The 68,576-nt window shown below is 51.8% G+C and overlaps 5 protein-coding genes across 5 annotated transcripts in view; all 5 read left to right on the top strand.

Annotated features, from left to right (window-relative positions):
- The window catches only part of LOC119513583 (keratin, type I cytoskeletal 15-like), a 4,114-nt gene extending 108 nt beyond the window's left edge, over positions 1–4,006 (top strand). Inside the window, 8 exon segments of the mRNA XM_037808914.1 lie at positions 1–381; positions 1,322–1,404; positions 1,518–1,674; positions 2,186–2,347; positions 2,444–2,569; positions 2,732–2,952; positions 3,405–3,430; positions 3,912–4,006. The exon segment at positions 1–381 is cut by the window's left edge and continues 108 nt beyond it. Of these exon segments, the coding sequence (XP_037664842.1) occupies positions 1–381; positions 1,322–1,404; positions 1,518–1,674; positions 2,186–2,347; positions 2,444–2,569; positions 2,732–2,952; positions 3,405–3,430; positions 3,912–4,006 (1,251 nt within the window).
- Positions 4,007–11,736: 7,730 nt separating this feature from the next.
- LOC119513539 (keratin, type I cytoskeletal 13-like) lies at positions 11,737–15,830 on the top strand. Its single transcript, XM_037808846.1, has 8 exons — positions 11,737–12,195; positions 13,292–13,374; positions 13,571–13,727; positions 13,913–14,074; positions 14,187–14,312; positions 14,410–14,630; positions 15,360–15,385; positions 15,681–15,830. The coding sequence occupies exons 1-8, from the start codon at positions 11,737–11,739 to the stop codon at positions 15,821–15,823; spliced, it is 1,377 nt and encodes a 458-aa protein (XP_037664774.1). The 3' UTR covers positions 15,824–15,830.
- A 15,251-nt stretch (positions 15,831–31,081) lies between these two features.
- On the top strand, positions 31,082–34,534 carry KRT36 (keratin 36). The gene is made up of 7 exons (XM_037808511.1): positions 31,082–31,540; positions 32,179–32,261; positions 32,512–32,668; positions 33,227–33,388; positions 33,501–33,626; positions 33,787–34,007; positions 34,357–34,534. Exons 1-7 carry the CDS (start codon positions 31,082–31,084, stop codon positions 34,532–34,534), a joined length of 1,386 nt encoding a protein of 461 aa, XP_037664439.1.
- A 6,277-nt stretch (positions 34,535–40,811) lies between these two features.
- KRT35 (keratin 35) lies at positions 40,812–44,691 on the top strand. Its single transcript, XM_037808620.1, has 7 exons — positions 40,812–41,282; positions 42,116–42,198; positions 42,423–42,579; positions 42,703–42,864; positions 43,119–43,244; positions 43,676–43,896; positions 44,215–44,691. The coding sequence occupies exons 1-7, from the start codon at positions 40,812–40,814 to the stop codon at positions 44,360–44,362; spliced, it is 1,368 nt and encodes a 455-aa protein (XP_037664548.1). The 3' UTR covers positions 44,363–44,691.
- Positions 44,692–50,150: 5,459 nt separating this feature from the next.
- Positions 50,151–55,423, top strand: KRT32 (keratin 32). The gene is made up of 8 exons (XM_037810503.1): positions 50,151–50,633; positions 51,278–51,360; positions 51,525–51,681; positions 52,952–53,113; positions 53,192–53,317; positions 54,060–54,280; positions 55,149–55,216; positions 55,323–55,423. The coding sequence occupies exons 1-8, from the start codon at positions 50,151–50,153 to the stop codon at positions 55,421–55,423; spliced, it is 1,401 nt and encodes a 466-aa protein (XP_037666431.1).
- The last annotated feature ends 13,153 nt before the right edge of the window (positions 55,424–68,576 follow it).

Below are 68,576 nucleotides of genomic sequence, written 5' to 3'. Positions count from 1 at the left end.
GGAGGTGGAAGCCGGTTTGTCTTCTCGGGGTCCGGAGGGGGCTCTGGGGGCTCCATGAGCTGTGGCTTTGGTGGAGGGACTCGTGGTGGTTTCGGAGGAGGCTTTGGAGGTGGCCTTGGTGGCAGCTTTGGTGGGGGTTTTGGAGGTGACTCTGTTGACTTTGGTGGTGGCGATGGCGGCCTCCTCTCTGGCAATGAGAAGATCACTATGCAGAACCTGAACGACCGCCTGGCCTCCTACCTGGACAAGGTGCGTGCCCTGGAGGAGGCCAACGCCGACCTGGAGGTGAAGATCCGCAACTGGTACCAGAGGTGGAGCCCGGACAGCCCCGAGCAGGACTACAGCCCCTACTACAAGACCATTGAAGAGCTCCAGGACCAGGTGAGCCCCCGGATGCTACGAGAGGGGAGCAGGTGGCTGATGCCCTGAGCACGTCTTGACGACAGTGGTGCTGCTGATTTGAGGAAATCAATTCCTGCCGAGGCAGTGACCACCTGTATTGTAATTTGAACGGCAGTGATTGCTTGCCAGGTGCAGATGCCAGCACACATCTGCTGGACATGGCAGTGCTGGGAGAACTTGGGAATCTGGTTAGGACCCATGGGGGCACAGGTGGGGGCAATTATAGAGAGCCCCTCCCCAACCCCTGCCTTGCCCACCCCCCATCCTCTGCAGGGTTCTGTATGCAGTGTTCGGTGTCTTCTCTGGCAACACAGTGTTTGAGTATAGCCCCATGGCCCCTAAGTTCCTGGACCTCTTGCTTCACCCCTGAAAGACATCTTTAGTCCCCAAAGCACTTTCAGAACTTAGGAGACCTGGGAACTGCTATGGGTCCTGCCACCCACCCACTCACCCATTCACTCACTCACTCATCTGTAGAAAGCCTTCTTAGTTGCTCTCCGGTGCCCACTGCTCGGATGTCCCGTTGCTCCACGGCTGGTCAGGGTGTGCTGGAGGGTCAGTGACATGAGCTGTCCACGGAGGAGGCCGGTGGGGTGCCCCTGAGGGCTGTTGTCGGAGCCTACAGCACCCCGCTCCACCACAGCCCTGGCCGAGCAATTCCCACAGGAATTCCAGGCGATACTGGCTCCTGGGGCCTACGTGCCCTGCAGACCGTGAGGGCAGCCCCTCAGGTGCCCCAGGGAGGGTGGTGTAGGGCAGAGCCAGTGATGCAAACTCAAGGGGAGGCCGAAGTCTGCCCCAGGGACCCAGAGGGGCAGAGTCTCAGGGTGGGGTCCGACCTTGGGGGTAAGGCTGGGAAAGCAGCAGGGGAGCAGGGCGGAGGGGCATCCTCTGGGCACCAACTACCTGTGTCCTGCAGACTGTGGCAGCCAAAGTGGTCAACTCCCAGATTAACCTCCAGATCGACAGTTCCAGACAGGCTGCGGAAGACTTCAAGAGCAAGTGAGTTCCCGCCTCCCTGTCCCCTTCCGGCACTCCCCCTTTCCTAGGCTTCCCCTCCTGCTCCCTCTCCTGACACCCCACCTTTCCTTACTTTGGGCTCCATCTCTTCCCAGGAATGAGAGTGAGCTGTCCCTGCGGCAGATGGTGGAGGCCGACACTGATGCGCTGCGCAGGGTGGGGGACAACCTGACCCTGGCCAAGACCGACCTGGAGATGCAGGTGGAAGGCCTGAAGGAGGAGCGGGATGAGCTGAAGAAGAACCACGAGGAGGTGAGAGCGGGCAGGGGCTGGAGGGGGTCGGAGGGTGGGAGGCAGAGCGGGGCAGCTTCTGCTCCCCCACAGTTGGTCAAAGGGCTTCTTGGTTCAGAAGTCCACCCCCCCCAACACCCACCCACCAGAAACAGGGGGCCCCCTGGGGAGGACGGGGCTGGAGCCTGGCCTCTCTCTGTGGACCCAGATGCATCTTCTCTACTCACAGCCAGGGCAGGGCAGCCACTGCGAGCTGCTGCCTCCTGATCCACGTCATGAGCTCACCCAGGGCCCTCCTGCCCTGGGGTTCTCCCTCGGTTAGGACCTTGAGCAGAAGAGGGACCCCAGAGGAAGGGCCCACGTGATCAAAGCTCTTCAAGTAAAATGGGAAACCGAGGCCCAGAGTGGGGGAGTGGCGTGCCAACGTCATGCAGTGAATCAGGAGCAGAGCCAAGCCAGGCTCATAAGGCCCCAGACTCTGGGCTCCCTCCTCTGTCTGCTGTCTCCTGAATGGGCCCCTGCCTCCCTGCAGGAGATGAAGGAGTTTGGCAGCCAGCTGGGGGGTCAGGTCAAAGTGGAGATGGACGCCACCCCTGGTGTGGACCTGACCCGTGTGCTGGCGGAGATGAGGGAGAAGTACGAGGCCTTGGCGGAGAAGAGCCGCCGGGATGCTGAGGCCTTGTTCTTCAGCAAGGTGGGGCCTGACCCCCCAACCCCGCCCCAGCCGCCCAGGAGGGAGTAGCTCTAGGGAGGCCTGTGGGGCTGACTGCCCTTGTGGGCAACTCTGCAGACTGAGGAGCTACACAAGGAGGTGGCTTCCAACACGGAAGTGATCCAGACCAGCAAGACGGAGATCACGGAGCTGAGACGCACGGTCCAGGGGCTGGAGATGGAGCTGTAGTCCCGGCTCAGCATGGTACGGTCGCCCCCACCCCCACCCCCACCCCAGCATCTCTGGGATGACGGACCCTCCCACCCTCCGGGGCTGGTGCATCACCCCCTTCCTCCCCCTCCCCTCTGGCCACCCACTTGGGTTCCTTTCTAGCCTGATTTGTCTATTGACCTATTGCCCCGCCAGAAAGCCGGGCTGGAGAACTCGCTGGCGGAGACCGAGTGCCGCTACGCCATGCAGCTGCAGCACATCCAGGGGCTGGTCGGTGGCCTTGAGGCCCAGCTGAGTGAGCTGCACAGCGAGATGGAGAGCCAGGACCAGGAGTACCAGCTGCTGCTGGACGTGAAGACGCGGCTGGAGCAGGAGATCGCCACGTACCGCAGCCTGCTCGAGGGCCACGAGGCCAAGTATGGGCAGGGGTACAGGGGGTGGCATGAGAGGGGCTGGTTATGGCTGGGGTAGAGATTCATCTTCAAGGGATGGCATGATGTCCCCCAAGTGGCAGTGCGGTGCATTGAAAAGAGAACTGAGCAAGGAGTCAGGGGGTCTGGATTGGGCTGTGGTTTTGGGAGGCGTGTCCCTGGGCACGTCACTTCATCACTCCGAGCCTGTGTTTCTTCTATAAATGATAGAGGTTGGGCTAGTGGTCTCTAAGATTCAATGCTGGTTCCGTTCTCTGCATGACATAGATGGGGTGTCGTTACAGATCAGAATCTGTATAGAAGGGGTGGTGGTCTGGAAGGGTCATCCAATGGCCCAGCCCCTAGAGAAGCTGGGTCTGGGGGATGGTGGTAGTGGGTCTGGGGAGCACCGTATAGCTTTGGCCCTTTGCTTCCATCTGCTTCCCTCTCTTTTTCAGGATGACTGGAGCTGGCACCAGGGAAGGTAAGAAGGCTTAACTCTTCCAGCAAAGGGTGGAATCAAAGCACTGTTCCTCTTGGAATCAGTTGAAGGAGAAAGGGGTCAATCATCCCAGTAGGGTGGAGGCATTCCCATTGCAACAAGACCTCTTCCCCAGTGGGATCTTGTACCTGTCCCAGGTGGGACTGGGGAGCGATGTTTATTGAGAACCTTCCAGGTTGAGCAGTCCTTGTCCAGGGCAGGTCTCTCTTCCCAGGCCCTGCCCTTTCTGGGCTTACAGGGTAGGTTGTCCAAGATCACTCCCTGATCACGTGCAGCTTGAAACCTTGGCAATTCTGTTTACTGCCAGTTCAACCCTAGACCTCCTGGCACGTCTTGAAGGACAGGCCAGGGGCCATTTTCTAGGGGTGCCATCCTGTTTTTCCAGAGCTCAGTGAAGGTCCTGGCACTGTGGGGGGGTAGGGAGGGGACGTCCCTCCACTCCGAAACTGCCTCCTTTCTATAGATGTCCTGGGAGGTGGTGGAGGCAGCAAAGTCCGCATCAATGTGGAGTCATCGTTGGACAGCAAGGTGGTTTCTTCTGCCAAGAGAGAAGTCTGAGTGCCCAGTGCAGGACACACATCCCTCACCACCCCCACCCTTCCCAGGCTGAGTTGGGGGAGGCCAGAGGGGCCAGAAAAGCAGACTCCAGTCTTTGCCTTCAGTGGGTGATCAGCTGAAGAGGGTCCCCCTGTTTCCTGGTTCAGGGCTTTGAGGCTCTCTTGCCCCTTTCCCTCTCCCCCCACCTCCTTTAGAGTGGGAGGTGGAGAAGCAGTTGTATTGTGTCACTGAGCTCGTTCATATGGTGTCTGTCCATGCAATCAAGAATGGCTTTTTCTTCTGCAAATGTCTCTTGGCAGTATGTTCAGTTTGTCTTGTTGGGGTCCAGACTGACCTCTGGCCTCTGAGGAGGCCCAGGTGATGACAGCTCCCACTTTGGCCCCTTCGCCGTGCGGTCATAATTCATTCTTTGGGGTCACCCGGGGTGCTGGTGTCTGGGACAAACCCAGTGCTGCTCAGATGAACTTGATCTTCTGGTTTACCCCGTGGGCTGACAGTGGCAGTGGGGGTGTGTGTGGGGGGGCTTGGGGCCACCCTCAGAGAGGTTTGGGGCACCTAGCACAGAACTTGACACATCTGATAATTATTGACGGATGGCTGCTTTTACAGATTCCCACTGTGAGGCTGGCACCGTGCTAGGCACACCCCCCCATGTGTCTCATTTAGGACAACTGGGGGTGGTCTGACTCATTCCCATCTCAGATGTGAGAATACTGGCGTCAGAGGGGTGAATGATTTGCCGAGTGGCTTCCTGGGCAGTAAGCAGCAGGGCTGGGCCTGGGCCCCCACATTGGAATGACCGAGACCAGGGCTTGCTCTGGGGCCCCAGGCACTGGCCCCTCACAGCCCTCTGCCAGGGGCCCTCAGCCTTGACTGCAGCTCTCACCACCAGTGCTGCTCGATTCTTTCCTCCATTCCAGTCAGGGCACGTCTGACCCTCAATGGCACCTCTGTTTCCCTGACAAACTGGCAGTACCCCCACCCCAACCCCTGCAGCTAGGAGCTCTTTCTCACAATGTCTTTGCTCTTCTATTAAAGTGACCAGAGGGATAGACACCAGCTCCAGGAAGTCCTCCCTGATTTCTCCAGCTTAAGTACAAAATGATCGCAATCTCTAACGCCCCCTAATGTCCAAACCCTGCTCCTGTTCCCATCCCCAGCGTCTCCACTGTGGGCCTGTGTATGTGCACCTGGCTTGTTGACTCTGGTCTGGGACTGGGTTCTTTGAGTTCCCAGGTTTATAGCCCTGACAGAGGGGCAGGGAATGAGGAAGCAGACAACTCTGGGTGCCTGTGCTGGGTGGGGCTAAGGCATTGAGGATGGGAGGGGAGAGGGAGAACCAGTTTCCCAGTCTTGTTGGGAAGGGCAGGTTGCAGGTGCCTCTCTTCTTCTGAGAATCGGCTCTCTTCGGGGGAGAGCCAAGCTCTTGGAGAGGGAAGCCGCTTGCCCAGCAACCCCAGTTGGAGAAGGGGATGGCGTCTGTTCTTTCTTGGGGAGATTTAATTGAGCATGTGTCTCCTAAGGACACACTTTGAGACTCCCTGGGGCTGGAAGAAGGAGGCGGAATTTATTGAGTGTCTACAATATGCCAGCTCCAGGCAGAGCATCCCGTGGGCGACATCTCATTTGTCCTCACAATAGCATGTGAATTTGGTGCCAGCCATTGGAATCAGCTATCAGATGAGGAACTGGGTCCTGGAGGAGTTAAGTAACTTGACCTAGTTCCTAGGCTAGGAAAGAGTGAAGCTGGGCTGGGGATCCAGGCACCCCTGATTCCTTTCCGTTGACCTCATGAGGTGGCCCGTGGAGGGTGCTGGAAGCCTGCAACACCTTCCTTAAGACGGTGTGCTAATCCAAAACCCATTTCTTAACTTCCATGGGCAGCCTGTTCAAATGTCTAAACACTGTCAGAAAGATCTTCCTCACAGCTAACTTTAGGCTCCTGTGCTGTGGTTTAAGCTCACACTAGAGCCCATGACATCAGCCACCAGGCCCCCAACATCCCCTGGGAAAGCCAGGCTCCTTCCTGAGTGCCCTCGGACCTGGCAGTGGAATCTGGTGGCCTGACTGCTGCTCCAGTTTTCCTGGCCTCCAGACCTCCGTGTAGGGGTCTTGGTTCTGCTAAGCAGCCGGCAAAGGGTTTTCTCAGTCTTCAGTTTGCAAAGATCAAAACCTCTGCAAAAGGTGCAAAGAGGCAAGTTGGGACCCAGCCCAGGGCTGACCTGAACTGGGGAGGCAGGGAAGCTGCTTCTGTCTCCCTGGAGCACCTGTTTCCCCTCTCTTGGGATTCCCAGAAGGGCTGCCAGAGAGGTCTTTGTCTTTGTAATTTGTCAGGTCCTGTCCCTTGCCTGACTCTGGTGTCCGTGGGGATGGCTCACCCCGCTGAGCCCTTAAATAGTCTCTGGGCAGAGCGGCACACCTCCTGCCGCCCCCGCTGAGGCTGGGCTTGGTTCCCTCTACAGAGAGAGGGTGGCTTTGGGACTAGAGATTAGGGCCTTGGGTGTGTCCTCTGCTCAGACCGGGCTTCCTGGAGTGGGTGGGGGCATGCCCGCCACGCTCTCCCTGAGGACCTCGGCTGCTCCATGTTTCTCTCTGGGTCTCAGTTTCCCCAACTGTAAATTGAGGGGTCTGGCTGGCCGAGATGTTTGCTAGATCTCTATGAGATGCTCTGTATCCTGGGGAAACCCTGTGCCTGCTTTATTCACTGCTGAATCCTTGGAGTGGGTGCTTAATACATATTTGCTGAATTAATAAATGAGCTTGCTACTCCTTTGCTTTTTCCTGCTTTAAACATGGCTCTGGCCATTGACTGACCAACTGGTGGTCACTTGTCCCTCCATTGGCAGCTGTCAGCACTGGGGGACAGAAGGAGCTGACAGCTTTTTCTCCTGAGACTTGAAGCTGGGGCAACTCCACTGGATGCCATCCTGGCTTGCCCTTCCATTGCACCTAAGGCCAGCAGATGAAGTATCCTTGAAACAGCTCCTTGAGTGTTTACTGAGAGCTTCCCTGTGCCAGAGATCTATTAAAAATGTATTCAGAGATCTATTAAAAAATGACACTGTCCTCAGGACTGAGTGGGGGAAATAAGAGGAATGCCACCAGCTTTCACTTGTCTGGTCACTGTGGGCACCGTGCTGGCTGCAGGGACTGGAGGGGGAGGCAAGGCCAAGTGTTGGCACATTGCTGAGGCTCCGAAGGATTCTTGGAGGGCCACTTAATAACTGGGAGCCACACTTCCTCATGGGTGAAAGGGAGGGAACGGTGAGTCCCTGCTTGACGGGGGCTGCCATTTTTCCATCTCTTCTCGAATCCTAACCCATTCAATGCCCGTTTTTCAGTTGCTGCCAATGAGGTGCTGAGAGGTTGCTTTCCCAAGGTCACACAGGGAGTGGGTGGCAGATCTAGGATTGAAACCCTGGTCCACCTTATCCAAAGCCTTTGCCGTCCTCGCTGGGTTTCTGGGAAGCCGAGTGGTATAGTGGGGATTTTAGGAAGCCAGGGACTGTGGACCCAAGAGGGCCCGAGGCACTGAGGCTGCTCTGAGAAGGTTTCTGAGTTACATGGTGCTCAGCAGGCGTCTCCAAGTAGGGGTGGCGGCTGCCTTGGCCGACCAGCTCTGCCTTTCAGGAGAGGCCCCTCTGCGCTGGGGGTGCCTTGGGACCTTTGGGAGGAGGATCAGCTGGCCTGGGCTTGGGGCCCTTGCTGTCCACAGAGAGGGGGAAGGGAGGAGCCTGAGTCATGGAGGGACTCTGGGTCAGGAGCCGGGGGCTGGGGCTTAAGCCTTGGCTCTGCAGGTGAACAATCTGGTGACCTTGGACAAATCCTGGAGAACCAGGGACTCAGAAGGACATTGCTGAAGGAAACTTATAAATCATTTCAATGCAAGGTGGAGGAAACTGAGGCTCATGATGAACTGGTGGTAGAGCGGGATGTGTATTACAGTCCAGTTCCACGCATTTCTTGTTTTCCACTGCCCTGGGCCTCTGCATTCTGGGCCTCGGTTTCCCCACATGTGAAATGAGATTGGATTGGAAAGTTCCTCCAACTGCTGGCTCTGGCATTCTGTGCTGGGTGGGTACCCCCACAGGCTCCCTGGGCAGACAGGAGATGGGCTGACCCATTGGGCCATTAGCTGCGCCGGCCTCGCTGCACCAGGAAGTTGGTCCATCTACCGGCCGGGTCTGAGGGTGGAAAGGGAAGACTGAGAAGGGAGAGGCGACATCCTCACCTGGATGGACAGTGCTAAGTCCAGAAGGATTTGCTGTGAGGTAGTTAAAGGCACAGACTCTGGAGCCAGGGGTTTGAATCTTGCCTCTGCCACAACCAAACTTTTGAGTTTGGGCAATGTACTTACCCTCTTTGGGATTTAGTTTTCTCATTGAAAAATGTATGATAGAAAGAGTAGAGGACCAAATGCAATCGTGCATGTTGCCCATTGTGCGAGCCCCAGGCCCAGGGCCTAACCTAAGGGCCTTGAAGACTGTGCACACAGCAGCTTGCATGACCCAGGTCAGTTAAGGTTTGATCTGCTCTCTTTGTAAAATCAGGCCCCTGGTGCTTAATGTATTCTATAGCGTACTTCCTTCCTGAGACTCCCTGAGATACTGTTATCTACAAGATAACCTATAATCCTCCCCTCTTCCCTGTTGACGACAATCGCTCCTCCCCTATGCCACGAGACCCCCACTTCTGCACTTATACTTCCATACCCATTGGAATGTCTTTGTCTGAAGCCCTTATAACTAGCCTGATCAGCCCCCTCAAAGCACAGAGCATCTTCACATTGAGCTCTGAACTGGCCGCCATTCAGAGCAGCTTCACTGACTTCCATTTCCTTGTAAGTACACCCTGAATAAAAGCTCATGTCTCAAACCTGGTGTCTTCTTTAGTTCTTCAGCTGCAAAAGCCCCCTTGGGCTGTGGCACTCATGTTCAATACAGGTTAGCTATTATTATTATTTTTTATCTTTTAACACATCTAGAAGAAAGCACTTAGAGATCATATGCCTGTGTTTGTGGCTAAGACAACATCAAGTGGGGTAGAAAGAGCCAGAGGCTCTTGACTGTATGGTGACCATGGGCAAGCGATTTGCCCTCCCCAAACCTCAGCTGCCTCATTCATAAAGTGGCTAATAGAAGTCCACTCCCATTGTTGCGAGGACTCAATGACCCTGTGCTAAGGACGGGCCTTGCTTGCTTGGAGTATCCATGGATGCAGGTTTCCTTCTCCTTCCTGTGAAATGTTACTTAGGAGGGGACTGCACTTGGGGTATCCTGACAGAGAGCAAAGCAGGGACCTTAGACAAGCTGGCTGTGTCTCCACCCAAGAACTCGGTCCTGCCTCCTTTAGGATGGGGGTGGGCTGAGAGGAAACTGAGTCCCGGAGATAGGTCTCTGACCACCATGGGTCCCCCAGCCTGGCAGGCCTGGGGATTCGTCGTGGGTCAGAGGAAGGCATCCCTGTGCTGGAGCTTCACAGTCCTTGCTCAGGAGGCGAGGGGCCATGCCCTGACCCCGCACGAGAGGCGTCATGGCCACTGGTGTTTGTACTCATTTTTTGGTATTGCAGGATCTGCGGCATTGCTGCTTTAACAGGTGTGGGCCTGAACCTGCTCATCAGCCCCTGGAGGATTTGGAGGATTGATTAGGGCAGAGTCAATCCAGACCTGCAAGTTTCATTAATCACCTTCTTGTCAGTTTTGATCCTCCACCGAGAGAGCGCTCTGGCTATGGGCTGAATCATGCCTTTTCAGAGAGAGTGCTGAGCCATCAGTGTGGGGCAGGAGGGCCGGGCGGGTCAGGGTCTCCACGAGGTCTCTTAGCAGCCCCCAGCAAGCCCTGGCCCTCTCCCTAGTGCTGACACAAGCTGGGAGAAACACAGGCCAGCTTCCCTACCCGCCAGAAACAAAGGGCGAGAAATCCCTGACTCAGATCTCTATTTTCTGGTCTTGCTGCTGAATCAGCGGAGAGATTCCCAGGATAATCTCCAGCCTATGCCACCCAATCTGGCCTGGGGGCACCATGACCCTTGTGGGCTGCCGTGGGCTGGAAAGCTGCTCCTGGGCGGCCACCCCTGGCAACCTAGGTCCACCTGGTGATGGAGCTTGGGAAACCAAGACCAGTGTCCTCAGGTCTCAGCCTGGAACCTTCTCCTTCTGTTCTGGGCTCTGAGAAGCCACTGCAAGGCCTCCACGGGCAGGGTCGGACAGCCCTGGAGGTCCCCTGCAGGGACCCCTGCCCCAGGCCCTTGTATAGCCTCCTATGTGGCCTCTTGGGTCAAACACTAGCAAGCTGACGCAGGTGACATATGACTGGCATTGCAGGACTTTCTTTCCGGACCTGGCTGTGCCTCTAAGGCAGTTTGTATAATGGAGCAATTGAACTTGTGGGTCCTAAACGAAAGCCAGGCTTCTCAGCCTTGGCACTGTCGACCTTTTGGGCCAGGTAACTTTTTATTGCGTGGGGGCTGTCCTCTGCATTGCAGGATGCTTAGTGGCATCCCTGGTCTTTACCCACTAGATACCAGTAGTATTCCCTCAACTGTGACAACCGAAATGTCTCCGGACATTGCCAAATGTTTCTGGGGGACAAAAATCACTCCCAACTGAGAACCTCTGAACTAACGTGGGGGCCACAAGTTGGGATAGCGGTTAAGTCAGGGTGTGTGGGGTGTGGGTAATTGACTGGGAAAGGCCACAAGGAACTTTCTGGAGTTCTGTGATTGTTCTGGGTGGTGGTAAACGTCACACATAGATAAAAACGTACAGGCTGGGCACTTACGATTTGTACATTTGACTGTACAGAAAATAGACCTAAGAAGATGAGCCTTAGTGTCAGACAGAACCAGACTTGGGTTTTGGGCTCAGTTTCCTCAGATGTAAGACAGGGATAATTTAGGACCCACCTCATTGTACTGTTGCAGAGATTCAGTGAGACACCCAGTGCCTGTACATGGTAAGGGCTCTGAGAATATTAGCTATTACTATAATGTGCAACATTGCGTCTCTTTTCTGTGCCTCAGTTTCCCCAGTGGTATTGGATGGTCTCTAAGGTCCCTTCCCACTGTTACTTTTTCTGAGGGTCTTGGAGATTTCTTTTTTTTTTTTCCTCAGCCTAATATACCTTCAAGGCAGTTGATTCTACAGCACTGGGGAAAGTTTGTCATCAGAGTAGCTAGGAGCACTGGAGTAGAGGAAATGCTGAGAAGGATGCAGAACGTCTCAGTCAGAAGTTTTAGAAATAGAAAAAAGGGCAGCTGAGGGCTACGGGGACCTGGCAGAGCACAGGTCCCTTTGCAGCCACCCCTTGCGTTGCAGAGGCTCCCTGACAGGCCTTAGAGGCTCAGTTCTCATTCTTATACTGGGTGGGGCTGAGAGCCTGTGGAAGTGAGCTCCCTAAGTGGAAAGGTGAAATAGAAGTCATTTGTCAAAAGGGTAGTCTCAAGCAGACACAGTTCCCTCTGAATCATCTCTTTTGTTAAGGATTAAAAAAAACAGCCACCCCCAAAAGGCACAACCCACCCTGGAGAGTACGGTAGCTGGGCTTGTGGGAAACAGAAATGCAGTTGGCACCAAGTCCGAGGGTGGGGAGGGGAGGAGAGAAGATGGGGCGGTTGTCCAACCCCCATGGAAGGTGTATAAAAAGTGTCCACTCCGAGGAAGAGCCACAGTCCTCAGCTCAGGCCAAGCCAAGCTCCTGCCCACTCCTACTCTCCATCTAGCTCTCACTATGAGCTGCCGCCTGCAGAGCTCCTCTATCGGCTATGGTGGTGGCTTTGGGGGTGGCTCTTGCCAGCTGGGAGGAGGCCGCAGTGTCTCCACCTGTTCAACCCGGTTTGCCTCTGGGGTATCATCTGGGGGTTATGGGGGTGGCATAAACTGTGGCTTTGGTGGAGGGGCTGGTAGTGGCTTTGCAGGTGGCTTCGGAGGTGGCTTTGGTGGGGGTTTTGGAGGTTGCTTTGGTGACTTTGGTGGTGATGATGGCGGCCTCCTCTCTGGCAACGAGAAGATCACCATGCAAAACCTCAACGACCGCCTGGCCGCCTACCTGGAAAAGGTGCGTGCCCTGGAGGCGGCCAACGCTGACCTGGAGGTGAAGATCCGTGACTGGTACCAGAAGCAGAGCCCAGCCATCCCGGAGCGGGACTACAGCTCCTACTACAAGACTATTGAAGAGCTCCGGGACCAGGTGAGTCCCCGGATGCCGAGGACAGTTTCTCAGTGCAGGGCAGAGCCACAAAGGCCAGGAAGCCAGAATCCTGGGGATCTCATGATGTGGTGTGGATGGCGTGCCACCCTTCCTGGAAGGGGAAATTCTAGTCTTTTGCTACCAAAGTCTCTGCTCCTCATGGGCTTTCTTGGGCCACAACACTCCAAATGCATTTTCTGTCATTATTCCATTTTATTGTTGTTATTACTCATGTCAAAACTTTGGTTTTCCAAACAATTACGTAATTATTAGTGACTTGATCTCTATAATTCTAATCCACTGAGTTATTTGGAAACGATGACAGTTTTAAGAGCCACGAAGGATGACTAAAATCAACAGAGAAAGGAATGCTTATTCATTCATTGGTCTGGGAATCATTGTTTATTTTGTAGGGGCCTCATTCAGACTGTTATTCTCCATTGGCGATGATCAAGCGGGGGTGAGGGAGGTGGAGGCTCAGGCAGTGCTAAGCGTCTCTCCGTCGAGGGCTGCCCATCACACTGAGCTAACAGCTTGTTGGAACAGAAATCCACCTGCCCGGGCTGAGCCCCAGCTATGTGGGGTGGGTTTTGAGCGCTTTGGAATGTAAACGTTTGGAAGAGAAATTCAAATCTAGGGACATATTAGTTGGATTTCCCTCACGCTGAGCTGAGAGATCAGCTCCAGTTATTATTAAATACGGGGAGCCAGGCTGAGTCCCTTCTGACTCTAGTGATAAGATCTCAAGGCAGTGGGCTACGGGAGGTACCAGTCTGGGCTGTCAGACGTGACTAATCAAAGATATTCTCTAGGGGGTCATTCCCCTGAAATGCATATCCTGGACCTTCCTATCATCGTGACCAGGCATAGAATAATGGGGTGACAGAACAAACTGAAGAAACTCTGTCTACCCCCACCCCCTGACCCCACTTTACAGAAGAGGAAAGTGAGGCCCAGAGAGAAGTGCCTTGTCTCGGCTCCCATGGACAGTTAAGAGGCAGAGTCAGGCGAGAGCCAGATCCTGTCCAGGTCTTCTCAGTCCTCCTCCCCAAGCTCAGGGGACCCTCCAGAAGTTACACTCTTCTGTATTTTGCAGATCACAGCTGCTGCCATCGATAACAACCGGGTCATTCTGGATATAGACAACGCCAGGCTGGCTGCCGACGACTTCAGGCTCAAGTGAGTTTATCCCTGTTGTTTGCTTTTCCCAGCAGTCCCTTAGTTTAGACAGATGCTTGTATGAGAAACAGAACTGGGTCATTCCAGGAGCAAAGGTCTGGGAGATGTAGCAGAGCCCAGTACAGGGGGTTGGGGGAGTGTCTAATACCACTCATCTGTCACCTGCTCAAATTTGGGTTCTTTTCTAATCCTTCAGGTATGAGAACGAGCTGGCCCTGCGCCAGGGCGTGGAGGCTGACATCAACGGGCTGCGCCGGGTGCTGGATGAGCTGACCCTGGCCAAGACCGATCTGGAGATGCAGATTGAGAGCCTGAATGAAGAGATGGCTTTCATGAAGAAGAACCATGAGGAGGTGAGGAGAGCCCGGCCTGCTGCCGACGGGCTCGCCTCCAGTGCCAAAGGGGAACCCTGTGCCGCAGCCGGGCTGACTCTCCACTGTGGGGCCCGGAAGTACTTTCCAAAGTGCTCCAGCAGTGTTCAGAGCCAAGGAAAGGAAGGCAGAAGACCCTCACATGTCTCCCTATCCCATCCCTGCAGGAGATGAAGGAATTCAGCAACCAAGTGGCAGGCCAGGTCAAAGTGGAGATGGACGCCACCCCTGGTGTGGACCTGACCCGCGTGCTGGCGGAGATGAGGGAGCAGTACGAGGCCATGGCAGAGAAGAACCGCCGGGATGTTGAGGAATGGTACAACATCAAGGTACCCCAGACCTCTCACCCCATGTAGCTAGGTGGGGCCACGTGGACACAGCCTCTTGGTCAGGGCCTCCTAGATGGGCTCCTCCAGCACCTTCTTCCTGCTTGAATTCCAGAGTGCAGAACTGAACAAGGAGGTGACTTCCAGCACTGCCATAATTCAGAGCAGCAAGACGGAGATCACAGAGCTCAGGCGTACCATCCAGAGCCTGGAGATCGAGCTGCAGTCCCAGCTTAGCATGGTACACCCATTGCCCCTTGCCTGGCGGCCCTCCCCTTGGTGTCTGCCCCGGCCTGGGCCAGTCTCCTCTGATGACCTCTTCTCCATTGCCCCACCAGAAAGCTGGGCTGGAGAGCACAGTGGCAGAGACAGAGTGCCGCTACGCCATGCAGCTGCAGCAGATCCAGGGGCTGGTCAGCAGCATCGAGGCCCAGCTGAGCGAGCTGCGCAGTGAGATGGAGTGCCAGGACCAGGAGTACAAGATGCTGCTGGACATCAAGACACGGCTGGAGAAGGAGATCGCCACCTACCGCAGCCTGCTCGAGGGCCAGGACGCCAGGTAGGTCCTCTCTGGCCTCTCTCTTGGGAAAGTAACTGCAGGGGCCCAGGATGTCAGTGTGGCAGGGCCTTAGAGCTCAACCCCTAAGGCGCAGGTCAGAGGGAGGCTGGGAGTTGGGGGGATCTTGGCGGAGTGCAGATGGCTGGACAAAGACTCAGGGCCAGGGCTCCCCAAGTCTCTGGAGTCAGGCTGGGACAGCATTTCCTCAGCCAGCTGAGGGTCAGCATCTTTAAACTTTCTAATTCAGGCCTCTGAATTGGACTGGCAGGTAGAGGGACCATGGAGAGAACATGTAGTATTAGAAAAAGATTAGCTGGGATTCAGCTGAGCCAAGCCAAGCTTTTAATACAGTAATTGCTGTAGTAATTCTTAGTATAGTAGAGTTATTGACATAGTAATTGGTCTGCAGTATAGTATAGACCAATGGCAGGGGCCAGGCCATCCTTGCGGGCTCAGGGGAAGGGGGAAGGGGCTGAATGAACAAGAACAGAAGAAAGCTCTGAATCTTGGAGCCAATAACACCTCCTCCTGAGGCCTCTCAGATAGGCAGACAGGCAGACAGAACTGGCAGGCATCTGCTGCTGCTGCCCCTGGGGTTGGAGGCACAGTTGAGTGAAAAAGCCCAATGCAGGGCTCCACCTGATGGTCTGAGCCCCTCCAGGAGAAGGCCAGGTAGGCACCTGTCCTCATTTACCTTGTGCTCATTGCTGCCTCTCTCATCTCTCCCAGGATCCCCGGCTTCCCCTCTGTAGGAGGTAAGGGTGCAGCCCTGTGGGGGAGGTGGAGTCAGGCAGCCGGGTCGCTGCGCTGGGATAGGGCGGCAGTGCTGGGCTCCCAAGTATGAGGAGGGAGGGGGCAGGGGTGGAGGTGGTCATTGGCTCCTCCAACTTCCATTCACAATAGCTTCTGCCCTACTGAGCCACTGGGCTGTCCCCAGCCACAGGCCACCTGGCTCATCAGGGGGTCTTGAAACCTTCCAGGGGTTCCTGACCTGACACGAGGCAGGTCTTCCCCTGCCTGAGGTCTTTTGTCTCCTCCTCTGTTTCCCAGGAAACATCAGGGGCACCGCTTCTACTGCCACCACTTCTAACGCTTCTGGGTCCGCTACCATCACTTCTACTGCCACCACTTCGAATGCCTCTGCTTCCAAACCTGCCTCTGGTCTCCGCACTTCGGAAGCCTACAGGTTTTAAGTCTGGCCAGCACCCTACCCTCTGTCTTTGGTACCCAGAGGAGAAGAGGGAGGATGCAGGACCCTGTCCCTCTTCTGAGGGGTGGGCAGCTCAGGGCTCTCTTCTCCTGGGCGGCTTCCTCTCCCCCCAGCCCTGCTACTCTTTGGTTTCTCAACTTCTCTACTAAAAAGAAAAAAAAAAATTCAATAAAATTTCCTGCCTTTTTGCAAATGTAATTTTGATTCTGGTCTTGTTTCTGAGGGTGGCATCTCTTAAGGCCCTGATTTGGGGCTGTGGGTGAGTGGGTGCGGTCAGGCTGAGCAGTTTCCCCAGGAAAAGCCCCCAGCCCAGGGAGGATCCCATCTCAGAAGGACGCAGCACACGGGCATCAGAGCACACACATTCGATAATGACAAACTGTGTTAAGTTCAATAACTTCTGACACCAACTGCCAATGACTGCAGCAACTTCAAACACTTCCAACAGCACGTCAATTCCATTTGGACTCCCGGAGTTAGATCAGACCCCACAGGTTCAGGGCCATCCTCTACAAGATGGCCCTTCAGACACCAGATGCATGTTTGGGGGTTCCTGGGACCACCCGCACTTCTGGACAATTGGTTACAAGTTCAGGGTTTCCCATGACTCCCTCAGTTTCGATAATTTGCTGGAACACCTCAAAGAACTCAGTGAAAGTGCTGTACTTACCATTATAGTTTTATTTAGTAAAAGGATTCGAATAAGAAGCCAAAAGAGGAGACACATAGGGTGAGGTGTGGGAGGGTCTCAAACTCAAGCTTCCGTGTCCTCTCCAAGGGATGTCAGAACGAGATATAGGAGAACATGTCACCCTCCGGCACATCTACATATCGTCAATCGTGGAAGCCACCCGCATCAGCTTCCAGTGTCCCGAGCTTATACGGGGTCTCAACACGCAGGCACGACTGGTGGAATCAATGCCCACGTGGGTGTCCTCCGTCTCCAGCCCCCTCCCCTCCTCAGAGGTCAGGGTGGTCCCACTCAAAGCCCAGCCCCCTCATCACATGGCGAGTCTTTCTGGGGGACCAGCCCCCTCCAGGCCAGCCCCACTCTGTTATCCTTAGCAAGTGGTCCTGGCCCCTGATGAATAACAAAAGACACTCCCCGCACGGGAAGCCCCAAAGATTTAGAGGTTACTGCCCCCCAGAAGCTGGGACAAAGGCCAGACCTCTTTTTGGAGGCCAAATTCCTGACTATACACGAACATACAGAAGACGGGAGTAACTCACAGATAATGGAGCCCAGCAAACATGGACAAAGGCAACAAACGGAGCTGGGCAGGGGTGAGGGAACCCATCGGGAATCCCCTATGGAATGTCCAGTGATGAAGGCAAGGGATGGAGGCAGAGTGGGCTCTTCCTGTGTGTGGCTCGGGGACAGTGATCCCAGCCCCACCCGCTGCCTGCCTGCTCCCTGCAGGGCGAGCTTCCTGTTAGGCAGACGGGCTCCATTTCGGCTGGAGGCATACACCATACTGTCCTCTCCAGCCCACCCCGGGGCCCTGCCCTCCCAGACTGTGTGGGAGAAGCCTTGGTGCCCTGTCAGTGAGTGAGCTCAGCCTCAACTGACCTTCCTCCCCCTTCTTCTCTGTTGGAAATAAAGCGGTACCTGTAAGGGAATAAACGCTCACTCGGTTCTGGAGGAGAAAAGAATTTATTTACAATCTTGCAAGATAGGGCGTCCAGCCAAACACGTGGAAGGCTGGTGCGCCAGAGGAAGAGAACGGCGATCTTTAAATCTCCTACTCCTAATTCGCAAGTCCCTCCCCTGTTTCCCCATTGATTGGGTACTACAGAGGTTACAGCCTATCTGAGAACACTAACTAATTCATCTTTTGAGATTTTAATTTGTACAGCCTATCCCAGAGAGCCAACTAGCTCATTATTGAGATTTTGAACTGATCAGCCTATCCCAGAGAGTTCATTTAGTTTAAAAAAAAATTTTTTTTTTTTGCTGTGAGTTCCCGCCTCTGATTTTACCTCTTATCTCTTTACATTCCAGTAACCATGGTTACTTTTTCATATAAGGGGCTGGCAGATCCTTTCTTCTCTTTATCACAGGGCTTGTTTAAACTGGTTTTGCCTCCATTTCCCTTATTCCATGCTGTTTTTATGTGAAAACTAAACTTATCCCTTTCTTACACTCTCTGCACTCCTTGTTCTCTCCCTGGCTCTCCAGATGCCTCCCCTTGCTCTGCTCACTCCTTACACGGTGCTTGTTCCCCTGGATTCTGGCACAGGGGCTCTCTTTATCCTCCTCCCCCTCCCCCTGTGCAGTCTTGGCCGTATCTGTGGTTGCAATTTACCCATATGTTCTGATGACTCCCTCTCTTTGGCTTCAGACTCCCTACCGCATGCACGGGAATTCTCCACGTCAGATCCACGCGTCCACAGGAGTGCTTGCCATTCTCCCATGTCTGCTCCCTCCAATGCCCCCCACCTCAGAGAACCCGGAAACCCAAGCCAGGAGCCTGGGAGTCACCTTGGACTCTCCTTTCTCCGTCATCCTCTTCACAAATCCTTCCCAAGAATTTTGCTTTATCCCTAACTTCCTCTCCAACTCCCTGGTCCTAACCTGGTGGGCACTTTGCCACAACCTCCGAGCTGGTCTCCCCGCCTCCAGTTTGAGGTATCCCTTCATCAGGCTCCACGCGCCAGCCAGGGCGATTGCTAGAATCTGAGAAGCTTCCTCCCAACTTAGATGTCCCCCAATGGCTCCCACTGGCCACTGAGGAAAGCTCAGACTCCCCATCCCACTGAGAGGGCCCCGTGGCTGAGTCTCTTCCCGCCTCTCCCCAGCCTGGGCTCCTACCACCCCTCCCGGCCTGGCCCATGGACCTGCTGCTCCAAACTGCTCCCGACCAACCGGCCCCGGGACTGGGCACCTCGGAGCCCTTGTCCAGTGAGCAAGCTCAGCCTGATCTGATCTTCCTCCTCCCCTGTCTCTCCTCACCCCCATCTTGTCCTCCAAGACCGAGGGACATCCTTTCCTTTGTGTCCCCTGGACTCTGTACGGATATCGACCATGGCACCCAGCTGTCACGGGGTGCACTCGGGTGTTGACATGTCTGCACACATGTGCCCCAGGTTGACCGTGTGCCCCAAGAGGGGCCGGACATCGGCATCTTCATGTGGGGGCCACAGCACTGCTGGGACACAGGAGGTGCTCAGTGAACTCTTATTAAATGGAGAGATGAATCAGTGGCCTGGAGGATTCTTCTGACACATTTGATTTTCATCATGGGGTTTTAGGCCAGAGGGTGGGTGGGGCTCTGCCACTCTTACCGTCTGCCCCCTTTTCTGCCCCCCTAACTACTCCTCCCTTCTCCTCTCTAGCTCCCCCCACCCCCTGCTTCCTTTATTCTCCTTGCTCATTGTCTTCTCTATCTTCCTGCACCCCAAGTGTGCTTGTGGGCTCCAGGCAGCTGGCTTACTCCATGGGGGTGGCTCAGACATGGCCGGCCCAGCTCTCTAAAAGAGCAGAAAGTGTCTGCCCTCAACTCATTCTAGATTGCTCATCCCATGCCCTGTGCATGTCCCGCGACAGAACACACTGGGGCTCAGTTCAAGTTCACACACCCGGAGCTGTGCTGGGAGCCAAGGAGTCAAAGCAAAAGAGGGTAGGCTCCCACTCCCAAAACATTTTTATTTTTATTTTTTTTTGTGGTTGTTAATCTGTTTAGTCGGAAACTATTAAGTGCCTACTGTGTACCAGGCAGTGTACTGGGTCTTGGAGAGGAAGAAACAAATAAAAGGCAGCTTCTCTTTTTGTGGCGTTCACAGACTGCAGAGGAAGTGGGAGGACAGGCCCACCACAATAAATAATTACAATCTTCAAAAACTCAGCTTGGGGCGTCACCTTTTGCCATAGGTCTTCTCTGACCTTCCTCCATCACTCCCACTGTCCCAATCTGTCCCCAGGGCACCCCGTGCTGATGGCCGTCCCAGCAGTTTTCGGGCAGCAGGGCTCTAAGAGCACAGGCATTGGCCGAGTGCTCTGGTTTGCTTCCTGGCTCTGCACTTTCTTGTGTGTACCTGGGTGATTCTGCCTCCCTGGGCCTCAGCTTCCACATCCACTAAGAACCGCCTGCCTCATAAGGTTATTACAGGTCAAGGGCTTAGACCAGGCCCTGGTGCATAGTAAGTGCTCAATTAGCCATAGTGTGATTGTTACCTTTCCGGTTCTCTATTCCAACCTGCGAGCTCCTTCAGGGCAGGGCTGGTTTCTTAGGTCATCCTCATACCTAGAATGTTATATAAACTCAATAAACAGACCGAGCGGAGGAATCAATGAACGAGGAAAGAAATGAAAGAGGTAAATAAGCACGCTGTACTGAGCACGCATGGAGAAGGGGCAGCTACCCCAGTCTGAGGGAGGGTCTTCAAAGTTGGGCTATCCATGGCTGTCCATGGCACCCTGGGCCTCCTGGACCCTGAGACCCAGGGGAAGGCACTTTAGGGGGCAGCCTCCCCCTTTTCTGAGCTGGTCTTGGGGAACACAGTGGAGTGTGAGGTTAGGCACTCACATGGAGCAGCGAAGTGAGCTGGGCCTGAGGACTCTGGCTTGGGAGCCCCTCACCCTGACCCAGGAGGGGACACTGAGAAGAGGGGCCCATCTGGGGAGCTCCGTGTCCTCGTCAAGAATCTTGGGGAAGCTAGGTCAAGAGAAGGCATGTCTGGCAAAGCTGACCCACAAGCCTTCCTGGCTGGGAGAAGGTGGTCACCCTGGTACTCAGGGGTGGGGAATCCACCCTTTCTGTCTAGGACTCCATTTTGTCCCTTTAGTCACCCGCATGGGGCAACCATTGGAGTGAGGTTGCCCTCTGGGGCAATGCTAGGTAGATGCTGCCCCTCCCCGGGGGTTGACCTAGGCCTGCACCCCCACCCCAGGCTCACCCCACTGCTTCCTGGTGCTTCTGCTGATGAGGCAACAGCCCAGTTCCACGGAGGCCTGTCTGCCTGAACTCTGTGTCAGTGCTTGTGGACATCTTCATGTAGGGGCCAGAGTGCTGCTGGGACACAGTGGGTACTGCCAACATAAAGGGGATACTAATAAAGCGAAAATGATGATGCATCTAACACTTTATACACTACATTTCATCTTCACAGCAGTCCCACAAGTGGGCACGTTGTACCCATTTACATGCAAAAAGGCTGAGACCCAGGCTGATTCAGCGACCCACCCAAGCAAGAGCTGGGAGCCACGTTTCCGAAGCACTTTCTGTTGTCAAGGCTCAAGCATTCAGCTCTGGCAATCTCGGGGAGACCCAATCTCCCTCTCAGGCCCCAACACTCAGGACACAAAGAAATCAACTGGGAAATGTTCCTGCGAGGGCCTGGTGCCTCAGGGCTAGATGGGGCATTGGAGGGAACAGCCTGGCACACAGCAGGTGCTCAGTAAAGGTGGCTGGTGGCTGTGCCGCCTGGGGGACTCCCGGCTGCTTTCGTCACCCTCCTCACCCGAGCAAAAGGCACCTCCCTCTCCCCAAGGCCCCGCCCTCCCCGCTGGGGTTGTGTGCCCGGCCCCGGCCCTGTAGGGGGCAGACTCCCTCCAGAAAGCAGCTGCCTCCTCACCTGCGGGACACAGGGCAGAGGGGCGGGACCCAGACCTGCCCCGCACGGCTCCCTGACCTGTCCCATGCTGGGCAGCTGGGCACTCTGGCGAGCAGGGCACAGCTGGAGGCAGAACTCTAGTCCCCGGGCCCCTTTGCTGCCCTTTGCCCCCTCCATTTTGGGGCAGCAGCTTTGAAGAAGACCCAGAGTGTCAGCTAAGGGTGCTCGGGCCAGGGAACACTTTGTCCTGTTCAAGGAAAGCCTGAGGGAAGAGAAGGAAGAGATGTCACAGAGGATGACAATGGGGAAAGAGGGGCAGTAGATTATGGTAACCGTGGGTCAATGGGATGTGTCGATGGATCGTTCCAGCTTCTCCCACTCCAGCTACTGGGGCCTTTCTTCCCTCTCTGCCTGGGTCAGTGTATCTCCAGGGCTGCCTGGGGACCTGCCCCCTTTAGGATTGTGTTCTTGAGGCTCCTGTGGGTATGTAGGTTGCGTCCCTTTGAGCTGCTCCTGTGGGGGGCTCTGAGAGAGCTGGGCACACTTCAGACTCTCCGTCTGCCTGCAGGAAGTGAACAGGTGGGTGGGTAGGTGGGTGTTGAGGCTCGTACAGGCGTCTGTTGGGGGTGTGTACTCTGGGGGAGTAGGCAACAAGCTGGCATTCAATCTTTTGACCCGTTTTTATGAACAGTCCTAATAACCCTGTGGCTTCTTTCATCCAAGGATCTCAGACGAGTTTGAAAGTAAAATTCATGGTGTAAAGCATGGTAATTACAGTCTGGAGCCCCTAGCCAGGTTTACAGACACGCTGCTGTTAGTGGGAAGACAGACGGACTGCACCCCAGCCCCTGTAAGTGCAGACTACTGAATCAAATCAAACTGGGTGTTTGGGAAGTTTGCTTTATGGTTGTGTTAAGTGGTGCCTGAATCAAAGGGACGCAGGTGACCGGGGACCAGTTCTGTTCTCCCAGTGGGCCGGGCTGGGCATCTCCCACAAACCACAGCTTCTCCAAGCACATCAGGGGGAGAAACGACTGCTCTGGAATTCTCCAGGCCATAAATGCTGGGTAGTTAGGGACTAAGTGGATCTGAGCTGGAGATCCTGGGCTCTTTCAGATGGGAGCTGTTGGCAGGTGCAGCCATGTGGGAAGAGCTGGTCAGAAGGTGAGAAGGCGGTGGGCATGGCATGCAGAAGGCTGAGCTTGGTGCCAGAGGACTGGAGAGGTATGGCTTCAAGCTGGGGTCAGGGTGGCTCCCTGGGCATCCACTGTGGCAAAAGCAGTTTGGAGCAGAATCCTGAAGCCCTGAGCAATTGCCAAACCATATCCCAGGGGGGAGAGGAAATATCTTTGTATTTTGGGGTAGATGAGATTCCCAGGGCAATTCTGGGCCTGGCAAAGTGGGAGTTTCAAGGTCTAATCAGGGCCAGGTACAAGCCCAGTGGGGATCCTGGACCACGCAGGGAGAAGCTGGATGCCCGTGAGCCTTGCCTGCCTCTAGAATCACGAGGAGGCACTGCTCAGGGCCAAGGCACAGGCTCTAGGTCCCCCATGGGGGTCCGCCCAGGAGCTGAGGAAAGACCTCCTTGGTCACTTAGTGTGCGTTCAGATGACCCTTAGTCTGGTGAGACCTGGTGACAGTCGGGATGCAGGTGGAGGTTTGGGGAATAGGCCAAGGTGGTAGGAAATGGAGCAGAGAGAGACTTGCCAAGTCTTGCCTAGGAAGGTCTGAGCCACTCTGCCAAAGGCAGCTATGATCATGATGGGATACCTCCAAGGTGGACAGGACAAAAGGGAGGATAATGTAGCACTGTACCTTGTAGCACGGCTCACTGGGCCGGTGAGGGAGAAAATGGTGGTCACTGAGAATAGGGTGGAAAGGACAGAAAGCCATGGTTTTCCAAGGGAAGCTGGATATACTTATTCCCCAGAGGAGCCAGTCCTGGCACAAAGCCCTGAGGGAGGTGGGAAGGAACAGCTGTGTCTTGTTCAGCGAGGCTCTCAACCAGTGATCTTTCCTTACCCAGGGTTGCCATATAATATACAGGATGCCCAGTTAAATTTGGATTTCAGATAAGCAATGGGTACTTCTTTTAGTTAAACCTGTCCCAAACATTGCATGTTATTTTATTTGCCACATCTGACAACCCTATCCTTACCAGGTCTGTGAACAGCCCTGGTTAAATCTTCCACCATCAAAACTGCATAAGTGCACCCTTTCCTCAGTTCTTTGGAAACCCCCAGAAATGCCATTGATTGTAAGGTTTTTTCCCTCCCATCATGCTTTCTTTGACTTTGTTGAACTTGTTACTGTATGTCTGTACTAGACTGTAGTATGAACTGGCAGCAGATTTGGCATGAGCTATCGATGTGGTTATTTGACACACTATAGGAACAGGAATCCCACTTGCTTTTTTGCTTTGATTAAATTCTGTTATGAGGAAAAAGCAGTTGCAGGGGAGGAAAGGAGGATCAGTTGTGGGTGTCTTCATGTTGTGGGTGAACGCTGAATAGGGTCTGAAGAGGTTAAGACATAGGGTTGGCATTTTCAGGTGACTCTTAGGATGGGAAGTTCTCCAGGACCAGCGTAATGGATCTCAGGGGTGGAACAAGCATTAGGAGAAGCCTAGACTGGTAGGACAATCGAAGATAGACAGCCACTGGGCTTTTTGCATGATCTGAACCCCTTGGTGCCCATTTGTAGGTGACTTGGCTGCCCTATGCCACCAACTGGACTGCTTCCTCCTCTACCTTTGGGGCACGTGGTGGTGGTAATGGTTGGTACATTCCAACCAAAGCTCAGAGAAGCCAGGAAAGAGAGAGCCTGCTTGGAGAAATCCCCCTACCCCTCCACAGGCACATTATGGCATGTGTCATGTCCCTCTGCATCAGAGGGACTGCAGAAGGAGACTTGGGTTTAATTTTGTTAGGTCTTTTTCCCTGGAGAGTCTTGGCTTTCAGATGAAAGCTCTTTCGAGGGTGGAGACTTCTTTTTTACCAAAGAAGGAGCCACAGACTCAGTAGTTTGTCTTGAACTTGGTGGCTTTCTGAGATGGGTTTGGGAAAAGCCACAGTGTTTTCTGTTCTCACAATATCCTCTCTGGACATCTGTCCCCTTCTTCCTCCTCAGAGCTGGAACACGGTGGACAGAGAATACTGTCAGCACTGTAACCCTATAACCAGATCCTGCACCTGTGGGTGGGCTGGGGGCTTTCCAGGATTCCTAAAGTAAGGGCCAGATGCCAGATTGAGTCCTGGTTGAAAGCAGTTCCTGCAGCTCTGGACCCAGGTTCAGCCACTGCCTCTTTGAAAAGCTTCCTTTTCTCAGTCAGCCAGGTCAGGTCTAAGAATCAGCATCCCATTAGGCAAGTGGTCTGTGTTCTAGAAACAGCATCAGACTGGGGCTCGGACTATAAGGGTTCTATAGATGATTCTGTTCCTTTAAATCTGTGGAATGATCTCCTGTTTATCAAGCACATTTTGATTTAGTTCTCACCAACCTGTGATTGGGCATTATGATCTCTCCCCTACTGGGAAAACTGAGGCCCACAGGGACTGGGGAGCTGAAACCCAGGTCTGGCTGAGTCTGGGCCCAGGGCCCTTGCCCTTGCTGTCAGACCCTATTCCCTAAGTCCCTTCCTCTACAGAGCAAAATCTCAGAGGAAGATTGGCCAGAGATGTCGTTTCAGCTGGACCTACTAGGAGGACTGTGTGGGCCCTTTTGGGGGAACGGCCTCAGGAGGTGGGTTCGGCTGTGGCTCTGCTTGCAGGGGGCAAGGCCGGGAGGAGGGCTGCACCCTTGCTCCCTGAGGGTGTGTGGGCACTGGGGGCAAAGTGAATCCTCGGCTGGCCTTGAGGTCCGTGGGTTTTGGAAAGAAGAGAAAACCCACTTGGGTCACGTGCTTGAGCCTCCTCAACTCCTCTTTATTCTGTGGCTGGAGAACAGAGAAGGGACAGGGGACAAGGGGGATGGCAAATGAGACCCAGGCACATCCAGGCAGCTCCTGGCCAGCTCCACAGGCTACGTGTGGGAATCAAATCCTCTAATGTCCGAGATGGAAGGGGTGCCGAGCTCATCTTGTCCGGGCCCATCCTTATTCGGATAGGGGCTCTGAGGCCCAGGTTGGACTGCTTCCTCCTCTGCCTTTGGGGCATGTGGTGGTGGTAATGGTAAGGTACAGAGTTCCCATATACCATCCTATTTTTTTTTTTTTGGGAAAGAGAGAGTATCTTATTCTGGCACAATAAATATCCATAAGTATTTCAGGTAAGTGCCTTGAAGAATAGTTGAGTTAATCAGATTTGTAGGTATGATGGGAAACAGTATATATCACCATAAGGTAATTTGGGAGAATGATGACAAGACTTTAAAGCCAATAGACATGATGTCTTATCCCAGTGAAACAAGTTTCTGAAGCCAATATCTTCACCTGAACATGGGAGAGCACAAGTTCTTAGTAGCTACCAGATTAGAAGCAGTACGTTGAAACTGTATGAGTTCACTGGCTGTTCCTTGCACCTACACCAAGAATCTCAAAGGCACATAAATGGCTGGGGCCATCTCAGTTCCAAAACCTGCAGTGTGAGGATTCTGGGAGGAGACTCTCCATGATCATGGGTGAGGTTGTAGCTATTGGGAACTTTTACAAAAAAATGTGCAACTTGAAACAGTTTGAGACTTTTGCAAAAACAGTTCAGCTCAAAAGAAAAAGGACTCAGTTCTCAAAACAAGGTGTGGTTTGAAGCAACCATTGCTAATCATTACATCATGGCTCCCACTTTGATTGTTAAGCAGGCAGGAATCCCAGTAAGAGGGACAATTCTGCCATCCAGACACAGGAAACATGATACTTGGGCTTCTTCCTTTGGAAAGTAGCAGGAAGAAGATGACAGGAGAAGAAGGAGAATGAATGGTGTTCTTTCTTCTTAACTTGAGAGTTTGATTCCAATGCTGTATCAAACTCCAGAAATATTCCTTTTCCTACATGCAGTGAAAGTTTCTGCAAATTTGGAGAATGCTAAGGCAGAGTGAAGAGTGTATGCCATCCATTTTATTTTTCAAATATGGGTACATTTCTGTAATGTGGACCATTACATCCCTTCACACACCCTTCTTCCTGACATTCAGAGAGACAGTAAAATAACGTCCATCATAGAAGAGAAGGGTTTTTTTCTCATTGGATTTTCCTTTGCATTTCAGCAATTCCTGTTTGACCACCATTGACATCTGGCAGTTGAATGTTGTTTCCAGCTCCGTGAATCTCTTTTTGTTCAATAGGCCAAACAGTAATTACCTCACATGGGTCATGCTGGGTTCCTTAAACCTTCCTTCCCTGGAGGGCAATTTCTCCACATTCCCAATATTCCACCTGCAGTTTTCCCCATCTTCTTCCTCCTTGCACCCCAAAACACAAAGCAGGGCCACAAGAAATTGCTGGACATTGAGGTGGATGAATAAGTAGCAGCCTGCAGAGTCCTTGCCCCTCTAAAGGATACTCTTGCCCACAAAGGGACAGAGTTCACCTTCCTCCACCTCAAGACTCCTGAAGCCTTCTCCATCATACAACAATGCCTGTGTCCAAATGCCCTGGGAAGCCAGGAGGCATGGAGACTTCACTGGGGTTTGGAGTTACTGATGGGGGAAGGTGATATGTGCAGGTGTGAACTGGATGCAGAGTAATGGAGGAAAAGTGATGTAGAGGTCTGGCAAGTCAGGATGATGTCCTCTCCACTCTCCATCTGCAGTTTCAGACAGGAGCAGATGATCCAGATACCAGGAACCAAGCCCTTGTTGAACAAGTCTGCAATGCTCCTCAACAGGCTGAAAGCTTGCAGGGCTTGATCCTCATCTTTGAAGTGTTTTGAGACATATGCCTTCCTGTTGAACTCAAAGAACCTTCAATTTCTCAATAGGTGGCTCCTTGAACAAGAGTTAGATGTCTTTCAGAGCACAAGACCACATGGTGATCAGTAGAGTTGCCTTGGAGAACACTTGTCTCTTTAGCACAATACCCAAGAGGATGCACACTGCTTTCTCTATCTTCCAGTTACCACACATATCATTAATAACTGGCTCCATGGGGACTCTAAGTTAATCAAAGTCATCAATGATGAACAGGAATTTCTGTGGTGGGGCTAGGATGTCTGTAATGGTATCTTGATGTTCAGCCCAAGCCTTGGAAATCAGCTCAGCAAAAGTGCATGTCCCCACCTGGTTGAATTCTTTGTAGCAGAGAGAGAAAGTATATTTGAATGTCTGTCTGAGAGTGTCCTCTATCCAGTCCAGCATCAATTTCTTGGCCAGCATGGTTCAACATAATGCAGGAGACTTTTGCATCACCACCATGTCTGTAAAAATCACTTCAAATATTTTAGAATTACAGAATGCGATCAGCCTCTCATATCCCTGGGTGAAAATAGGGAAATGCTCACTGGCTCCAGGCCAAAATTTTTCTTCCAGTTTGCCAGAACTTCTTCCTCAATATACTTCTGTATTTATGATCTCTACCTTGCAATTCTTTCTCTAAATGAAGTTGGGATTTCTTCATCATTTGAATTTTTTGGCTCTTTGTTCCATGTTGTCTCTGTCAGTTCATCCTTTGTCTTCTTGGAAAGATCCATTTAGCTCATTTTGTCAAAAGCCTTGATAGCCACCATCCGGACAGCCTTGCGCAACCACGGCTCCTCTTCTCAGCTCATCATCCTATTTTAACACCTTGCATCAGTGTGGCACATTTGTTACAATTCATGAAAGAACATGTATTATAATTGTACTATTAACTACAACATATCTTCTTTTGATTGATGCTAGAAAGCATGGTTTCAGAACGGGATCCTATTTGGAAATGAACCTGAGGAATGTGCACGCTGGGCTTACTCACAATTGAACAGCTGGGTGTTTTCCAGCCCGGGGCCTCCATGGGGGTCACCTGTACCAAGCCGAGAGATGCTCAGCTCTGAGAGTCCTGGGTTCCTTCTTTGATACAGGTTGTGCATTTTTTCCTCTTGGGCATCACCATCTGCTATGGTCCAGGCTTCTGGGAGGAAGAGGCAGGGGAATTCCTCCTGTGAGCCCCTCCACACGTCCCTCTGAGAGCTGGTCACGTTGTCTACAACACGGATAAAGACGGATGACTGAGGGCGGCCGAAGGACCTTCTCCTCTGACCAGCTTGTCACCTTGCTCCAGCAGAGGTACGTGCCTCTTCCCGCAGGCCTGGGGACACCTGCATAGACCCTCTGGCCCCTGATGGTCCCCCTGAGTGCACAGGCTGAGCATGACGGGAACATCTGGAGGAGCAGACGTCTGTTTATTTAATTACCCTGGGAGAAACCTAGAAGCAGCTTCAGATATGGACCTGCAGTGGATGGATTAAAAAAGAAAGAAAACATGATAGTTAACTTCAGGTGCCCAGCAGCCAGAGATCCTGAAAAGAAAAGGGCTGTGCAAAGGGCTGGGACAGGGCTGCCACCAGGGCCCATTTTGCAGGATGAGCACCATGTGCCACAGGGAAGTTAAACTGAAGCTTGAGTGTGTTAAGGATTTGCTTGAATCTGTCCAACAGTGACAGCCAGAAACTAGGCACTAATTGCCCTAGAAAACAGAGGGGGCTCTTTTTAGGGGGTCTGGCCAGAGCCCTAGCACCTGTCCTGATAGCCCAGTGGTTTGCAGCTGGGGACGATTTTGCCCCCAGGAGACATTTGGCAATGTCTGGACACATTTTTGATTGTCACAATTGGGGAAGGGGCTGGTACTGGCATCCAAGGGTAGAGGCCAGAGATGCTTCTTAATATTGTACAAGGCACAGGACACCTCCACGACAAAGGATTATCCAACCCCAAATATCTGTAGTGCTGAGGGTGAGAAACCCGGGGACAGCCCGATCCTAGGCCCTGCTCGTGGAGCAGGGAAGATGGGGGCAGCTGTGAGAAAACCTGCCTGGACCCCCGGGAGGAGCTGCACCAGGCAGAACCCCGTGGAGCCCAGTGCCAGCTGCTCTCGGGTGTTGGTAAGGTGTCCACCTCCCTGGGTGAGGTGTGTTCACCACAGCCAGTCCTCCTTGAGTAATGTCAAGAGAAGCTTATAAAGTATTTTAAGAGCTTGCTAAAAGACAACTTCAGAAGCACATAAATACTTCCATAAACGCCAACAGGTTGCCCAGCTTTCGGAAAGCCCAGGTTGTATGATGCAAGGACCGGGTTTACCTTTGGTCCTTAATTCTCAGGTTCTTCTCTTGGCCTTACCTATCTGGCAGTTTTGCTTTTTGCTCTGTTTATTCCTTCTCTGTCCAACAAGTCTGCCACTGACCATCTCTGTAACCTGTCCAGGGACCCGGAGGGTTAGAGTGGGCTGTCCCCGGGTCCCGATTCTATCCTCCTGGGTTCAGAGGGCTGAGGACCACAAGGCAAACGACCCTCTTGCCCCACCCATGGATCCAGAGCACATGGCCAGGAGAGCTCTCCATAATGAGGTGTTCAGCGACTGCCTGAGGGAATGGCTGTGGGACACCCCCCCCCCCATCCTTCCCCTGCCATCATGTTGTGCCTGGTGGACAATAAATTTATTTATTTATTCATTCATTTATTTGAGTAGCTGTAGGTTTGAAGAAAAACCATGCAGAAAGAGCAGTCCCCATATTACTGCCCCCACCAGGCAGGGCTTACCCTTAGCAGCCCGCGAGCACTCACACATATGACCCTTTGCTGGCCACAGCCATAAGCCATCATCAAAGACGGTCCTATTAGACCAGTCAGTATTTCTACAGTACCTGATGTTTCTCAGAACACATTTACTTCTGCTCTCATTTGAGCCACATGTCTGGTGAGGCAGGTAGGGGGATGATCTCTTCTGCTCCAATGAGGACACTGAGGATCCTGGAGGAGAAGTGACGTGCTCGATATCACAAGTCAAGTTCTCAGCAGAGCCAGGATTTGAACCCCAGCATCTTGTCCCTAATTTCTGGGTGCCTGGACTTGACCCTGGTTACATGGGGAAGCAATGGGATAAGGACATGGGATTTGGGGTCCAAGAGCCCTGGATTTAGAATCAGGCTCTGCTCTTCACTGCCCGTTCACCTTGGGCAAGCTTTTGAACCACTCTGAGCCTCAGTTTCCACATTTATAAAAGGGAGACAGTTTCAGCCACCTCCTGGGATTGTTAGGAGATGTAAATGAAATAACTATGAGCTCTGTAATAAATGCTCCATGAATTTGAGTTCCCTTTCCTCTCTTTTCATCACCCCCCTGGCCCAGCCATCCCATGCGTGGCTATGAGGGGTGGGGGTAGTGGGTGGGGATGTCAAATGAACAGACCGGACTCCTCCACAGAAGGCAGAGAGGGCAGGAGCCATATGTCATCCATGAGGCCACTCCCGATTTATGGGATGTGATGCAAAGACTCTTTGAAGAGGCTATAAAATTCACATTCTGTTGGGAAATGACAACAGCCAAGAGTCCTGACTTAGCAAACCAAATTCAACATTTTTTTTACAAGGCAAGAAACTCTGGATGGGTAGCAAAAAATCACCTTTAAATGAGATTAACTTTCTGGAATAGGAGTAGGCTTTCCCAAGAGTGAAAGATGTGTAACATGCCAACACCCCACAGACAGTGTATATAAATGCCCCGGACAGGCCCCGAGAGCCCAGAACCTGAGCTCCTTGCAAAGCCGCAACTTTCCTCTGCTATTGTCATGGCAACCCCGATCTGCATCCCGAGCTGCTCTGCTGGGTCTCTCAAGGGCCTCTGCAGCACAGCAGGTGGCATTTCTCGGTTGTCCTCTGTCCGCTCTGTGGGCTCCTGCAGGGTGCCTAGCCTTGCTTGTGCTGGAGGGTCCATCTCCTCAGTTAGGCTGGGCCTTTCAGGCCTTGGGAGCTGCTTGCCGGGCCCCTACCTGTCTCCCGGGTACCACCCCTCTGGCTTTGTTGGGAACGGGGCCTGGCTCTGCGAGGGCTCCCTCAATGGCAACGAGAAGGAGACCATGCAGTTCCTGAACGACCGCCTGGCCAACTACCTGGAGAAGGTGCGGCAGCTAGAGCGGGAGAACGCAGAGCTGGAGACCAAGATCCGGGAGTGGTATGAGTGTCAGATCCCATACATCTGCCCGGACTACCAGTCCTACTTCAAGACCATCGAGGAGCTCCAGCAGAAGGTGACGGGCCACCCAATCCCTGGGAGGGGGTCTGCTTCATGAGAAGTCCTGCCCAGATGGGACTGCAGTTTTTAGGGAACTCTCCTGGCAAGGAAAGCTCTTCTCTCTAGGGTCTTGATTTCCTGCCATCTCTTGTTTGTAACCAGCCATTCCTCACTTCTCTTCCCAGTGTCATCTGTAGGAAGGGTCCTAATCAACCCCTCCAGGACACAGGCACTGTGCCTGATGCTCTCCTATCCATTGGTTTATTTATTCTTCATTCTGGAGGGATGACTGTTACTAGAACTATTTAACAGAAAAGGAGGTTGAATTTTAGAGTGGTTCAGTGACTTACTCAAGATCCCACAGCCTGTGAGTGTTGGATACAGAATCTGAATCCAGGTCTGCCTGGTTTTGTCCACCTCACCCTGGTGGCTCCCACTGGGCCACTCTGTGGGCTACAGATGCCAGGCCTGAAGCCCACTGACATCCTTGTGATGCCTCTCCCTGGGGCTGATGCTCCCTCCGCACCTTGGCTCAAGGCTCAGGGCTGGAAATGCTGAAGTCTGCCGGTAGCACATGGAAGCAAGGCCTCTGTGAGCCGGGCTGTCCTCTCCCCGTTTCCCTCTCACTGCTCACGGGTGGCCTTTGTTCCCCAGATCCTGCTGACCAAGGCTGAGAATGCCAGGCTGACTCTGCAAATTGACAATGCCAAGCTGGCTGCCGACGACTTCCGGACCAAGTGAGCGGGCCTGATCAGGGAAGCTTTGCTGTGCTGCTCCCTCACCTCTGCTCCTGCCTTGACGAGCTGGCAGGGTGGGAATTAGGCCAGATGGAGCTGTCAGTGGGAAGTCTGACACAGGCCCTGGATCCTTCCTGGGTCCAGGGAAAGAGCCTGCGGTGCTCCCTACCCCAAATTATCCTCTGTGGCTAGACAGTAGGGCAGGGGCCCTGCCTGTTGCCTGGCTGTTGATGGAGCTCTGTGTGTGCAGGTACGAGCACGAGGTGTCCCTGCGGCAGCTGGTGGAGGCCGACATCAACGGGCTGCGCAGGATCCTGGACGAGCTGACCTTGTGCAAAGCCGACCTGGAGATGCAGGTGGAGTCCCTGAAGGAGGAGCTGCTGGGTCTCAAGAAGAACCATGAGGAGGTGAGGCTGGTCCATGTGACTCTCCGAAGTTTCCCATCCAGCATGGGGAAGTCACTGCTGAGCCTTTGGCACAATGACAGTGACAACCACCTCCACAGGACACCAGTTGACATTTATTGGCAGCTTACTGTGTACCAGGAACTATATGGAGTGCTCTGCCTTTCATCCTCATTTCATTTCATACCTTGTTTCATCGTCACAACAACGCCAGGGGGTAGAGACTAGCATATGCTCATTTTACAGATGAGGAAACTGAAGCTCAGAGAGGTTAAGCGTTTGCCTAAGATCACACAGAGACACAGTCCTGCCCATGATGCTAAATCTCCATCTGGGCAACCACACTGTGGTGCCCGGTAACAATTTGATTTGTCTGATGTTTGCATCATCTCATTTAATTCTCCCAAATCCCTAGCAGGTAGGTAAACGCCAATGAGGAGTCTGAAGCTCCAAGAGGTTAAATATCCTGTCTAGTGTTACACAGCCGGCAACTGAGCTCTGTTGAACCCCAAATCTAGCATCCTTTTCACAACCTCGTGCCCCTTCGCCTCCTCTCTGCAGGAAGTCAACGCACTCCGTTGCCAGCTTGGGGACCGACTGAATGTGGAGGTGGATGCCGCCCCACCGGTGGACCTCAACAAGATCCTGGATGATATGCGGTGCCAGTATGAGGCCCTGGTGGAGAACAACCGCAGAGACGTGGAGGCCTGGTTCAACACCCAGGTGGGGCTGGGGCAGCCCAGGAGCACAAGCTCCTGGGGGAGAGGGTGGGGGTGTTCCCTTTAAAGTAGCTTCACTTGGCCTGACCATGCTCTGCTCCTCTTCTGTGTTTCAGACCGAGGAGCTGAACCAGCAGGTGGTGTCCAGCTCGGAGCAGCTGCAGTGCTGCCAGACAGAGATCATCGAGCTGCGACGCAATGTCAATGCCCTGGAGATCGAGCTGCAGGCCCAGCTCAGCATGGTGAGTGGCCTCCACCAGAGACACTGGCCACGGCTCGTGGTGGGCCACCTGATCCAGCGGCCTCACGTGGGGTTACCAAGGGTGTGATCACAAGCTTTGGGCTGAGGGTCTTTGGGGGTGGGGTGCCCTCCTGTTGGCAGCTCTTCCTTTCCCATTGCAGCGGAATTCCTTGGAAAACACGCTGGCTGAGACCGAGGCCCGCTACAGCTCCCAGCTGGCCCAGATGCAGTGCATGATCAGCAATGTGGAGGCCCAGCTGGCCGAGATCCGCTGTGACCTGGAGCGGCAGAACCATGAGTACCAGGTCCTGCTGGACGTCAAGGCCCGTTTAGAGTCTGAGATCTCCACCTACCGCCGCCTGCTGGAGGGAGAAGATTGCAAGTGAGTAGTCTAGACCGAGAAACCTCAGGGCTCTATGGAGGGCGTCAATCCCTGGAGCTGTTATTGCACAGATGAAGGGGTGCACATAGACCCAAAGCCTATGGAGATCCCTTCTGGGCTTTGATGATTCACAGGGGATGAGCCAACTCGACACACACAGTGGTCCTCTGTCCATCTTTAGGCTGGGAGTTTCTGGTCTTCGTGCCAGCAGTCCTAGGCTCCCAGCCTTGGGGATCTCATCCTTGGTTGTTACCTACCTGTCTCCATGGATCCCCCAGATCTGTTTAACGTGACTCTCAGTCCTGTGCCTCGATGTCAAAATCACCCTGCCATGACTTCATTTCCCCAGGCTTCCTCCTCACCCCTGTGCCACAGAATGCAAGTCTGCTGTGAGGGTTCCTTACATCCCGAGTGTGCCCTGCGGCCCGGGTCCCCAGCTCAGCACCCAGATCCGCACCATCACCGAGGAAATCAGGGATGGGAAGGTCATTTCCACCAGGGAGCACTTGCAGCCCTGCCAGCTGTGAGCGGCCCACCTGGCTCAACAGGCCAGGGCCTGGCTCAGGGGAAGGAGGACACCCCTGTGGCCCCTGGCTGCTAAGCGACCCCATCCTTTCCTAGAGGTGCCCCCGCTGTGCAAGTTTTTCTACCAAAATACTTCTCCTGTTGTGTTTCTGGACTTAACCGTGCTTTTACACCATGCAACATGTAAACAGATTTCCCTGGGAATTTATCCAATAAAGTGTGTTCTCTTGGCATAGCAAATTCGCCCCTGGCTCAGTCTGTTTATTCTCATGTGCTTAGTTTTGGGGGTGTTTGTAAGGAGTTGCAGTAAAGTCGGGGTGGGGTTGGCTTCAGGCCTGTCTTCTCTGGCTCTGAGTGGTGGGCTGTGGCGGGGTGATCCAAAATATTTAATAATGGGGGTGTCCCAGGTGCTGGCCAATGGGAACAGACACTGAGCTTATCCAGATGGGCCCTGGTCATAACCCACTGGCCCGGCTGTGGGCACCACCTTGGGATAGCCCGAGAAGAGGCAGAGACTGTCAAGTTGGTCCTTCTTGGTAGCCCTGCCTGGCTCTCGTGGTTCTTTCTCTCTTCTCTGCAGCTTCTCCTCTCTTGCCCATCCCCTATCACCCTGCTGGCCCACCCCCACTGCTGACACTGAGGATGGTTCAGGAAAGGGGGTCCCAGGACCACCAGGCCAGGGAGGGCCAAACCCCAGGCAGCCAGCCTGTACTAACCACGTCGGGGAGGGGAGTCAGAGTGAGACGTGAGCTGAAGGTGGGAGGGGCAGGTGGCTTCACGTCCCCAACCCTGGTTTCAGGGCTGAAGTGAAGGGCGGCAGGGACAGCGAAATGGGGATGGGGTGGAGTCAGAGATGGAGCAGGGGGAGGGGACAGCCAGGGCTCACTGTGGAGTGTCCCGGTTTCTCCTGGCCCAGATGTGCTGGTCTGGGTGGGGCCTGCCGCCAGGTCCCTGGACATCCCTCTGATCACAGAAGCCCCAGCTGTGAGAAGCTGAGAGCCTCATGACTCTTTAGTCCCCTCATTTTTCAGTTGAGAACACAGGCCCAGAGAGGGGTAGCAACTCACCCCAGGCCACCCAGAAGTGAGAGGCCGAGATGGGGCCTTTACCTGGCTACTCTAACTCTTACTGAGGTGCTCTTTCTGGCACACACCTGCTCATCCTTCCCTCTCTCCTCTGCCTCTGGGCTCCCCATGGGAGAGAGCTGGGGTGGCCTATGACTCCATAAATCTATGACTAAACATCCATCCTTGGCCACCTGCTGGACAGGCCAGAGGTGCCACAAATGAATCTCAGACCTTAGGAAAAGATGCCGCATGGGCAGATGACAGAGCATCCTGTGGGGCCTGAGCCCGGCTCTGCAACGTGGGGTGTGTTCCCAGCTGCGTGGCCTCTCTGGTTTTGGCTGGTTCATCTGTGAACTGGAGCATCTGGAGGTGCTGTCCCTGGAAGTGGTGGCTACTGGTGTTGGTGTCAATGGAAATGAAGAGTCCCTGGGCTCTGAGTGGGGTGTGGGAAACCCATCGGGGGGACGAGGCACTTTGCTTTATGTGACAGGCGGCAGTGGGGCCCCTGGAGCTGGAAAGCAAATCTGAGGGCCTCGGCCTCTGAGGACCCACTCAGCTTTCAGCCAGTCCACGTCTGCCCTGGCTCTCCCTTCTGCCCTGCCCTGGCCCCTTTCTGGGCTGCAAGCCCCTGCTCTCGAGCCTGAGGCCCACCTCTCCTGGCTCTGGCCTGGCTTCTCGAGGCTGAGGAGGTGAGAGGTGGCAGCCGAGTGTGCCTAGATCTGCATCCCATTCCCGGTGGTAGTGCCTGGAAACAGCCAGGGCTCAGGGAATGGACTGTAACAGGTACACTTGAGCTGACTGGCCCCGTGTTGGGACAGGCAGACCACACAGGGTTGTGACCTAACACATTGTCATGCTGCCATTCCTTGCACCGAACGGTATTTGCCATTTTATGAGCACTCTAAGTTTACGGAGAACACTCACAGCCTCATCCATGTACACAGCTTGTAGGCGTTGTGTTCATGAAGTTTTGCCTAGTGTTTTGTTAAATTGCCCAGAGCGTCTCTGCATTAGCTAAGGGATGGCTCTATTCTCAACCTTATAGTCACTCTTAACTTAGGGCCAATTTAAAGCACTAACTAGTTTCGATCACTGTACAATTTGATGTGCAAACTAGAATTCAGTGCTGTTGTGGAGTCGGCACAGGCTCGCCCCGAGTCCCACAGCAAGTGGCAGACTTGGGATAGCATCTCAGGTCTTTTGACTTGCATTTCATTGCTTTTTTCATGCCATCAAGAGAGAGATGGTATAAAACACTACATTTTATAAAAGCTCCCAAGAGTGACCATGATACCTTATTTCAAAGTGGTCTGATATTCTTGTGCTTTCTAGATATGATAGGTGGCTGTCATTCTCATTCACACATCCATTGATCAATCAGCAGGTATGAACAGAATCCCCTGTACATGGAAATCCCAGCGCCAGTGTGGGGGCTCCTCTAGGGAGAGGCAGGGCAGGGGGACAGCTGGACACGATGGTCTCTCATGGGCAGAGTTCTCAGGGGCTCAGGGGCCGGGTGGCCCCACCCTCCCCACAGCACCAGGAACAGCTTCCGGGCAGCAGGAGGGGCGTGGGGCAGGCTTTTGGGTTCCAGAGAGAGGGAGAGATCACAGAGAGCTGAGGTGACCAGGGAAGACGTTAGGAGGGATTTGGATCTGATGGGAGACTTGAAGGATGGGTCATCATCGGTGAGACAGGGAAGGAGTGTGAAGGGCATTTTAGGGCATGGCCCAGTGGACCCATCATGTGTTCTGGGGGCAGCGCGGACCCCATATGAGCAGAGTGCGAAGGTCCTGGAGGGAAAGTTGTTAGGATACTTGCTAAGCTATGTTAGTTCTCGATGCTAAGGGTTCCTGGCACCTGCTTTGTTCTATTAAAAAGAGTTCTAAGAAAGAATGGAAATAGACCAGAATAATTTACAGGATTCTTCTTGGCTTTTAAGAAATTTACAGGATACGTCAAAGCTCTAAGAATATTACTTCAATGTTTTATGAAATTATCTAAAAAACATCTTATCAAGAGTATTTTCGCCACACCTTTAGCAGTGAATTGGCTTGTGGGTCCCTTGTCCCTTTGCGCAGAACAGCTTTTGGCCCAGCAAACACTCTGTCCTCTGTCAGAGGAGCCATTAATTTAGGCAGATGCTGCTCAGCTTCACAGAGAAGCCTAATCTCTTTCCACTTTTTGAGCCTCAGTTTCCCCATCTTTAAAAGAAAGAATTAAATGACTGACTTTGTGTCTTTTCCTCCCTCCCTCCTTTTCCTTTTCTTCTTGTCCTCTTCCTCCCTTTCTCCTTTCCCTTCCTCTCCAAATCTTTCTTTGATTACCCACTGCATTAGCACAATTCATCAGGGGCCACCCATTCATTTACTTATTCATCCTTCCACTCATTAATTCATAATGAGCCGTAGTAATCCCAGCATGTGCTTGATGCCCATGGAGGGTTCAAAAGTATGAGGTAAGGTCTTGCCTCAAAGAACTTACTGTCTTGCTGGGGAGATGGGGCCTAAACACAAGAGGATCAGAGAACAGCAGTTAACTGAGGGCTTGGACAGTGCAACAGGGCTGCAGCAGAGGGGCAGGCTCCAGGGGGAGGGCTGGCTGGGGCTGGGCCCCCAGGGGCAGAGGGGGAGCCTGCAGCCCTGGGCTGGAAGGCCTGGGCTTTCATTCCTCTGGGTGTGGACCCTGGTGAGTCATTTGCCACCCTGATCATGGGGTCCTCCTGTGGGAGCCAGCACCTTTCTATCATGTCTGTGCTCACCATGAATGGCTGGACAAGTGCTGCTGACCCTGCTGCTCATTGGCCGTGCCACCCAGGGTAAGCCCCTGGAGCAGTTTAAGTCTCAGTTAATGAGACTCATCCATGAAGTTGTTCTGTGGATTGGATGAGATAATTCATGGGAATAGCTCAGCACAGGGCCTGGTGGCTCCTAAGTGCTCAGGGAAGGATATGTAGGGAGGATGTTCAAAGCTGGTCAGTACTGGAAACTCCCAGGCAGCCCAAGTGTGGGACCCTGCCTGGGAGACGATGTGACCCTGGATTGTGCAAACAGCATGGTGATCCCCAGGCCTTCGTGCTGTAGCTTCTCTGGGCCCTTTGGCTCCAGGGTGGCCCTTATGCCCAGAGCACATTCCTGGGAGGCTGTGGCTTAGCAGGGCTGGGGTGGAGTCCTGTACGCACATGGGTGGGAAACACAAACACCCAGGGAGGCCCAGCCAGGCTCTCAGCTCAGCTGCATCCTTTGCACCGGGGCATGGGTTTCCAGGGAGGAGAGCTGAGGCAGCCAGTGGCGTTGGGCAGGAGCCTGTGTCACCAGGCCTGGGAGTGGGAAGGGCACAGTGACTCATGAGAGCTCCAGATCTGAGAGCCCCAGACAGGCACCAGGACTGAGAGGTGGTGGCCTGTATGCTCTGAGCCAGTCCACACTCCCGGAGACAGCTGCTTAGCATCACCAGTCTCAGTCCAACGAATCGATGTCAGCTTCCCTTTGTGTGGGGCCGGCAACCTAATAGCTGCCGTTATCCAGCAGGTGCTCGTCTAGATGTTTTAAACTCATTCAAGCCTCATTGTCCCCTAGGAAGTAGAAACTATTATCTTTTTCCCATTTTACAGATGAGGAAACAGAGATTCAGAGAAGTTAAGTCACACAGTGGTGGGGCTGGGATTTCAACCCACTGAATTTACCTTGTACCATGATGCTAAGCTGCTTCTCCTGGGACAGTGGAGGGGGTTGGCCAGCCCCTGGTGGTGTCCACCCAAATCCTCTCCTTTCCCTTCTCCATAGAGCCTGAGGGTGTCCTGCAGCCTGGGGTGGAGTTCTGGAGCAGTGATGGGGCAGGGTGATGTAGTGGAGAGGGCAAGGCCAGGTTTGGGTTGCCATCTTGGCTCTGCCACCCACCAGCTGGGGTCACTTAGGCCAGCTCCTCTCCCGTATGAGACCTGGTTTCCTCGGATTCGGGATGAGGATGCTTCCCCAACTCCCAGGGCAACGCCGAGGAGGAAGCAGGACCACACACGGAGCAGCGGGCAGGGCGCCTGGTGCCCACCTGGGGCTCAGCTGGTGGTCGCTCTCCAGACAGGAAGAGAACATGTGTCCCTAACAGAGTAAGCAGGATTGCAAACTGCAGGGACGATCAGAGGGCAGCCCCCCACGGGGCCCCACCTGCCGAGGCCCCAGCCCCTGCCCCACTTCCCCTCCCGCTCAGCTCAGCAGCACCAGCCTCTCCCTCAGCTCGCACTTGCCTGGCAGATTGAATTGCTTGGAAAAATAACCCACCCTTGTCAAGCTTTCTGGGCTTCAGTCCAGTCACCAAACTCCTTTGGCACAGATAAAACCTGAAGGTCAGGCTCTCTGTACCTCCTGAGGTGGCCTGTGAATTGAGCCGCCCCCTCTCTCGCACTGCTCCCTGTGTGCACCAGAAGGAAAGGCCTCTCCATTTTCCAGCCAGGGCCGGGGAGCAAGGCCTCCTAGAGCCGGCTCTTGGTGTCCCCACAGGCGGGTGCCCGGTTAACCCACTTCCAGTCTTTCTGGCTGAAGCTCAGGGAGGGGCTGGGGATGTGTCCAGCAAGGCTCTGCTGTATCTGTAGAGACCAAATGTTCCATTTTGTCCAGGACTGAGGGGTTCCCCAGGACTAAGGACTGTCAGCACAAAACCGGAATGGTCCTGGGCACACTGGGACAGCCTGTCACCCTAATTGTACCCTCTGGGCCATTCCAGAGCCTTCTGTGCCGTGTCTCCTTGGCCCCTGCCTTCCCGCAATGACCAGGCTGGCTCTCCCAGCTCCTGGGAATCGACCCACGGCCTCCTCTAGTCCCTGGGGCCCATAAAAGAAGAAAAAGCTAGAGAAAGTCAAAACACGACTCCCACGCCCGCTTAACGAGGGGGCTGAGGCTTGGGCTCTGATGAAGGGCCCCTTTGAAGAAATGATGGAAAACTGGTCTTCCTGGCGACATGGGGCAGTGGAGATGAGTCTTGACATAGCTACTGACCCAGCGGGGCTCATTTTTTACTAGGCTGGGAAACGTTCACGGGAAGCTAAATAACAGGTTAATGAGGGGTTCTGAGAGAAAGTGGTATTAACTTTAATGGGGAGAAAACACTTAGTGAGGGCCAACACCCACTGGGGCAGAGGTATAAACCCGAGGTGGGGAGCTGCTTCTCGCACTGGGGGTTCCTGGCCTCGGACGTCTTGCACTGGGCTGCTGAGGGCATGGCTTCCAAATGCATCAAGTCCAGCTTCTCCTCGGCATCTCTCAAGAGCCCAGGAGGGGCCCCTGGGGGGTCCACTTGCGTGTCCACAATGTACTCCAGTGGCTCGTGCAAGCTCCCGAGTCCCTCCCGCAGGACCCGCAGCTTCTCTGCATGTTCAACTGGGCTGGGCAGAAGCAGCTGCAGGGCCACCAGCTTCCTCCCTGCTCTCTGCCTCTCTCCTGGGGGCTTTGCCACTGGCTACAGCATGGGTGGGGGCTGGTTTGGGGAGGGCATCCTCACCAGCAACGAGAAGGAGACCATGCAGTTCCTGAACGACCGCCTGGCCAACTACCTGGAGAAGGTGCGGCAGCTGGAGCGGGAGAACACAGAGCTGGAGAGCCGCATCCGTGAGTGGTGCCAGCAGCAGGTGCCCTACATGTGTCCCAACTACCAGTCCTACTTCCAGACCATTGAGGAGCTCCGGAAGAAGGTAAGAGGTCCTGTATGGCTTCAGCTGCCCGGGGACGTGGGGCCACCAGGGCTGGGCTGTGAGGGGAACTCGACTCCTGCATGGCACTTTGGAGGTCACGAAGTATGTTCATGTCTGTGTCCTCATTTGCTCCTGCCAATAATCTTAGGAGGGAGGTTTCATTAGTCCATTATACAGATGAGAACACTGAGACTCAGCCTGGTTAGGTGACTTATTCACGGTGACCCAGATGCAGTTAGCAAAGCCAGATCTCAGATGTAGGTTGTGCGATCTTTGGAAATGCCCACCTCTCTGAGCTTTAATTTCCTCTTGAAAAACAATTCTTTTAAGATGGGGAGATTGGATTTGATGTGTTTGGTGCAGATCAGGTTTCCTGTAAGTAACTCAGGTCAGGAAGGAAAAGCCTGTCAGAGAAGTTTCTTTCTTGCCAGGCCCATTTTCCATATGAAAGTCGCATCTGGCTCCTGAGAGGGCCCCTTTATGACCAGAAAAGCACAGGGCACTCTGATGGAAATGACCTGCCCTGGACCTCCCTCTGGGGGCCCCAGCAGGCTCAGGAGGCAGAAAGGAGCCTTGCCTCACCATGCCAGGCCTTTCCCGCAGCCCCCTTCTCTCTAACCCTAGATCACAGGCCATAGACCTTAGAGGTTTTCTAGTCTGACCCTTTTCTCATTTGACCTGCAGCATGTCCAGCAGTCTTCATGGAGCCTCAGCTGCCACGAGTCTGGGGGTGGGTGAATCCTTCCCTCCAGAGGCAGCCCACACCAGCTTTGGGCCGCTCCAACCAGCAGAACAGCCTTCCTTTCACTGATCTCCCTTCTTTATTTCCCCAGACTCTGTGCACCAAGGCTGAGAATGCCAGGCTGGTGGTGCAGATCGACAATGCCAAGTTGGCTGCCGATGACTTCAGAACTAAGTGAGTTGTCTGAAGGGGAAGATGATCGACATCTTCCCCCCTGCTAGCCCCGTGGTTGGAACTGGTAGGGCTGGACATTGGTGATGTCCGGGGTCAGGGTTTTGGCTGCACTGAGTCACTGACACACTAAGGCAGGACTCAGAGCACCAGGCCAGCTTAGGGTGGGACCTGACTTAGATACAGAGAGGAAATGCAGCTTCTAGAACCCCGTTCTGTGCCTGCAGGTACGAGATGGAGCTGTCCATGCGGCAGCTGGTGGAGGCCGACATCAACGGGCTGCGCAGGATCCTGGACGACCTGACCCTGTGCAAGTCTGACCTGGAGGCCCAGGTGGAGTCCCTGAAGGAGGAGCTGCTGTGCCTCAAGAAGACCCATGAGGAGGTGAGCATGGGGGAGGAGGTGAAGGATGGGGAGGGGACTGAGCATGGGGGAAGAAGCGAGCATGGGGGGGAGGTGAGCCAGGCAGCCAGCTGGGAAGTGAACTCATCCTGGTCTGTGCCACAGGAAGTGAACTCGCTGAGCTGCCAGCTTGGGGACAGGCTCAACGTGGAGGTGGATGCTGCCCCACCTGTTGACCTGAACCGTGTTCTGGATGAGATGAGGTGCCAGTACGAGACCCTGGTGGAGAATAACCGCCGGGATGCTGAAGACTGGTTCAACACCCAGGTGGGCCAGAGCAACAGAGGCCCATAGGGGTCCCACGGAAGTAGCCTCAGGGTTTTGAATTGAGAAACCTGAGTCTGAGGCCCAGCTCTGGTTTGACCTCACTGTGCAAACTTGGGCAGGTTGCTGTTCTCTAAGCAACAACGTCCTCAAGTGTGAAACAAATAGGCGATCTGGAAGGTCCTTCTTGGCTTCTGGAGAATTCTGAAGCCGACCTCCCAATGCTTCTGAGCAGGTCCTGTGTGTGTATGTTTCAGACGGAGGAGCTGAGCCAGCAGGTGGTGTCCAGCTCGGAGCAGCTGCAGTCGTACCAGGCGGAGATCATCGAGCTGAGACGCACGGTCAACGCCCTGGAGATCGAGCTGCAGGCCCAGCACAGCTTGGTGAGCCCCGAGGCTTGAGTGTGGCGGCTGCTGGACCGAGTCCAGCAGCACGCCAGCTCCCAGCCTCCATGCTCTGACCACACAGGCAGGCCCCAGGGGTTCCCTTTCCTGAGCTTCAGGACTTCTTTGTGCTGAGAAGAGGCAATTGAAGGCCCAGCCCCCAGCCACAAATGCCCCAGTGGTAAAAATAGGAGCCTGTGGCAGCCACAGGTTCTGGCTGTAGCTCCTGTATTTGTGTAAGCAGATACACCTTCCGGGTAATTATCAGTTACTTGGAGATGAGTCGCTCATCCTAGTTCAATGTGATCCTCTGAGCCTCAATTCTTAGATTCCGAGGCCTCACTGAGATTCAGATGGCTTAAGTGCTTCTCCTTCATTCCTTCTCTGACCACTAACCTTCCTCTTCCCTACACTACCTGCAACCTTCACAGAGAGATGCTTTGGAATCCACTCTGGCTGAGACGGAGGCCCGCTACAGCTCCCAGCTGGCCCAGCTGCAGGGCCTGATCAGCAACGTGGAGTCCAAGCTTGGGGAGATCCGCTGTGACCTGGAGCGGCAGAACCAGGAGTACCAGGTGCTGCTGGACGTCCGTGCCCGGCTGGAGTGCGAGATCAACACGTACCGGAGCCTGCTGGAGAGCGAGGACTGCAAGTGGGTATCATCTTCCGAATGCAGTCTACAAAGTTCTGGGGAGACAACGTGGTGCTGGGGAAGAGCCCAGGATTTGGGGTCAGGAGTCTCGGTTATTAGTTCTGGTCTTGTTACTGTGGCAAATCCCTATTCTTCTCCGGGTCTCCTTTTCCCCATTGGTAAAATGAAGGGGCAGGACTGGGTGACCTTCAGGACGACCTTGGCTTTGCACATTCTGCTACCTGCTCTGAGGTATTGATGACAGCAATTGAAGGTCTTGAAGGTCTTGAAGACAGTGCTTGGGAGACCAGAGTAATGTGACCACTTTCTTTCTTCTAGGCTCCCCTGTCACCCGTGTGCTCCCGACTACTCACCCTCCAAGTCGTGCCTTCCCTGTCCTCCTGTGGCCTCCTGCAGTCCTGGCACAGCTCGCACAACCTGCAGCCCCCGCGCCATTTGTGTGCCCTGCCCGGGGAGCCGGTTCTGAACATGGCTGACCAGAAGGCCAAGGCCACTGTCTCCAGGGCTTGGACCTGTCCTCTACTCAACCCCAGCCCTTAAAGCCCAATTTCCTCTCCTGGCAGAGCCCAGGGCCTGGCCGTGAGAGTGCTTCCCGCATATGCATGCCTTAAAGTTTCTCAAAAGTCAGTCACTAAGGCTGGCTGCCCCTGAGGGGCAACTTCTTATCATTTCAATGGGTGCTGGGGTCTTGGTTCTCAGGCTGCCTCTTGGGGTCAGGTTTTCCTTCTGGGTGCTTTTCAGTTGGTTCTGAAATGCAATAGAGGGCAATTGGTGGAACAATAAAACTCATTTGCTCTGGCCTCTGATGACTCACTTGCACCATCCTGGTGGGATTGGTTTGTGTTTCTGCTGGATTCAGAGGATTGACTCTAGGGCAGGTGCATGGGGGATATTTGACCAAGTGTGACCCTGAGAATGACAGGATCACTATGCCCCCGTTTGGGGCAGGGATGCATAGAGGTCTTCCCCAGTAACCGCACTTAATGCTCGGCTTTCCTGATGAAGACCTTTCTCCAAGGTGCCAGGGTGTTGACAGAGGTTACCAGACCTCTCCTTCCTGTTTTCTTGGTAAACACCTGGGGTCTCAGGGTTAGGGAAGACCTCTCCTTCCTGTGCTCTTGGTAAAAACCCTGGGGTCCCAGAATAGGATGGATAAAACTGAGATCAGTGCAACTGGAAACATTTGGGACACTTTGCTGGCCTCATGTCTGTAGTCCCCATAAGGCAGTGATATGGTGTCCCATGCCCAGGGTACTTTTAAAGGTTTGTTGTGTCCACCCTCCTCTTCCACTACTACAGACTTTCAAGCAGCCCTTTCAGTTCAGCAAACCCCCTTCACAATCCACTTCCCATCTCAAGCAGGAGACGGGAGCAGGAGCCTGCCATTGCGACTTCCACCCATGATTCAGAGATTCTTATCCTTAAGAGGCTCACACATGTTCTTGTGTGCTCTTGGCACTGGACACAGTACCACTGGGTATCAAAGCATTTTTGCTAGATGTGGGAGCTCCCAGCCTCTTGGCTCAAAGCCTATCACTTGGGTCTGGAATGCTTTCCCCCAACAGACCACACAAATACCAAGTTCTATCAGTCCCACGTGCAAAATGGAGAAGGGTGAAGAGAAAACTTTCTAACATAAAAGAAAGACAGATTATTCCCAGATGGCTATTCATAAGATGCCAAGAGCAATTGCTATGATCTTCAGTGATGTTCAGAGAACTGTAACAACACCTAAGGTGGAGAACAGTTGATTGGGAAAAGATGCTGAGCAATGCAGGCTTGAACCCCCAACCCCTTCAGGTGGGTGACTCACCCTGACTCAACTTTAGATTCAGTTTTAGAATCCTACTCTTTCTAACCCCTATGTAAAGGAAGGTGTTGTAGTTTGAAGCTGTTTGGATACCAGAAAAACATCTTAAATCTGATCCATTCCTGTGGGGGTAAATTCATTGTAAGTGGGAACTTTTGATGAGGCTACTTCAGTTAAGTTATGACCTACCTCATTCAGGATGGGACTTAACCCTATTACTGGAGTCCTTTATAAATGGAGTGAATTCAGAGAGAGAGAGAGAAAGCCACAGAAGCAGGAAGCTGAAATCAATGAAACCTGGAAGGGAAGGGAAAGACCAGCAGATGCCGCCATGTGCCTTGCCATGTGGCAGAGGAGCCAAGGATCGCCAGCAGCCGGTCTTCGGGAAGAAAGCATTGCCTTGATGATGCCTTGATTTGGACATTTTCTTGGTCTCAAAATTATAAGCTAATAAATTCCCGTTGTTCAAGCCAAACCGTATCATGGTATTTTTTTAAAAGCAGCCTGGGAAACTAAAACAGAAGGCCTGGGTCTTTGGTTTCTTGCAGTCCTCTTCCTACTGGCATCCTGCAAACCTCAACCTCAATCTTCTTGGAACACCTTGGGTTGTTTTTCTGGGGCTCAGTCACCTGAGGTAGGGGGTGGTCTCAGGATCAGTCACTTCATTCAATAAACCCTTACCAAGCACCCCCTATATTGGATAGTGTGTTAGGTACCAGGGCAGGGTTGCTGAAGGGAGGCCCAGGAGGGAGCACTGGGATGGGACCAGAAGGACACCCACTCACTAGGTCTCTTCTCCTTTCTGCCTCAGTGGTGAGAGGGGGCCATGCATGATGTTAGTGCAGTGCAATGAGCGTGGGCTTTGGAGTGCCCACCACTCTTACTGCCTGTGGGAGCTTTAGGGGGTCACAGACCCTTTCTGAGACTTGGTTTCTTCATCAGTCACATAGAGAATGTGACACTATTCTCTGGTAGAGCCCTAATGCTTTGCAGAGCATATGCTGGATATTGGAAAAGCAGGCAATATTGTTGATTCTCTGTTCTAGCTAGGTGCCTGGGTTGTTCTGAAGGAAGTTGTCCCCCTTTTCCCAGCCCGGAGTTTTCTTTCTGAGGTTTTCTTCCTGGCAGGAATGCCGAGGGTAGACCAGGCAAACCAAAGCAGATATGCAGTTAAATGATATTTGTCTAATTCTGACTCTGCCCAAGCTCAGTGGGGGAAGCCTGTCAGCAGCATGGGGATGTTCTCTTCAGCACACAGGCCCAAGTTGTCTCTGTTTTACACCAGCCACACTCTTCCTCTTCATGGCATTCTTAGTGGTACAGCCCCTCCTAAGCTGTCCCCAATCCCTCCCAGACAGAGCTCACCAGCTCATGGGTAGCCCCACCTCTAAGCATAACTCACTTTGTTCGTGTATGCTTTTTAATTACAGCGCTGGATCATTTGGTCAGAGGTTTTCAACCTTGGCTGCACGTTGGAATGATCTGGAGAGCTTTAAGAAATACTGATGACTGATTCTTAGCCCCAGAAACTCTGATCTAATTGGTCTGGGATGTGGCCCAGCATTTTAAAAAGCTCTCCAGGCGATTCTAAAATGCAGCCAGGGTTGAGAACTTCTTTATTAGGTGGACGGCCTTTGGCAAGGCAAGTGGGAGGACAGGGAACTCAGGGCAGTTTGACCCAGACTTAGTGCTATCAAATCTGATCCCTATTATATTTTTGACTATTCCTCAGTTTTGCCTATTTTCTCTCCGTCGACTTCAAACGCCTCCACTGAATTTGTAATTTTAGTTATCATATTTTCAATTCCTCTTTCATAACATCCAGCTCTTGTTTCATGGATGTAACTTCTGTACTACTTATCTCTGAGATTATTAAAAAATATATATACACATATGCAGGTATCTATGTATAGATTGTTTTGGATTCTGCATTGTTTCCAATTGTCTCTGTTTCCTCCAATTTCCTTTTCTTTCTTTTTTTTAATGTTTTATTTGTTGGCTTGTTTTGTTTAATCTCTGATTTTAATGTTAGAAGCTTCCCTCAAATACCTGGTGATTCTTCTTTTTTACATTTAATGATAAAACACAAAAATCTGATGGGAAGCACTATCTATACGGACAGGGTAGCAAAATGGCTTTTTGGGTGGTAGAACCACCTAAAATCAGTTTTTGTAAGTCTTGGGTCATTCTGTTTTTCAAAGAAGGAGCCTCCAATTCTCTGCAGGGGAATAGAGCAAGGGGGCAGCCCTGGGCTGGGCCCCCACATGCACCCTATCAGCTCTTGTTATCAGAGGGCACCTTCCCAGGCTTTGCTGCAGAGCCCTGCGGCATCCTGCATCCATTCAGCCCTGAACGCTCACCATTATTTCTTGTTGCTTTCCACTCCTGCTTTCTCCCCATCATTTCCCCTTCTCTCCCTCCTTTTCTTCCAATACACTTGCTTAATGGCTTGTTTTGTCCTCGGAGAGGTTGCCTCCAATGGAAAGGCTTTGGATTCAGACAGACCTGGATTTAGAACTGACTATGCACCTGCTTGCTCTGTGACTACCTCTGCTTTTTCCTATTATGGATTCTTCCTCTGTGAAATCTACCCCTGGTCTGGCCTGTTGATTCAGACCATGGTCTGCTGTGGCTTTGAGCAATGTTGCTCTCCTTGATCACATCGACTCCGGTGTGAAACTCAGTCCTTTCTTAATCATGCAACATGCTGCTCATGCATTTGAACTTCGGCCTTTGCTGAAGATTTCTTGGGGACCTGGGATGAGACTACACCGTTCAACCATGCACAGCTTCCTGCCACCTCCCTGGTGCCTCCTGGTTCCTGTCTCCTGCTCCACCTCAGTTCTTCCCTCTATGCCTGTCCTACGAACTTCAAATCCTTCTCCCTCATCTCCCTCTGATTTCTTTCCAGCTAACATCAAGGCACTTGGGAACCCACCTATTACTCTAAGAATTTATTAATATATTTTTTTTAAGGAAAGACAGTTCCTTCCTCAAGCAGAATTCTGGTGGCAGCTGTTAGGATATATATGCTCTATCCCTCAGTTATTCTCAAAAACATAGGGAAGAAGTTGCATTTCTAGCATCACTATACCTCATTACAAGAATAATTATCTTACAGGTTTTTTGGTGAGCATTAAATGGGCAAATTGATGACAAGCATCCAGCCCGGTGCTTGACCCTTGCAGACATTCAATGAGACCTGGCTATGACCATGAAGGATGTTCCGGTCAGTATCATGCTGTGTACTTGGTATTTCCCACCATTCCTCCTTCCATCTAATGCCACTGTCTTCTCTAAATAATTAATCCAAGCAAAGGTACTGGGGTTTATGGTTATTGCAGGAAAGAATATATTAAACACATATTAAAGCACTGAGCTAGCACGTTGTTCTCTTAAGGGATGTCGAAGGCCTCCATAGTTGGAGACACCTGTTCCATTATCCCAGCTTAGCTCATCCCTGGACCACAAAGTGTCCTTCTCAAGGGAGCTGACTCACATGGCTTACAGTGTGTCTACGGTCCTGAAGCAAACCTTCTCTGTTCACCACTGCATAAAGTAAATGCAGATCCTCTTCCTGCCTGTTCAATCCCAGTCAGCAACAATAATCGAACACCTGTCAACTCAGTGCGAGATGTGCTGGTCATTGCCATGAAGGGTCCAAAGATGGCCAAGGTAGAGCCTTGGCTCACGGAGACGTCCATGACACTGATCTGCTCTCCTAAGTGCGAGGGCCTCACCTCTCCCTTTCTCAAGAGTGTCCAGCTGAAAAAATGTCCCTGGTTCGTAGGCTTTCTGTCTGTGTCTTCAACTCATTCTCTCCTCCCTGATATTCTTTTCTCCCCCTTGGTAGGAAGGTGAGGCTTGGTAGGGAACTTTGGAGGTTCTTTTCCCTTTCTCTCTGGATGGATGCCCTCACTCCTGTCTCCCTGGATTTATATTGCTTCCAGGACCAGTGCAGCTTCTGCCACCCACACATTTCTCTTATTAAAAGGAGCAGTTGCTGCCCTGTAGAACCACGGTCTTTCTCAAGGCCGGAGAAGGTGGGCGCACAGGGGGCAAAGCCAATGGCGGCACAGGGCCAGGCTGCTGTGGCCCCCTGGCCGCCCCACCCTGGTAATGAGGGCCCACGGATGGAGCTGATCCTTTGAAGATGTGTCCAGAAGCTCCATCCCAGTGATCAATGACAGGAGCCCAGAGTCCTGCTTTAGCCAAATGACAAGCCTGGCCTCTTTTATGAGGAAAAGAACTCTTAATTGGAGACCAAATTGCAAATTAATTAGCAGCTTCCTCTGATACTGAGCGTAAACATCAACACCACCCCAACATTACTTTCTAGCATGAGCCCCCTCATTCCTGGGGTATAAAGAAGCCGGTGGAGGATGAGGGCTCTATACCTTGGTGATCCAGGTAGCTGCAGCTAAGGAGAAAGGACCTCCCCAGTATGACATCCAACTGCTGTGTCATCAATAGCTCGCCGGCCTCCATCAAGAGCTGCCCCCGGCCCTCCTCTGTCTGCTCCAGCAGCGTGAGCTGCAGGCCTGAGCTGTGCCTGGGTTATGTCTACCAGCCCATGACATGCTTGCCTTCTGTCTGTATGCCCACCACCTACCGGCCAGCCAGCTCCCTCTCCAAGACCTACCTATCCAGCTCCTGCCAACCTAGCAGCTGCCGGCCAACCAGTGGCATCTCTGGCTCCATGGGTATTGGTGGCTGGTTCTGTGAGGGCTCCTTCAACAGCAATGAGAAGGAGACCATGCAGTTCCTGAATGACCGCCTGGCCAACTACCTGGAGAAGGTGCGGCAGCTGGAGCGGGAAAACGTGGAGCTGGAGACCAAGATCCAAGAGGCCTGCAATTCTCAGGTGCTCACCCTGTGTCCTGACTACGAGTCTTATTTCCGGACCATCGAGGAGCTCCAGCAGAAGGTGAGGCAAGCAGGTGAACAGACTAACTGGGAAGGCATCCAAAATAGCCGGCTTTCCAGATACGTATTGCATTAATTTATTAAGCTATGTTCAGAGAAAAGAGACCTCCCTAGGGCATAGGATGTTCTCATGATTGGAGCGCTGAGCCAGAGCCCTTGATGTGGAAAGAGGTCTGGAAGCTAGTCTCAGTTCCATCACTGATTCACTGTGTGCCTTTGGGAGGGCTCTGCTCTTCTCCAGGCCTTAATTTTCTGTCCATAATAATGGCCCTCCTGTAATGGGGTTGTCAAGAGGACTCAATGAGATGATGCGGGTAAAGTGCCTGGAACTGTCCCTGTAAGTTTTCAGTAAATGACCCTTCTAACTGTTACATGAATGATTTCAGACTTATAGAGACTCTTTCCATTCTGCAGAGCTCACTGCATCCAAAATGGGACATTTGGCTGTATGAAGACCCGATGCTTAAAAAAATAAACCTCAAGTTCTCCAAATTCTAGCAGTTCAGGAAATACCGCAAGAGTTCCAGAGGAGAGGGTCTTCTGCAGGAATGGCTGCAGGGTTGAGTCCCATCCTGGCAACTGTCCACTCCTCTTTCCTCCTTCTCTTCCCAGACTAACCCCCTCACTGTGCATCTTGGTCCACAGGTTCTGTGCACTAAGGCGGAGAATGCCAGGGTGGTCGTGCACATTGATAATGCAAAGCTGGCTGCAGACGACTTCAGGACCAAGTGAGTTCTGCTGGGGGATACGGGAGCCCCCTCTCCCGTCACATGCTTGGGTCAGCTTTCCATTAGTTTTATGGGGGGTTGGAAACATGCTGGTGGTTCAAGGGCTCCTCTGATACACTGTATTCAGCTCCACCCGCTCAATCGCTGACCCTGTCCTTGGGCAGATACGATTGCGAGCTGTCCATGCGGCAGCTGGTGGAGGCCGACATCAACGGGCTGCGCAGGATCCTGGACGAGCTGACCCTGTGCAAGTCTGACCTGGAGGCCCAGGTGGAGTCCCTGAAGGAGGAGCTGCTGTGCCTCAAGAAGACCCATGAGGAGGTGAGCCCTGAAGTCAGTTGGGGTGGCTCCGGGAAGGAGAGTGGGAAGAATGTAGTTTGGGGTTGGATAGCCATGGGTTGAAATTCCCAGGCCTGCCACATATTGTTTCCGTGACTGCCCAATTTATTCAACTTTTCTGAGCTTCCTCATTGTGCAAGAGGGATAACACTACTGTACCGGGTTGTCATGAGAATTAAATGAGGTCATGCTATGGAAACCTGTCACTTGGTAGGTGCTCAGAAATGCTAGCTCCCTTCCCTTCTGCATTTCCTGAACTAATGTGACAGTCAAAGGCTCATGGTGACTGCATTTGTTTTTCTCATGAGAGTCACATACCAGACGTAGAGTGGTACACCAGGGCCAGAGGTGGGTTGTGTTCTAGAACTCACACAGAACAGCCTGGCAGGCTAGACTGCTGGGGGTGACCCTCATCTCTTCTAAGGGAAGTCTGAACTGCAGTGGTTTTCGTCTTCTTTCTGGCCTCCTCCCCGCCCCCCCCGCCAACCTTTGCTGTCTTCTGTTTGTATATAATATACTTGAGCTGGAAGCCACAGGCAAATTTTTTACTTTCTGATTTGTCCTCATCTCACATGGGCCCTTGGAGGGGAAGCCCTCTGCCCTGGGCATCTGTGTGTTGTGAAGCATCCCTGCACTGCAGTGTATTTTCCCTCCTTCCCTGGGTGGACTTTCAACTTCTTTACTTAGGATCTGAATGAACAAGTGCCTCTGAATCCTGGCTGGGTTTCCTTAAGCTTGAGGGTAAAGTAACAATCAGTCACCACGTGCTCACTGAGCATCTTGGGGTGCCCAGCAGGGCTTGGGCAGAAAGCCGGGAACTGCACCAAGAAACCACGCAGGAGGCTTTGTGGCTCATGCTGGCAACCTCAGGGGCAACTTTCTCTCTTTGGCAGCCAGGCCCGGGGAGGTGTCTGCTCTAACTTGGGCCTTGAACTAAGTAACGCCAGGCTTCCACTGCCCTCCTTTCGCAGATGAGGACAGGCTGGGAGGGGGCCGGGAAGACCAAGGGCATGGGCTTCCTATTTTAGCCCAAATGGATCAAACATCCTGATGCTGCTATCGGCTTCTGCCAAAGCCACGGGGGTGCTCCGGTTAGAATGCAGCTCCCGGGTCAGGGGTGTTCTGCAGATATCGTGGACTGGAGTTGAGATCCTTGAGCATTTTTTGTTCCATCTTTTCAAGTCTCCCTGGGGAGTAGAGTCAGGACTGTGGGACTTTCACACTTGCCTGAGGGGCCCTTGTACCTTTTCAGGAAGTTGGTGCCCTCCGATGCCAGCTGGGGGACCGCCTTAACATTGAGGTTGACGCTGCGCCCCCGTCGGACCTGACCAGGACGCTGGAAGAGCTGCGGGGTCAGTACGAGGCAGTGGTGGAGACCAACCGCAGGGACGTGGAGGAATGGTTCAACATGCTGGTGGGTCTCTCGCAGCGGGCTGGCCTCCCCGTGTCCCTGAGTGGGCCTGCTCAGCTTCTCCTGTCCTCCCCATTGCAGATGGAGGAGCTCAACCAGCAGGTGGCCACGAGCTCTGAGCAGCTTCAGAGCTACCAGTCGGACATCATTGATCTGAGACGAACGGTCAACACCCTGGAGATTGAGCTGCAGGCCCAGCACAGCCTGGTGAGTGCTGCTGGGTGGTCATTGCCCCAGCTCTGGATCCGAAGAAGCACTAACTGGAGGTGCAGGGACCCACAAAGAAGGAAGAGGAGGCCCAGATTTCAGCCACCATGAAAGCTCACCTAGCTGACCTTTCCAGAAGGGATGTTCCTCCCAAGATCCAGCTCAGAGACAAAAGGGGCGTGTTTCACATCTGACCTGGGTGAGGTGGATATTGTTACTGCCGAACACAACTTTCCAAGAACGCTTGTCCTCTGCTTGGCCTGCCCTTCTAAGCCCGTGGTTCTTGACCTTACTCAAGGAGACTTTAAAAACCTGGATGCCCAAGTTTCCCTCTAGACAAACTGAATAAAAATCTCTGGAGATTGGGCCCAGGCATGGGTAGTTTTGGAAGCTCCCAGGTGACTCTAATATGCAGCCAGGGTTGAGAATCACTGCTCTAAAGGAGGCTGTAGGGGAGGTATGCTCTGTGAACCTCAGACCCAGAGCCTGAAGCCAGAATAAGACTGCAGAAGGAATTAGGGTTTTAGAGTCAGATGGACTTGGGTTTGAACCCCTTGTTACTGTCACCACTGTGCAATCTTGAACTGGTCATTCAGCCTTTCTGGGCTTCAGTTTCTGTAGTGACCTCGGGAAGGAGTCATTTCCAACACCAAAGAAGGACTTGGCTCTTCTTGCATCTTTCCAAACCAGGGCCAGGGAAAACAGCTCCACTCCTCATGGTTATATCTCTTCTTTGCCTTAGAGGGTCTCCCTGGAATCCAACCTGGCCGAGACTGAGGCCCGCTACAGCGCCCAGCTGGCCCAGGTGCAGGCCCTGATCAACGGTGTGGAGTCCGAGCTGGCTGAGATCCGCTGTGACCTGGAGCGGCAGAATCGGGAGTACCAGGTGCTGCTGGACGTCCGTGCCCGGCTGGAGTGCGAGATCAGCACATACCGGAGCCTGCTGGAGAGCGAAGACTGCAAGTACGTGGGCTCAGCCGAGGCTATATGGAGGATGTGTGCAAGGGTGGGGCGAGGACACAGAAGCTGCTGGCTCTAGCCTTAAGGGAGCCGTGTCATGGTCTAGATGTGATTAGGAAGCTGGCATGTTCTGAAGAAAGTCAGGCAGTGGTGTTCATGCTGCTGCCCTAGAACCTTTCTCTTCTCTTCCAAGTTTGCGCACTCCCTCCGTGGACCTACCATGTGGCAGAACCAGTACCAGGTGCTCTGGGGGATCCTGAGATAAATGATGAGCATTTTGGGCCTCACTGGCTAGGAGGGGGGACAGACCAGCACAGACCAACCACCATGGAAGGACGGCCACTGTGCCAGGCGAGCTAGCACAGGGGGAATTGGACAAGGAGAGGTCAGGGAGGCTTCATGGAGGTTGCAACAGTTGAGTTGAGCCCTGAAGGAAGAGAAGAAATTGGGTGAGTGGGGAGGGAAGAGTGTTCTAGAAATAGGAATCGGTTTATGCACAAGCCCTGAGCAGCATGGGCTGTGGAGGAGCTGGAAGATGGTCCGAGTCTCTGGAAATCACAAAGCAACAGGGCTCAGAGGCAAGCTGGATCCTTCAGGTCACCTTAAAGAAGCTGCTCTTTATCCTAAGCACAAATGGGAGCCACTGAGGTTTTTAGGCGGGGAAAGAGCATGACTAGATTTGTGTTTGTAGATCACTCTGGCCTCTTAAGTTGACAATGATTTGGAGTGGCAAGAGTAGGATTGGGGAAACCAGTTAGGAGGCTGTTGAGGGTAACACAGGCGAGGACGAAGGTGGTTGGGACTTGGTGGGGAAGGAACACAGTGGATGGGTTGAGTTGGCTCCTCTACTAATCTCCTCTGTCTTCTGCAGGTTGCCCTGTAACCCATGCTCCACTCCCTCCTGCCCGCCCTGTGGGTCCTGCACCATCTGTGTGCCTCGTATGCCTTGCCCGCCAGGACGCTACTGAATTCCCTCAGCGCCAGGGGATCTGGGGTGACTAGAGCCTGGCGGTGAGGTGCCTCTACAGGCCGGGCTTGACTGCAGTTAATGGCCACCAACAGAGCAGGGCCAGCCCTGCCAGCAAGGAACATGGGCTCAGGGCAGGACCAGGAGCCAACCGGCTGCAGTGCGCTTTGATGCTGTAGGGGGCGCTCTAGTGCTCATGGCCTAGAAATGGCCTCGCTTCCATTTCTGTGGGCCAATTGTTCTCGCTGGTGATGTTTCTCATTGTCTCTGCTGCTTTTAGTTAATTGGCAAATAAAGGCTCTTTCAGTGACCCCACAAACACATCTTTCTCTATTTGTCACTTAGGCTGCGGTATTCACAAGTCAATTCCACCTAGATGGGCTCAAGAGCAATGGGGCCAAATTCTGTATTTATTTTCAGGTCCCTTCTGCTTCCAAAGAAGTTTGAAAGTCTTTCCCTAAAAGGCCCACATGAAATAAACCAGTTATAACCAGGGAGTTCGTCCAGAGCCAAGTAATAAAACAAGAAAGGGAGGGGAGAGATGATTATGTCAGAAACCTTGGCCAAGATATTATAATCGAGAACAAAACCCACCTCTAAACATCATTACTGTTGGTACAATGGGACCACTCATTCATGTAAAAAATCTTCAGGGCACTTACTAGCTATCAGGATCTGCACTGGGGCTGACTAACCCAGGTGACAGGCCTCCAGAAACCTGGCTAACAATACCCCGTTTCATCCTTGCAGCAATCTCTGAAAAAGGTACCATTATTTTTTCCATTTTTCAAATGAGGAAACTGAGGCCCAAAGAGGTTAAGAAACTTGGACATACAGTCAATAAGTGAAGGAGTCAGGATTCAAATCCAGGTCTCCAGGCTCCAGAGATGTTCCTCCAACTCATATTCAGAGTCCTCATTGTTTGCAAACTACAGCTGGGTGCAGGGGATCCTATAAAATGCAAGCAGTCCTCACCCTCCAGACGCTCATAATCAGGGATCTAAGATCAGCGTGTGTTCCTCCCTTAACAAGAGCCGTATAGTTACAGTAATGTCTGTTACTGCCAATTACCCTGCATTTCTGATGGCCAGGTACTGTGTTGAGCACATTACAGAAATTAATTTACGTAATTCTTGCAACCATCTTAGGAAGGCATCATGTCCATTTTTAGACATCCGGAAACGGAGGTGCAGAGAGTGGTTAAATCAGTTGCCCAAGGTTACATGCAGGGACAAAGACGTGAACCCAGGTCTAGCTGACTCCAAAGAAGTGTTGTTTTTACCACTCTGCTATACTGCCAAATTCCTACCTAGCAAAGGCACGTATTAATAAAGATTGGGAAAAAGGATTAGCTTGAGATGCTCAGAAAAGGCTTCCTGTAGCTGGCCCATTTAAGATATGGGCCTTGAGAGTTGAATAGGATGTCTACACAGCAAAGACAAGTGGGGAGGAGGGTTGTAGGAAAGCAGAGGTCACAACGAGGAGGGCTTGAGCACGGCCTGCTGGCTGGAGCAGCAGTTTCCTGTGAGAGACTGGTGAGAAATGAAGCTCAAAGTGTAGGAAGGTGTCAGACGGTGGGGAGGGTCTCGGGTACCACATGGAGCCTGGATTCCATCCTGAAGGTGGTGGGAGGGCTGCTGGAGGATTTGAGCCCACGAACAGTATGACCAGAGTGGTATTTTAGAAAGTCTAACCAAGGAACATAAACAGGATGGCTGAAAGGCAGGAAGAAAGCTATTGAATGGTCTGCAATAGAAGCTAAGAGGGGTTTGAATGAAGACAATGATCTTGGAAATAGAAAAAAAAAAAACCAGGAGATCGCTTTGGGAGATTGGCCCTGGTGGGCAAAGAGGAGAGAGCTGGGAACGGGAATCCTGAACACCTTTCTGAACCTCACCCTGTAACACGTAGTTCTTCCTTAATGAGCTGAGCTGATGTTTTTATTGGCCTTGCCAAGAAATGATTAAAAATGAATTGGATCCTGAAGCTGCCCGAGGGCTCTTTAGCGTGGGGGCATGATTCCACATGCAGCCTGGTGGACAAGGTCGTTAGTTGACAGAGGAGAATGCAAACACTCTGCTCAGCAACTGGTGGTTCCTAGGGGGTAAAATGTCAGTGAGATGGAATGCCAAGGGGAGGGGCTTCTGGCTAATTGGATTTTCTAATAACTGAGTGCAAACCAGCAATCTTTCCTAATTCCAACCCCTGTGCAAAATTTTTCTAGAATGTTCTCAGACTGGTAAACATAGCAGACTGAACAGAACCAAAGTTTTGGATCTAGAATTCTAAACCTGTTCTGTCCAATGTGTTAGCCACTAACTACATGTGGCTGTATAATTTTTAATTAAATGAAATAAAAAATTTATTTCCTCAGATGCACTAACCACATTCCAGGCTCAGTAACTAGCTGCATGTGGCTAGTGATACCATATTTGACAGGGCAGATAAAGAATATTTCCATCATGGCAGATAGTTCTATCGGACAGTGCTGTCGTAGTCTGTCAGAACCAGAGGCAGCCTTACATATGATCTGGGCCAGACTTCCCCCTCCCCCATTTTACAGACCAGGAGTTTCAGGCCTGGGGAGAAGGAAAGACTTGTTTCCAGTCACACAAGCAACGCATGGGAAACGAGGCCAAGTGCTCTGACTCCAAGCCTAGCAGTTCTCTCCAAGCTATTTATGCTTTTCCCCAGCACCCAAGGTTTATTATGATTTCAGGCTAATAAATATTTCTCCTCTCTCCCTCTTCCATTTCTCTAAGAATAGAGACATTTTCTCTGAGATGCTGAGACTCTCGGGGATAGAGTTCCACTTTAAAAAGTCACTGACAACCACAAGACTCAGAATCTCCTCATCCTTTGGGCAACTGGTGGAGTAAGAGCACAGACCTCAGCCTGTGGCCGAGAGCTGCAGCCAGAGCACTCGCACTGCAGCTGCACATCAGGAATCCAGGCCCCTGGACCCTTTGGGGACTTTTGCAGGCTCCTATTTCCTCTGCATATGTTTCTCAGTCCAACCCAGTCCCTGTTTCCATGCCCATGTGTCACTCCCATTTGTCAGACCCATCTGACCACCTGAATGCCTGTTCAGGCATTTTATATGAAACCAAGCCTGATAGCCCAGGGCCGGAATGCTGGCCCCTGCTGGAAGTGTGCAGCTGCCATTCTCTAAGTCTTGACGGTACTTCTAAGCTGGGGGTGGTGAGAGCTGTCATCCAGCCTGGTCCATGAAAAACACGCCCCACTAGCACCAGGAGCTCCTGGCGTCTGGGCCTGGTGCTCGGCACCCAGGGATTCTCAGAGGAACCCTGGGCTTGTATCAAAGCATCCAGACTTAATTATCTCTGCTTTACAGGGAAACTTAGGCAGGGCTCCAGTAAAGTAATAAAATGTCTGACATGCTTGATGTTTGGGAAAGAGTCTTTACAAGTAGCAGGGTTCCTCCCCGAGTGGGGATTGGGAAAGAAAGGATGTGGGTTTCAAAGACACGACTTTCCCCGAGGCCATTAAAGAGTCTGGGCCTTTTGCCTGTCACTCGCTGCCCTAGAGCGAGGCCTCTGGGAGTCAACCAGGGGTGGGGCGGGGGCGAGGGTCCTGGGGGCAGAACTGCCACTCAGGGAAGTCTGGCCAGAGGGTGACAGCTTCTGGAGAGCAAGACCCAGGAGTCAGGCATAGTGGCTGGGAGACAAGGGAGGTGTGTGGACTCAATCATTTCCTCCTCTCTGTACTGGGGAAATTTTTACACTATCATCAAAGAAGGCTAAGCCTTTTCTAAGCCATGCCCGGGAAAATCAATACTAATGAAACAATTCTCTTTTCGTGTTTTGTAAATTTTAACACACGAATGTAATGATCTCAATTTTGCTAAATGGAATGTTGTTTGTCTTTTTGAGCAATAGGTCGTTTGTCTCCCTGAGCCACAAATAAGCAAACACACACACACAAGTGAGCCTCTTCAGGTAATGGAAAAGCTCAGTGGTTGTGGCTTCGGGATGCCTGGGCTAGAATCTCAGTTCTGCTACTAACATGCGGTACAATTTTGCCAAGTCTATTCCTCTCTTTGTGTCAGTCTCCTGCCCTTTAGAGATGGGGATAGTCCCACCTGCCTCACTGCTGTTGGGATAGGGTGTGTGAAAATACCCATCAAGATTTCTGATGTATTGTGAATGCTCTGTACATGTTGGTTAAAGAAAATCTGCTTTGGCCGTAAGTTCTCCTTCTCTTCTGATTTTCCCCAGTGACAATGACATAATAGGTGAGTCACTTCTCTGAGCCATTCTGAAGTCCAGGTTTCAGAAACAACAACAAAACATGGAGAGCGCAGCTTTGTTCCAAGCTTAAAGGGCATCTGATGGACTTTCAATCTTGGCCTTCATATACTGGTAGAGCTGAAGGTCCAATGTCCAAGGCCCCTTGTCCAATTTAACATGTGTTTGGTTAAGAATCAAGTCCTAATCAAGAATGGAGTCAGCTTTGGTGGGACAGCGTTGTGTCTGAGCAGTCACAGCTGCCCTCTGTTGAGGGTTTACTGTGTATAAGTCTCCACTGAAATACTTGGCATAGTTTATTCCATCTTCGCAACACTCTGAGCTAAGAATTGTTGTCCTCATTTTACAGATGAGGATACTGATACTCAGAGAGATTAACTTGGTCAAGGCCACACACCCAGTATGGGAGCTAAGCCGCCTTCTTCCTAATTCCTAAGCATGTGATCTTAGCTACTGTCTTCCATTGCATGCTAAAGTGTCTCAAGGAAAGTAGGTGATCAATAAGTATTTGCTTATTTGATTTAATAAAGAAAGATTGCACCAATCCAATCCAAGCTGACATTCAAGTGCCCTTGGCCAGAAAAGGACAAATGGAAAGGAATGCTGAGAAGAAGGCAGCTGGCTCGGGTGCTCACCTGTGCCAGTGGGTGGAGGCACAGGCTTCTGGACGACGTGAGTCTGGACCAAGGTGACCTGGAGGCCCAGCAGGAATCCCTGAGGCAGGAGCTGCTGTGCTTGCAAAAGAACCACGAGCAGGTACAAGGAACCAGGAAATGGCAGAGGCCAAATGAAGGAGGCTGACCAGAACGTGCTATGGGTCCTGTCCTTGGGTTTGCCCTTGGGTGCTGCTCCCCACCAGCTGGGCCTTCTCCTTCAGCTGACCTTACCCCTGCTCTGAATTAAAAAACAGTGAACCTGAAACTGTTGAATTGTAATGCACTAGCCCTGATTCTTGATGATGGTCGTATAACTATAGAGATTTTTTCATGTGACTGTGTGACTGTGAAAACCTTGTGACTGACACTCCCTTTATCCAGTATAAGGGCAGATGAGTAATAAAATAAAGACAAAAAGTATAAATAATGGGGGGGGGATAAGGGGTATGGGATGTTTTAGGTGTTCTTTTTTATTTTTATTTTTATTATTTTTTGGGAGTAATGAAAATGTTCTTAAATTGATTGTGGCGATGAATACTCAACTGTATGATGACACCGTGAGTCACTGATCATATATTTTGGATGAGTTATATGGTGTGTGAATATATCTCATTAAAATTGCATTAAAAATAAAGTTTCGGTGGCCAAGAGATTTCAAATAGAGTTGAGAGGTCATTCTGGAGGTTATTCTTATGCATTATATAGACATTCCTTTTTAGTGTCTAGTGTATTAGAATAGCTAGAAGGAAATACCTGAATCTTTGAACTGTAACCCGGTAGACTTGATTTTTGATGATTCTGTAACTATATAGCTTATGTTGTGGGGCTGTGTGATTGTGAAAATCTTGTGACTGACACTCCTTTCATCCAGTGTAAGGGCAGATGAGTAATAAAATAAAGCAAAAATATATAAATAAATGGGAGGGCATAAACAGTAAGGGATGTTTTGGGTGTTGTTTTTTATTTTTATTTTTTATTTATTTTGGAGTAACGAAAATATTGTAAAATTGATTATGGTGATAAATGCACAACTATATGATGATACTCTGAGCCACGGACTGTATACTTTGGATGGATTATATGGTGTGTGAATATGTCTCAATAAAATTGCATTAAAAAAAAAAAAACGCAATGAACCCAGAGTCTTGGAAAGGCAGTGCTGACAAAGGCCACTGAGAAGTCTCTAGTCCAATGTCCCCATTTAGAATGAGGAAACTGAGGCCCAGAGACTAGAGGGGCTGCCTCCATGCTTGGAGGTAGACACTTTGACAGGGAGGTCATGCCTTGGACACACAGGGTGACACCATCAACTCCAACAGACACAGGCAGGAATGTCTGCGTTACACCCGGGAAAGGAGATGCCGGGGAAGTATTTTAGAGGCGATTTCTTGCTGCCTGTGCAGAATGATTCTGAATGAGAGATTCAAGGGCTCATAGACCTGGGAGGGTCCTCAGGACCCGTAAGGGGGTATGTTACAGATGGGGACATGGAGGCTCCCAGAAGGGAAGGCATTGCCCCAGATCACACTGTAATCGGCAGAGCCTGGATTGGAAGCCATGTCTCTTGGATGCTGATTTCTTTCTTCCATGTTGACACATCTCAAAAAATTTTTATTTTTTCTGAGATAATGGTTGAAAAAGAACAGAGATAATTCTCAGCATCACTCTTTCTGATAGGCTAAAGATGGAGATTCTTTTTTTTTTTTAAATTCATTTTATTGAGATATATTCCCATACCATGAAGGCAAACAAAACAAAGTGTACATTCAATTGTTCACAGTACCATTACATAGTTGTGCATTCATCACCAAAATCAATCCCTGACACCTATATTACCACACACACAAAAATAACAAGAATAAAAATTAAAATGAAAAGAGCAATTAAAGTAAAAAAGAACACTGGGTGCCTTTGTTTCTTTGTTTTCCTTCCCCCATTTTTCTACTCATCCATCCATACACTGGACAAAAGGGAGTGTGGTCCATATGGCTTTCCCGATCACATTGTCCCCCCTCATAAGCTACATTTTTATACAATTGTCTTCAAGATTCATGGGTTCTGAGTTGTAGTTTGATAGTTTCAGGTATCTACCACCAGCTACCCCAATTCACTAGAACCTAAAAAGGGTTGTCTATGTTGTGCGTAAGAGTGCCCACCAGAGTGACCTCTCGGCTCCTTTTGGAATCTCTCTGCCACTGAAGCTTATTTCATTTCCTTTCGCATCCCCCTTTTGGTCAGGAAGATGTTCTCCATCCCACGATGCCGGGTCTAGATTCCTAAGATGGAGATTCTTATCAGACCATTTCAGACACAGAGAGAGAGGCCGAGAAGGCGGCCAGTTGTGGAGGCCCCGCAGCCCACTGGGGTGCAGTGTCTCGAGCACTGGCCATGCTGGCGTTTCAGGAGAGAAGGAAACTTGGCCGAGGAAACCCAGAGTCTGCCCTTTCTGTGCCCACAGGGGGTCCATCTCTGAGGAGCTCGCAGTGTCTCTAGCACAGAAGGGTGAGCGGTTGATGTCCAGCACGACCACCCTTGGAGTTCCCAGAGACTGAAGCAAACACCTGAGCAGGGTGGTTTTGTCCTTTCCTCTCTGCCCTGGGAAGGGTTTCTACTTTTAGGCAGTGACCGTGGACCAGGAACTGGGCGAGGGGAAGGAGGAATGTATGTGATTGGACATCTCTGATGTGCCGGACACTTTGTGTTCCTTCATTGAATCCTCACTACACCATAAGGCTTACCTTAACATTTTTTTTTTTTTTAAGAAGAAATGTCACTTTTTAATTTTAATTAAAAAAAATAAATCTGGCTTGTCTCCCCTTCACTCCCTACCAGTCCCAGGGGACTGTACCATAACTGAAGGAGCGCACATGATCCCAGAAAGAGGGAGGCAGTTATGACGGGTGCCTCAGGGTCCCCACTTTATGGCTGAGAAACCAAGGCTCAGGGAATGATGGCACCAAAGAACTCTTTGCAGAAAATTATTTGAAAAATCATGTGTGTGGTGAGATTGCCTGAGTGGGCAGAAAAGCAGTTCCTTTCCAGGAGCACCCTTTTCCCCCTTCCTGGGTATTTCAGGTGCCCTGGGGATCTTTGGGGTAGGGGGAACACCTCCACTACTTTTGGGGCCCCCACCACGGATTCAATGTTGGTGTTGCTTTATTTTCCATAAGCCTTATAATAACCCTGAGAGGGCGATATTACCTTTCCCCTTATTGCAGATGAGGATTGGGGCTCAGAAAATGTTATTAATTTGCCCCCCCCCCCAACCCCATCGCAGAGCTAGTAAGAGGGGAGGGACTGGCTGAAGCCAGACCAGCCTTCCCTTGGCTGCTGGGCTCTGGGACCCCCACCCCGAGGCTGGAATGTCTCCGTGAGGGGCTGTGTTGCAGAACGCCAGACACGCGCCCCCAGGCCTCACACCAAGGGGGTCCCCAACCCCATGACTTGCACCCCTCGAGCCCCATAGAGCAGCCCCTCCTGGAGCTCATCCTGTGTGCCCACCCAAGGCTGCTGGGGCAGCAGCGGATTTGCCCATGAGGTCAGTGTGGCCCCTCCTGTCACCGCGGATGAGAGCGAGGCAGGGACACTGCCCCTCTGCTGCGGTGGTGCCTTCTTGCCCACCTGGCAGATGGGCTGCCTCCAACAGGGGGCACCCTCGGGGCTTGGCTGCTTCTCGCCACTGCTTCCTCCTGTGTTTCCGTTTTCAAGTTTTCTCTCTGGGGTCACTTTTATTTCTTTGGTGTTTGGGAAACCGCATCTGTCTCCTGGTTTCTGGTCAATAAATGAAATGAAGTTGTGTGTTGAATGTGAGTCCTTCTGTTGTCAGGTTATGTCACTGAGTTACAGGGAGCATCTGGTCCAGTGTGTTTTAAACTATGGTGTTGACTCATTAATGGTCTGTGAAGTCGTTTTAGTGGCTCTGACCTGCACTAGAATGTGTGTGTGTGTGTGTGTGTGTGTGTGTGTGTGTGTGTGTGTGTGTGTGTATTAGAGAGAGAATTAAACAACAGTGTTAGATCCCAGAAAAAGAATCTAACATGTAGAAGGAGTTTCTGACCCAGGGGCCCTGCAGCTTATCTCACAGAAACCAGGCGCCCCATAAACTAAAGAATGAAGGCTGTTCAAGGCTGTTCCAGCCACAGTGGTGCCTCAACCCCCAAAAGGTGGGTAAGGCAAGGTCAGATACATCCGTAAGATGAACAATCAGAAAGGCCTGCTCTCCCTAGATAGATAATGTGCCAGTTTGAATGTATTATGTCCCCCCAAACGCCATTATCTTTGATGTAATCTTGTGTGGGCAGATGTATTAGTGCTGATTAGATTGGAATTCTTTGAGTGTTTCCATGGAATGCGCCCCACCCAACTGTAGGTGATAACTCTGATTAGATATTTCCATGGAGTTGTGGCCCCACCCATTCAGGGTGGGCCTTGATCAGTGGAACTATATAAATGAGCTGACGGGCAGAGGGAACTCAGTGCAGCTGTGACTGATGTTTTGAAGAGGAGCTACAGTTAAGAGGGACACTTTGAAGAAAGCACAGGAGCTGCAGATGAGAGAAAGTTTGAAGACGGCTGTTGAAAGCACGCTTGCTCTGGAGAAGCTGAGAGAGGGCAAATACCCCAAGTGCAACTAAGAGTGACATTTTTGAGGAACTTCAGCCTACAGGGGAATGTCCTGAGAGAAAGCCATTTTGAAACCAGAACTTTGGAGCAGACGCCAGCCACGTGCCTTCCCAGCTAACAGAGGTTTCCCGGACACCATTGGCCATCCTCCAGTGAAGGTACCCGATTGCTGATGTGTTACCTTGGACACCTTATGGCTTTAAGACTGTAACTGTGTAACCAAATAAACCCCCTTTTATAAAAGCCAATCCATTTCTGGTGTTTTGCATGCTGGCAGCATTAGCAAACTAGAACAGATAACATAGCTGCATTTCAAAGAAGAATAATGCATCAGAACCCTAGCAACCAATCGGCCCAGAAATTGATAGGCACTCACCCAATCGAGGCACAGGACACACTCAGCAGGCATCCTTCTCCCCCAACACCCTCCCATCCCAACGTGGGTTTTTCCTTTAAAAAAGGCTGCTCTCAGATAGAGAGCTGGAGCCATTTTCTTTCTTTCTTTTCGCTGGCTCCCCCCTACTCGCTTCCTCTAATAAACCTTAAACTCTCTACTTAAACCATGACCTGCTGCATTGTGTGGATTCCTGAACAACTCCGACCTATCAAACAGGAAAGAGAAAAGGAAAGTATTTTTATGTGAGACTTGGTTCTTAGTATATATATATGTGCCCTGGGTTGCCAGATAAGGTGTAAGTCTTACTTGGGTTGTTCAAAATCTTTTGAGCACATGGTCTGGTCCAGAGCTTGTGATTCCAGGTGAGGAACCGGGGATGGGACAGCTAGCTGGCTTGTTTTAGGACACACAGCTAAGTGAACAGTACTGTCTCAGCAGAGCCTATTATTTGGAAACGCCCCCTCCTTCAGTGAGAACAAAGCCCTAATCCTGCCTTGCCAGCCCTGGAAGGAGGCTCTCCTGGTGGGGAGAAGAGGCCAAATAATTCAGTCCTGCCTGCCTGTGTCACCCGGGTCTGCCAATAAGTACCACAGCCAGGACTCGGGAGTCTTCTTTCCCTCTGACATGGGCCAAGGGTGGACAGTAGACCCCAGATTCCTTGCTGTGGGGTTGGGAGTGGGTGGTTCAGGGGAGACTCAGCTTGAGGTTGAGGATTAGCCAAGGGGAGTCAACAGACCATGATCCAGACGATCTTGACTCAGCCCGACCGTGGGACACACAGACCTGCCCCAATCTATTGGTTCTATAAGGAAAACGACCTTGCATGAGAACCTCTCCTTCTAACTCCCCTTTCCCTCTATGTGCTGACCCCAATCTCAGAGTTTTTCATTTGGCAGTTCTAGAGTGGGGTCTGAGAATGTGTATTTCTAGTAAGTTCCTAGGTGATACTGATGCATCGGGAGAACCAAACTCTGAGAACCACCACCACAGGGGCTGACAAAGCTGGCATTGGAAAGTATCCAGAGACTGACTTCTTCAACACAGTGTAAGACCAAACATATATCTATAAAATTTTCCTTATCAAAAGGCAGCTCCTCTGTGCTGGCTCATCCCTGCCTAAACCCTTGCTAAATGGTCTTCTGGGTTGAACATTGGATGGGTCAGCTTCAGCATCTGAGAAGGGGTAGAGGACGACTCCTAGGAGCAACCATCATTATCAGAGAAGAGCTGGTCTCAGTGATGTTCAAACCAAACAGCTGGTCCTTCCTTCTCCAGAGGTTGCCCAGCTGGGATGTTGGCACTCTGAGAGGAGCCAGGCATCTCAGTGAGCAGTGGGATGAGGAGGTGGCTGTGGACAGCACAGCGGCCACACCTGCTTTCTTCCCAAGAGTGGATCTGTTGGATGTGTAACTAAATGTCGTCTCTCTTTGATTTCTCCATAGGATTTATAAAATATATTGCTATGCTAGAAATATACTGTCATGAATTTGGATTTGCCAGTTGGGATCAAGAGATGTGTGGGAGCTGACTCTTCCTGGCTCAGGAGAGCTGATTTTGTGTCTTTCTTCCCAACTCCACATTCAGTGACACCACATTGGTAGCTGGAAAGCAGCCACTGTGGGATCATTTACATCATGGAAATTTGGACACACTACCAATCAGAGTCCCCCACCCCCAGAAAGCTAATTTACCAGTATACCCCTGGTTTATTTATTTACTTTTCCACCTTGTCTAAAAATCCATGATTTTATAATGATCTTTGCTTGGTCCTACTATGTTTCTCATTACCTACTTACTTAATTAAATACATATTGATGGAGCAACTAAAAAGCAACAAGACAAACTCTCTGACCTCAGGGAATTGCTAGGCCAGTGGTGGCCATCACACACCCAGGATTCCCAAGGGTGGAAGGAGCATTCCCACAGAGGTAGCACTGCTTGCTGGGGAGGCCAGAGGGGGCTTTGCAGAGACCGTGACTTATCTGCCAGAACTAGTCTGTCTGTGATGGATACTGGCCACCGAGGTATTTCAGACTCAGGATATTTAATAATAATGTGTATATCATGAGCAAAACAAGGTAGAGTTTCTAGTATTTTCATATTTCCTCCATCAGGATCATTGATCCACACCAAAGATCTATTCCTACTTTGGCTGAATCAGAATTCTGTATTTTGCTTCCTTCTTAGAGAATTGATTATCAGGGATCCTCCAACTCTAGCCATCTGTCTTCTGGAGTCTCTTCCCCTAACTGTCTTTCTCCAAGGCAAGTTGAGTTTCATGGGCCTCCTACTCCAAACAGATGGATTGCCAAGAGGCCTGGAGCAGAAAATGACCCCATCAGAGAAAGCTTTAAGCTCACGGGCACCACCACTGGGCCCTTGGCTCCTATGACCATGTACAGAGACGGAAGCTCACGGTTGCACCAGTTTGTACCCCATCTATGGGACCTGTGTTCTTACCCTCTTGCCGGCACTGTGCACTGACATAAAAAAGCCTGATAAGGAGCAAACAATATCTTATTATGTTAGTTTGTATTTCTTAATAATTAAGTAAGCTTACACTTAAATATTTAAAAACCATTCATATTTTTACTTTGTGAAAGCAGGAACCTTATTAAAGAGACCCAGAGAAGGAAGGGAACCAACTTTCATTAAATACTTCCACTGTGCTAGGCACTATTATGAGCTCTACCTACTCGGAAAATCCTTTAATATTACCAGTAGCCCTGTGTGTAAGTATTCCTGTAAATGCTCACAGAGAAAACAGATATATTTAAAGGTTAAGTAAATTGGTTGAGGTCAGGAAATTCAGAAATACTGACTTTATTGCAAAGGAAAGTTAGTTTCAGCTTTGGTCTGTTCTTGGGCTACCAATAGGGCAATGGGTAGAAAGACTGGTCATCTCTAAAGACCTCGGAGTGAGTGTGGCATCACTGGATAGGCCCAGCACGGAGATCTGTTACATGTCTCCCTCCTTGAAGGAAGGGACTGTGTCTTTTATAGATGTGCTTCCAGTGTCTAGAGTATGCCATGCTCAGTGGGAAAAATAACACTGATAATGAATAAACTGTGGATTATAGGGATGGACCTAAGAAATCAGATGGTACAATTCTATTTAATTTGAACAAAAAGGACGCCCTTTCCATTCATCGAAGTCGCAAGAGCCCGATGCATTGAATAATAAATTGATACACTCAGCATTTTTTTTCAAGTATCTTCCTAGGTTCCATGACCTACAATTTTCTTTGGCATCATTTCTGAACACCTAGGAGACATGGCAGCACTCGACTCCACACACGTGAGTTGTCTTAAATCTTTGTATCCATGGCAATATGTGATGGGCATTCCCACACAGGGCCCAAACCCACAGATGCCCACGTGCATCTCC

Source organism: Choloepus didactylus, chromosome 18 (genome assembly GCF_015220235.1).
Source record: "Choloepus didactylus isolate mChoDid1 chromosome 18, mChoDid1.pri, whole genome shotgun sequence".
Lineage (NCBI taxonomy): Eukaryota > Metazoa > Chordata > Mammalia > Pilosa > Megalonychidae > Choloepus > Choloepus didactylus.
Note: the sequence above shows the minus strand (reverse complement) of the source record. Positions and strands in the feature narration are given on the sequence as shown.

Bases quoted from the DNA above. Each gene is read 5' to 3' on its own strand.
- LOC119513539 (XM_037808846.1), top strand. From the start codon at position 11,737: ATGAGCTGCCGCCTGCAGAGCTCCTCTATCGGCTATGGTGGTGGCTTT. The intron at 14,313-14,409 runs GTACACCCATTG...TTGCCCCACCAG, and splicing joins TGCAGTCCCAGCTTAGCATG to AAAGCTGGGCTGGAGAGCAC. The intron at 15,386-15,680 runs GTAAGGGTGCAG...TCTGTTTCCCAG, and splicing joins CGGCTTCCCCTCTGTAGGAG to GAAACATCAGGGGCACCGCT.
- KRT36 (XM_037808511.1), top strand. From the start codon at position 31,082: ATGGCAACCCCGATCTGCATCCCGAGCTGCTCTGCTGGGTCTCTCAAG. The intron at 31,541-32,178 runs GTGACGGGCCAC...TTTGTTCCCCAG, and splicing joins TCGAGGAGCTCCAGCAGAAG to ATCCTGCTGACCAAGGCTGA. The intron at 32,669-33,226 runs GTGAGGCTGGTC...TCCTCTCTGCAG, and splicing joins TCAAGAAGAACCATGAGGAG to GAAGTCAACGCACTCCGTTG.
- KRT35 (XM_037808620.1), top strand. From the start codon at position 40,812: ATGGCTTCCAAATGCATCAAGTCCAGCTTCTCCTCGGCATCTCTCAAG. The intron at 42,199-42,422 runs GTGAGTTGTCTG...CTGTGCCTGCAG, and splicing joins GCCGATGACTTCAGAACTAA to GTACGAGATGGAGCTGTCCA. The intron at 43,245-43,675 runs GTGAGCCCCGAG...CAACCTTCACAG, and splicing joins TGCAGGCCCAGCACAGCTTG to AGAGATGCTTTGGAATCCAC.
- KRT32 (XM_037810503.1), top strand. From the start codon at position 50,151: ATGACATCCAACTGCTGTGTCATCAATAGCTCGCCGGCCTCCATCAAG. The intron at 51,361-51,524 runs GTGAGTTCTGCT...GTCCTTGGGCAG, and splicing joins GCAGACGACTTCAGGACCAA to ATACGATTGCGAGCTGTCCA. The intron at 53,114-53,191 runs GTGGGTCTCTCG...TCCCCATTGCAG, and splicing joins AGGAATGGTTCAACATGCTG to ATGGAGGAGCTCAACCAGCA.